Source organism: Saimiri boliviensis, chromosome 5, assembly GCF_048565385.1.
Source record: "Saimiri boliviensis isolate mSaiBol1 chromosome 5, mSaiBol1.pri, whole genome shotgun sequence".
NCBI classification, from domain to species: domain Eukaryota; kingdom Metazoa; phylum Chordata; class Mammalia; order Primates; family Cebidae; genus Saimiri; species Saimiri boliviensis.
In genome coordinates, this window is record NC_133453.1 from 47062576 (window position 1) to 47134664 (window position 72089).

The following is a 72089-nucleotide window of genomic DNA, read 5'->3' on the forward strand; positions in this document are numbered from 1 at the left end:
AGATTTTTAAAAGATGATAAAATAGAAATAAACCTCATCTTACTGATTTTTGTAAAAAGATAAGTAAAGAAAAAGTGTCAGCTTGTTGAGCTTTTCATCAGCATTTACACTAAGATAAAATTTGTTTCACTTTAATACATTTTAGAAGGTGATAGTTCAATTTATATGTTTTAGGGTTTATATGTTTATAACAAAAGCAAAAACTGGTATTTTCAAATATAATTTATGTTAGTTTAAATCAATTATAAATTATTATTTTTCATTCCAGGAATACAGCTGTAGGTAGAGAAATTCTTTGAGCATTATACAAAAGGTACATAATATATCTGGTCCTTACATAAGTCATGTATGTGAAAAAGACATGTAGATATAAATTAAAATGTAATAATGTATTTAAAAATATACATTAGCACTGGCAAATAACTTTAATGAATACATTACATAAATATGATTAATCCATATACAAATATCATTCATTTATAGAAGCAAAAGAGAAAGGTCTGATTAATCAGCACCTTTTATTGTAAAATGTAGCACCTGATTTGGAACATTTGGAACATCAGAATATCAAAGTCATGTTAAAAACTATTGTCCACTAGAAAAAAAATGAAATTTTAACACAAAATTACTTGTTCTGCTTTATTTCTACTAAAGACAGGAGTTTGTATCTTAATTACAGAAAGTGAAAAACAAGGAAGATGCAGAATTGAGATGTTTTTTCTAATGATAAACTTTTTGGCAACAAATAATTTCATCTACTTGGAAAACATCAAATTCATTTCAAAAATTGCAGTCTGAGAAAAATTTTCAAGATATGAATATTTTATTCAATGAGTTTACATTTTAATTAAATTCCCATTTGTGTAAATTTTATAAAATAAGTATTTCAAAAAAGATAACCACTGCAAATATTTTGGTCGAATTGACTATAGGTTATTTGTTAATTTCCTGGTTGTAAAAAAATTTGGAAACAAATACTGTTGATGTGAACTTATGCCTTTAACTACTTGTAATGCCAAATGTGTATAAAATTAAAACATATTCAATATAAAATTAAAACATATTCAATATTGCCATTAAATAAATTGAAAATTAAAAATAAACAAGGTACATTGTACTGATAGTAATACAAAGAGTAAATAAATCTAATGCTTACATTAGAAGAGCTGTGAGCTAAAATATGAGAAACATTGTCAACTGATGCCTCTATTTAACCACCTAACTTCTGTCAGTAACCTAGTCATAAAATTCTATTCAAAATGTCTCACAAATATATTCCTTCTCCATTCTCTGTTCATTCACCTCTCGTATCAGTGATTTTCTTATACTAGTTGTATCACGGGAATATTTTATTTATTTACAGCCTCTTCTTTCTCCACACTACACCTAGGCATCTTTCTCAAACAAATACAGATAAATTATTTATTTTCTTTTTAAATTAATCAAGGTTTCTTTAGGACTTATTATGGCTTCCAGACCCATTACTGTCTGTCCTCACTCTACCTTTCTGTAACCCCTTGGCATACACACGTCCAACTTCCACAGGTTTTACTTTCTGAGCACATTGTCCCACACTGCTGTTTTAGAATAGTTAGATAATATATGATATGTTTCTTGTATTATATTTCATGCATTGTGATATTTATTGTGCTTCAAAACAAATGCAGTTAGAAGTATATGAATGTAATTTTAAGATAGAATAAAAAATAGTTCATAAAAATGTATTATTTAATCTGCAATATACTATAAGAAACAGTAATATTTCAACAAATTGAGGAGTTCCAAGAGCATTTAGTGGTCTTCTTGAATGTATCAAAAAAAAGTAGTTAATTTAGGCATTTTTCTATCAGAATATTAATCTCATTTAGTTAATTACTAATTTAAATTTTAAATAATGTAAGTGTTTGAATGTCTATACTCTCACAAATACAAATGCTGTAAGCAGAAATATTAACATTCACATAACATGTATGGGCATTTATTTATTTTTAAACAAAACATTTACTGCAACAACAGTTTTAATAGTCTCAGTACTAGATATAAATTTATCTTTGGAAAGCACATAACAATACTGATTAACAAGATATGTATGTCTGCTCTTTAGTTTTACACATAGCATATACAAGCTGACATTTAGTATCCAGTCACCTTACATAAAGGGTTTTGTTTTGTCTGGTCTTGCTTTGCTTTCCATTGATTAGTTGGGTATGGAAGCAGACCTTCTTTGTCACTTCACTGAAAACTGTCTGGATAGCAACAGAGTGTATCATAAATCAATTCAGCCAGAACTGCTCACCACCAAAGTCAATATCACGGTATAAAGCACCTGTAACAGGAATCCAAATGAAATTAACCTGAGTCCTTACTTTATCAGAGAATTGCAGTTTTGAAGACATATACAATACTATAAGGCCATGTGTTTATTATTGTGTATCAGTGTTGGAAATACATATACAGTTTACTCAACAATTCTACTTCTAATATATATGCTTAATAAAGAAGATACATGTATAACATTACTCATTGCAGGGTTGTTTAAAATTGTATAGAGATTGAGAATAATATTGATACAGGTTACTTCTATAGAGTAAGAATACATTCAAGTAATTTCCCTATGTTCCAGAAAAAACTGCTTACTAAAGTACACATAATCCAATCAATAAAATGTTATAGTTTTTAAAAGTGATCATAAACATGTATTTAATATAAAAAATAAAATATATATATGTAACTTAAAACAAATGATCAAATGAAAATATGTCAGTAAGCAATAAAGATAAAATACATAATGTAATTTAGAAGTTAGAATGAAAAGTCTAAAATAATTTACATTATTTGTATCTATTATGACAAGAAAGAGTGCAAACTTGTCTGAGCGATTAAGAAAGTTATGAAAAGTTAAAATTAAGATGAAATGTACAGAGTAAGAAAGAATCAATCAGTAAAAGATGACATGTTGCAAAGAGAGCATTTCAAGCAAATCCACTATTTGTCTTCGGGCTTTGTAAGCAGATAGCCCAGATTCTTGTCCAGTTCAATAAAGGGAAAGCCATAGAGGAAAAGGCTAAAGGAAAAACTGGAGCCAGGCAGACCCTGTTTGACTATAGTAAGCATTTTAGAATTGATCATATGTAAAAGGTCACGGCAATTGAAAGTTTTTAATCTAGAAAGAGACACGATATTATTTTTCTTCTTAAAAATATAGTTTGAATGGCAGAGAGATGAATGGATTGGAGCCGGACAAGAGCAGATTCAGGGAACTTAGTTACAAGAGTATGCAACAAAGGCTAGGGATGAAAGTGGCCTCGCAACAGGGGAGTAGCAAATAACAAGATGTGATACGTAGGATAAGACATGGTAATGGGTTGATTAGATTTGAGTAGTAGATAGTAAGAGAAACAGAAAAAATGTAAGATTTTATATTCACAGAGTAATCACTGGCAGGTAGGATGACAAACAATTTTGATTTTACGGTTTATACTTTTACTTGCTATATGATGTTTTTTCACAAAACACTATGACCTCTCTAATCAAAATATTCAATGTTGATAATGCAAACAACCCAAGCTGCATCATACACCATGTCTTAATTTTGTGATAAGTGAATTCTGGCATCAGTGAAAATATTTAAGACTTTCCCTAAGCCTTAATTGGTTTGACTTAACTTTTCCACTGTGGCTGTAGAGTTGAGAACGGGGTAGAGTGAGCGTGAGACCAGAGTACACAGAATCAGAGAAAAGACCACGCACTTCACCTTGGCATTTCTGAAGCTAAGTTTATGAAAGCATAAACCCCGTTTGTATTATTCAGTATTTTTTATCACCAGGATGTAATACATTGCTTTGCAAAACACAGGGAATATGTTTTGAGTAAATTACTGACTAAGCCATTACTTTTTAAATAGTCTGTTCTAACCTTTTAACATTTCCTCAATATGCTTTGCTAATTCTACTAGCCTTAAATTGGAATGACAGCTTTGTGTCATTTCTTATGACTGTTCTCATTAATGCTTATATGAACTGATTCTGGCCACGATTCCTGAGAGTATAAGTCTCCTTGATATTTCAAGCCAACCTTGGAGTTCTCTTTCCTGCTAACTGATTCATAATTTTCTATCAGTTCACTTCACACCTGGGCCATACACCACTTACTTCTTAGATGACAAATTACATGCTAGTAGCAGTTGCCTGAGATTGACAAAAATAATCTTTCCAACCATGAAACTATGTTTAGTTCAAAGCCTAAGATACGTTTTAGATAAGAGTGAACTTCTTGATATAATCCTAAAATAAGGAATTTTGAAATTCTGGAAGTGTTTCAAAAATATATATGGAAACAAAAATATTATAGTGAGGTTAGTTATTTGAAATATTAACATAAGGTCTCAGGAATGTTAACTAAAAATTTTTAAAAGGGGATGGTTCCTTCTTTTTTAATGCCAATTCTAAAATAGTTACTGTTAGTCCTCATTGTGACTAAAAACAGATTTTTATTCCACTTAGATATGTATTCTTAAAAACTTTTCTCAATATTATTGTCCCAGAAGTCACAAAATACTAGAAACAAAACAGGTGAAATATATAAGAAATATAACCAACATTTATACAGTTATACATCTATACAATGCTGTAATTTATTTTTAGAAAATTGTTTTATACAAATTATTAAGGATATAATTTAAATAATTTATGAGTCAAGTAAGAAATTATTGAAAATATCCCAATAAAAATGAATTTAAGATGCAATCAGGTTTTTTTTAAATCTTCTTATTACAATAGAACATCAAATCTATGTTTCATGATTTTTTTCCAATTCGCATTTTAAGAAAATGGTTTTCAGTGGCTAAGCTTATATGATAGATATCTTAAAGAAAAATAAAATAGAAAAATAAAATACTAATGCTTCCACTTTCACAATCTCAAAACCACACAGGCATGATCACTCTCAATTAATTAAAAATGATCCACATTAAAATCAAGTTTCAATAAATTAAAATGGTATGATGACTTGCATTTCAATAAAATAAAACACACAGGTAATATTACAAATATTTTACAAACAGCTGTAGCAATTTTTCAGCCAAGAGAATGTAAAATAACATCTAATAGTAGTTCAAAATGTGTTCAATAGGGAATATTCATCATTTATAGCTCTGTCCCATCACAAATTTACATTTACATTCACCGTGTTTCAAAGAAGGGAAAAGAGACAAAATAAACTAATGTTTGATGTGAGAAATCAAGGATACAAAATCAAAGAAATAGCAAAATGGATGAAAAGAAGTACTTTTTAATTTGATATTCAAGAAAATTGCATTTTAAGATGACACGGAATAGAGATATTTTCAGGGCTACCTATAGATTCCCTATTAAAAACTTACAAGGATATAAACTCAATTTAAAATATTTAGTTACATGTAAAAAATTACCAGTCATCACTCATAAAAACAGTAAAATACTATTTCCTAAATAATTATTAATTCTTAAAAATATTATTTTAAAGCTATACCATGTACTGACAAAAATGAGAAATGACAAGGTATTGTCAAACGATCAAACAATCTCTAAGCAACAATGTTGCAGCAAGGCTTGCAGTCCACCAGCAAGAGCTCTATGCAGGCATCAGTTCTGTCTGTCCCCCAGTGAGGGAGGGGGAAGTTGAAGATTGGATCCAGGTGCATCCATGTCACAGCTGAGAAAGCCTGGCTTAGGAAATCCCCAATATTATAAGGGCTGCTGACAAACCTGACCATCCTCTGCTGCCAAGTAGACATTGTCTTTATTGCACAGTAATGTAAGCCAATCTCCTCTAAAATATTATCATACTTAAATATAAATAAATTTGTTCCTTGATCTGGAAAGAATCGTCTAATTTCATTTCCTGCTGGCTGTAGAAATGTCCTTGAGTAAATAGACTTACATGTGTAGAAACATGGTAGGGAATTGCCTCCCCAAAGATGTCAAATTGAATAAAATAATATATCTCTACATGATTTATAAAATACATTATTTTTGTTGACTTCTGTATTTTGAGATAAGGTCTTGCTCTGTCACCCAGGCTGGAGTACAGTGATGCCATCATACCTCACTGCAGCCTCAGACTCCTGGGCTTATGCAACTCTGTTACTCTAGCCTCTTCTGTAGCTGAGACTGTAGGCAAGCATCATTATACCTGGCTCCTTTTCTTTTCTTTCTTTCTTTTTTTTTTTTTTTTTTTTTTTTTTTGGTAGAGCTGAGGATTTCACTATGTTGTCCATACTGGTCTTGAACTCCTAACCTCAAGTAATACTCCCACCTCAGCCTCCCAAATTGCTGGGCTTACAGGCATGAGCCACCATGCCTGGCAAAAGATGTTATCCAGGTTTCCTTCTACCCCAAGGTGGGTCTAGAAATGTTGTCCAGGAGCTAGGTCCTAGAACGGGAGTCTCACAACTCCGCACAGTACCTTATACTCCCGTGGCTGAGCCGTAACCAAGATGCAAGTTAAGCCGGGCGCGGTGGCTCAAGCCTGTAATCCCAGCACTTTGGGAGGCTGAGGCGGGCGGATCACGAGGTCGAGAGATCGAGACCATCCTGGTCAACATGGTGAAACCCCGTCTCTACTAAAAATACAAAACATTAGCTGGGCATGATGGCGCGTGCCTGTAATCCCAGCTACTTAGGAGGCTGAGGCAGGAGAATTGCTTGAACCCAGGAGGCGGAGGTTGCGGTGAGCCGAGATTGTGCCATTGCACTCCAGCCTGGGTAACAAGAGCGAAACTCCGTCTCAAAAAAAAAAAAAAAAAAAAAAAAAAAAAAGATGCAAGTTAAAGTCCTACCCACTGTTTCTTTCCTCTGCTCTCACCAAGTGGAAAGAAGGGATCTCATTTGGAACCACAAGCTGTGCAGTCCGAGGTTAGGGAAGGGTTGATGTCAGCACTTTCTTCGCTACTCCAGCTGGTGTGTCAGTTGGTCCCATGACCCCAGGTCCACTGTCTCTGAGCCCAGGTCAGGCCTAGGACTCACCTAAGAGTTGCAATCCTTATGACCCAGACTGCCCTTCAAGTTTACTTTGAGACCCAGGGAACTTTAGCCCTTGGTGGCAAGGTTTGTGGAAACCCAAGTTCTGACTGCTCCTCTGGCTAGGGCTAGTTTATATGCTCCTCTGGTGTGTGGACACCAGTTTAGTTTGGGCTAGTTTTCCTTTCTGCTCTAACAGGACAACCCAGAGTTCAATAACTCAGTTGCCATGCTCTCCCTCCTCCAGTGCCCAGAGACACTCACGACCAAGTTGCGACTGCCCAGAGGTGAGGAAAGGGTGGCATCCAGCTTCAAGACTGGTTTCTTTCTATCTCTTCAGTGCCTCTTTCAGTGATACAAGTCTAGATAATAGGAAGACTCAGTTAGTTTGTTGTTCTTATGAAGGTGTTCCTTTTTGTGTGTAGAGAGTTGTTAAATTGGTGTCCTTGCTGGGAGAGGTGATTGATGGACCCTTCTATCCCACTATCTTTCTCCTCTGTGAATGTTATTTTTGAAATTACATCATAAATGCATTCAATTTAACTATATTGAATATTCTTTTCTTTATGTATAAGGACTTAGAAAAGAGACAGGTGGAACACCTTGTGAGATAGAAAATAGCAAATAACCTGGGCATTTCTCCAGAGTTACCACTGAGTTTTCACTTAAAAGTGAGCTTGAAATTGTGTTGGTTTATTTCCTCAGGCCCAGAACCTTTGCACACAGAATTAGATAATTTCTCATAATGCTGAATGTGATTCTAATATTTAAGGACATTTTATTTGTTTTGTTTTTGATATCACATAGAATCTGCCAATGTAAACTACTTCAACTGTTGCAAGACAAACTAAAAGACCATTTCTTTCAATGTAAGGGAAGCAGGTGAGTGATAGCACGTGTATGAGGAAAACATGCAAGAATTCAACATGGCAGCTTCCTAGAAATTTCATGGGCAATTTAATTTTAGGTGGTTTCTACATCGGATTTTAGACTAAGAAATTCCAAAAAACAATTTCACTATTTGATTGTCAAGAGTAATTTTGACCATAAAGGTGATTCTCCCAAAATAAACAACATCACAGAATTTATAAAGACGAGTAACTCCTATTTGGTTATAGCAATTACCATCATTATATTTCATTATAATGAATATTTGCTAAACCAGTACATGTGGCACATGCTATAATTCTGCTCAGAACTCCAATATCATGAAAGAAGAATAAAATACAATATTTTATTTCACTTTATTACCTTTATTAGTTTGTTTTACTTGAGCCTATATTACTGGTGAATATTATAGAAAGTTGCGTTACATTATTTTATTTATTTATTTATTTATTTATTTATTTATTGTATTTCAGTTTCTTTAAAATTACCCAAACAGGTTCCTTTTGTACTTTCATGTGTATATTTCACATTTACATATGTTTGCATAGTCTAAGGGAAAGAAAAAACATGTTTCAAATGTATTTAGTTCAGTGTATTAGTGCATAATTCTGCCAATGTAGATTTTTATAGTTCGTGTATTTTTAAAACAATTATTCTTATCAATATTTCCCCATAAAATTGAGAAATTTTATATTTTGCAAACTCTATGCCACTTTATCTATGCATTTTTTAAAATAACATGATTATGTAGGTGCCATTATGACTCTGAAGGGCATGAATTTAGTTCCTCAGACTCCCCAAAACATCAGGTTGACTATCAATCAGTTTTGAACTGGCTAGAGATGTGCTAGGCTGCTAAAATCAGTTTACCAAGTCTATCTCATTGTTGAGTACAGTTTTTATTTTGACATATTGAAGAATATTAATGAAATCAATGTAATGATAATAAGTATTTAATAATCCTTTAGTATTATACTGTACTGTATGGTAACAATTACATTTAATAGCATTAAATGCTTAAATACTTTTGTATACTATGCCAAGTATAATTTCTAATTCAGAATAAATTTAGATAAGGAACAAATTTTCATATGATAGATATAAAAAGTAATAAATTGTACTATCATTTTCTGAAGAGTTGGTTTTATTTACTATCTTTATTATTAATGATTAAAAGGTGTTAATAAAAGAAAACACATATTTCTCCTCAGTGTAATATAATTCTTTGTCTTATTATCTGTGAAGTAAAACAGATACCAGAGTCATGTCATGAAATTATAAATTATTATTTTTTAGATTTAAAAAAATGATATAAATTTACCAAAAGGATACATTCATAAAAGACTTAACTGCAGCATTTTGAAAGCAAAATGACTAATTTTTTTTTTTTGCTTAAACAATTAGAATATGTTTTTATAAAACAAGATTACAGTGGAGGTAAGTATTAAATACATCTTTAACATACTAATTTTTAAACCATATTTATGAAAACATATTTTCTTTTAATATTTCTTCACCATCATGTCACAATAACTGACAAGTATTTAATTTGGAAATTTTAAACAATGAATATTTTATTAAAATTCTATGCAAAATGATTTCAACTATCTTAAAGTGACTTGTCTTAAAATACCAACATTGAACCATTTATGTTGATTTCATTACAGGAGATCAACTATGCAGCTAAAGCTGTTTTACGCGGTACAAGAAAAAACCTTTCGGGAAATGAAAAAGTTTGAAGACAAGCACTTTTCTAGTTCTGACTTCTGAGCATAGAATCTATAGCCTGAGGCAGGCTACACTGTGCTCCAATTCATATCATATCAGTCACTGCTTCAATTAATTTTGTTAAGAGTCCCCAGATCTATTAAAATACACCTCATCAAAATGCAGTAATCTTTTCTAGTTCTTTCTAGCTAAAACATGTTGGAAAATTCAGGACAAGAATGCTCACTTTGGAATATCACTGTTATCACTGTTATACCAAATGAATAAAGGAATAAAGCAACAATCAGTTTGCCAACAAAATAATTTCGGAAAAAAAAAAAACAAAAAAAAACAAGAGAAAATGTTTTTCATGTCTTGTCTTAATATCTTATATGGACTTTTCAAAAAATTTGCTAACAATTAATGCTTTATTAACAGTTTTGTTAAAATTATTCTTCTATGGGTTTAATTAGGAATAAATCATGCAATCTCTAAATATAATGCATTGTTTAAAAAATTAATAATATGCTGTTCTTATGCCTTGTACATAAAATGAAAGCAATGGTGTAACCTGGAGCTATTTTAAGACTATTTTTGTTGATTCCACTTGAAGATCAGCCCATGACCCTGGCATACATTTCGACATTCTACCATTGCCCTACAATTTTCTGGTGTTCATTTGTCACACTGACAGAAACCAGTTTAAAATTTAAATCCATATCCCTCCTGAATCCCATAAAATAGTTTGTAGGCCAAAACCTCTGCAGTGACTGATGATACTCTTGTCAGATGCCAGTTGATGCAGCAGAATTGCTCAACAAGTTTCTTAGCAAGATATACAATAAGACAGATTACGGGAAAACAAATGACTTATCATAAGGTTGCTTCCATAGCATTCTTCATATTTGTCCCCTAAAGTTATTTTCACAAATAAAGTATTTCAAAAGTAGGAAGTATTCCTATAAATACATGTATTTTTAATTCTCGCCTAACTCATTCAATTTAATATTTTTAAAGAAATTACACACAGTTGAAAAATACTATAAAATATTTCTAGCCGGGCGCGGTGGCTCAAGCCTGTAATCCCAGCACTTTGGGAGGCCGAGGCGGGTGGATCACGAGGTCGAGAGATCGAGACCTTCCTGGTCAACATGTGAAACCCCGTCTCTACTAAAAATACAAAAAAATTAGCTGGGCATGGTGGCACGTGCCTGTAATCCCAGCTACTCAGGAGGCTGAGGCAGGAGAATTGCCTGAACCCAGGAGGCGGAGGTTGCGGTGAGCCGAGATCGCGCCATTGCACTCCAGCCTGGGCAACAAGAGCGAAACTCCATCTCAAAAAAAAAAAAAAAAAAAAAAAAAAATCTAAAAATAGGCCTTAATCTATACAAACTGTTTTTCTATCTTAAAGATATAAATTGATAGCATTTGATTTTGTGCTAAGTTTACTATGAGTTTATTTATCATTATGACCTGGTTATCATTATAGATTTCCAACATCAAGACTATTACTCATAAAAATGTTTTCCCTTTAAATTCAGATCTCTCAAAATCTAACCCAAGGAGGATTATTACATATTCTCATGCCAACACAAGACATAGTGCAATGTGTGTTATTCTAAGAGACTGTTTTCCCCCCCCCCCAGCTTCACAGTTAAACCTACAACAAAAGTCAAAAAGATAGAGGTATATTAAGTATTTTAATCAGGCACATGAAGTTCTTAATGTCTATTCCCTCCCCCTCATGGAAAAATATCTGCATTCCCAGGTTAAATCATTTGGCATATGCATTTTACCTGGTCTAAATTGTCTATAGTCTGAAAAATATGAAAGTTTATCGATTTGGACTGTTTAACTATTGTAGTACTATCTATATAAATTAAACTTACTACATAGTATGTATATACTCACCTCTGTTACATCTGTCTATTCAATCAAATATACCCACCGAACAAAAAAAAAATAGAACTTATGATACTGAGATTGCTGTAAGCCTCTAGATATCACATGCAGTTATGCACTATACTGTATTACCGGGGGAGTTCTAAAGATAAACTTACTTATTAACATGAGCCTAATTCCTTTAAATCTTATATAATAAATTAGAAAATTAGATTAGCTCAAGGTTGTGTATATGTTTGCTCTTCAATTATAGCATCATACTAATTGTACCTTCGTAGGGAGTTTTAAAGCTTTAAGATTTAATACCTATAATTCACATGAAATTGTATGAAAAGAAAAGCAAATGAATGTAAAGGTCTATGTTGATATCAGATTGAGACCCCTATATTACAGAAAAGCACAGAAGAAAATGATTACTAAAAGCATTTTTTGGAAAAAAAAAAACACTTTAAAAGAACAAATAGTCATTAATTAATATTAGAAGCACAGTTTTCTATTCATCTGTAAAATGCATTAAAATTGCACAAGAAAAGAGCCATGATTAGATGTGCAATTATATCGATTCACTAAACAGGAATATACAAATAAGTCACTGAGTTAGCAGAAGCTTATAATATCTCTAATGGAATAAAGTTGAACTATATGGAATTAGTTTCTTAAGACAAATATGCATATACTCTGGAACACATACTCAAAGTATATTGCAAAGATTTCACAGGCCAAGTGAAGAACTGCGAAGTGTGGATGCCATCTTTGACAGTTAGTATTCCTGAAAACAATGTCACAGTAGTGAAAACTTCACAGGAAAGGTGTGTAATTCCTGTGTATGAGACTAAGTTACAACCAGAAAAATGTCTACATTAAGTGAAGAGAAGCAGAGACAAATTAGGGGTTCTAACAGTAAAAACATAAATATAATTTCCTTTGCCATACCCAAAATTAATTAAGCCCAGTGTTCTCATAGCAACAGTCTAGAGTATTGTACCATTCTACACAATTATTCTAACAAGAATTCAAAATATAATATTTCTTAAACTCCCGTTTCTCTGTACATATTTATGGAGTACATGTGATACTTTGATACAAACACACAATGTACATTGATTAATTCTGAGTATTGAAATATCTATCACCTCCCTTGTGTTGGAAACATTTTAGATCTACTCTCTAGTTATCTCAAAATATACATGTAATACATTATTATTAAATATAGTCATCCTATTGTGCTATCAAACACTGGACCTAATTTCTAGCAACTGTATTTTTGTGCTTATTAATCAGCTCCTTCTTACCCACTCTTCTCAACAGTTTTCTCAGCCTTTGTTAATCATCAATCTACTCTCCACTTTTATTAGATCACTTTTTAAAACCCCCACATATGGTAAGAACATGTGATGTTTGCCCTTCTGTGTCTGGCTCATTTTATTTAACATAATGAATATTTATTTAACATAGTGAATGTTAAATAAAATGAGCCAAACACAGAAGGCTAATTCCATCTATGTTACCTCAAATGACAGAATTTTATTATGTTTAATGGTTGAATAATATTCCATTATGCATATATATGATACTTTCTTTATCTTTTTATCTGTTGATGGGCACTTAGTTTCATTCCATATTTTGGCTATTGGGAATGGTACTGCACTAAAAATGAGAATGCAGATATCTCTTTAATATACCAATATATTTTCTTTGGATATGTACTCAGTAGTGGGATTTCCGGATTATATGGTAATTCTATTTATAGTTTTTAGGGGAACCTCCATATTGTTCTCCATAGTGGTTGTACTAATTTACATTCCCACCAAAAGTATATAAAGATTCTTCTTTCTCCACATCCTTGTTAGCATTTGTTATTTTTTCTTTTTTGGATAAAAGTCATTTGATTTACATTTCTCTGATGATTGGTTATGTTAAGCATTTTTTTCCTATACCTATTGGCTAACTCTTTGCCATTTGAATCATTTACAAATATTTCCTTCCATTCTGTAGTTGTCCTTCATTTTGTTAATCATTTCATGTGTTATGCAAAAGCTTGTAAGCTTGATGGGATCTCAGTTGCCCATTTTTGTTTTGATTGCCTGTGCTTTTGAGGTATTACTCAAGACTCTTTACTCAGACAAATGACCGGAAGCCTTTTCCCAATGTTTTCTTCTAGCAGTGTTATAGTGGTTTTTCCAGTCTTAGCTTTCTCCTAGTAGTTTCTCAAGTCCTAGATTTAAGTCTTTAATCTATTTGAGTTAATTTTTAATATGGTAAGAAATGGGGGATTAGTTTTATTCTTCTGCATATATATATACCCTGTTTTCACAATACCATTTATTGAAGATATGTATATTTCCACAATGTATATTTTTGGCAACTTTGTCTAAAACAGGTTGACTGTAACTGCATGCATTTATTTCTGGGTTCTCTATTCTTTTTTGACTTTACTCGTAATCGAGAATAGTTTCATTATTCTCACCACATAAGTGTTGCTCATTTTGACTTTCAACTATTCCCATACTTGAAAACTCATGTATAAGTTACTATTTTCAAATGTCTCCTACTTTCAAAGTCTTCTTTTTATTACTTCCATTGCTGCAATTATTTATGTGTGTATGGTCTTAAACCTAGATTATTGCAATATTCTCTGCTGTGTTTTCCCAGTCTCCCATCTATCCACAATAATATTTTGACCCAATTGCCACTGAAATAGTTATTATAAATTAACACTATAGACACACCCCTATTCAAAAATGTTTGATGGTCTCCTTATACGGAACAACATGGTTTGGGCATCTTTCCGAACCTGATAATTTCAGATCATTGCCATGGCAACAGCAATAAGATTTGCTATAACAGGATTCATTGGATTTGGGGTGTAATTGGTTCATATTCCTATTAATAACATAATTACTGGTAGTTGCATACGTTTTGGAAGACTGTTCTCCATCTTCAGGATAAGTGAACAAGTGGGGATTTGAGAAGCTCATGGAGTGATAATTTGCTGCGTGTTTTGTGGTTTCTTCCTTTTTATTTTTTCCAAGCAGTTCTCTATTTCTAAATTAAAATAATATGAAAGGAAAAGAAAAAAAAAAAAGAGAAAGAACACTGTTTAAACATTTAGAACAACATTTAAAGATTTCCATATCAGAATCTGTGGAGGCTGTACAATGCAAAATTACACTTTCAGTAATAAAAGTATTGGGGTAAGAGCAGAATCTACTATCAGGCAAGGCTAAAATGAAGGAAACTTTGGAAACATAAATTATTAAGCTGCTGAATTTGTTATTTACCCCATATTTGTTTTGTTTTGTGTCATATGATTTTCACACTTCTACTTTATTTTAATTAAGAATTTTTTTAAATAAGGAAGAAATCACCAACCACTTGAAGGTACTGGCTCTTATCTTTTAAGAATTGTTTAAAATTATTGAAAAATTTTGGTTAGTTGCCCAGGATGATAGAGGAAGAGACATGCTATTAATTTAAGAACCATGGTTTAAAAGAAGAGAGAGATTTCGGAGTTTAACATCCCAGGATTGGTGAATATATGAGGAAGTACCCTGTGTTGGTCTGAGTTCTCTAAGTACACAGAACTAATAGGATATATGTATATATAAAGGGGAGCGTATAAGGAGAATTAACTCAAAAGATCACAAGGTGAAGTCCCACAATAGGCCGTCTTACAAGCTGAGGAGGAAGGAAGCCAGTCCAAGTCCCCAAACCTAAAAAGTAGGGAAGCCAGATGAAACAGCAGCCGTAGTCTGTGGCCAAAGGCTCGAGAGGCCAAAAGTTCAAGAGTCCAAAAGCTGAAGAATTTGGAGTTTGATGTTTGAGGGCAGGAAGCATCCAGCATGGGAGAAAGATGAAGCCTGGAGGATTCCGCAAGTTAAATCCTTCCACATTCTTCTGCCTGCTTTATCCTAGCAACTCTGGCAGCTGATTAGACGGTGCCCACCGAGACTGAGGTGGCTCTGCCTCTCTCAGTCCACTAACTCAAATGTAACTTCCTTTGGCAACACCCTCAAGGACACACCTAGGAATAATACTTTGCATCCTTGAATTCAGTCAAGCTGACGCTCAGTATTAACCATCACAGACATTATGGTGGTGTTGGGTAATTATGCTTCATGAATATTTTCATCTTTCTGCATGATCAGGGCTTTCAGAGCAAAGAGTACTGGCATCTATCTTAGTTGAAAGAAGATTGTATGGCAAGCATGCCTTTGAAGTTAGAGATTAATTAATTAATTTCTTAATTTATTTATTTATTTCGCCAGTGAAAAGTAAAACTGTTTCTTCCTGGAATCATTTCACTTACGTTCTAAGGATAATAAATCGCAAGTGATTTGTTTATATTTTAGGATAGTAAAAGAGAGTTAAAGACTTTCTCCTCAGTCCCCTTCCTTCACTCCTTCCTAGAGAGGATGTGTTTGTATTCCAGAACAAAGGCTTCCCTCTCTCTTCTTCAGGAGAAGAATGGTGTAATATAAAAGCTTCCCTAAATATAAGCTCCAGGTTTTATAATTCCCAGGTGCATTTCCTCTGGTGCAAAAGCGCTGCATGTGCAGGGGACAGAGCAGCTACATTTTGCTTTCATTGTGTTGCTGTGTGGAGAATTGGTGTAAGGGCAACCACTGCTTCTAACATTGTGCTAGATATGAGTAAATAAAAGATCTGTTCTCTGATCCTGAAGCATGGCATTCCTATTCATAGATATAGATTGATTAAAACAGAGATAGAGATACACACACATATATACATATATAGGGATATATATAATTTAGCTATACTTCATATATACCATATATGTACATATATTTATATGCAGGAATCCATATGTGTGTGTGTGTGTGTGTACATGTATTTATAAAATTGTGGCCGTTATCATATTAACAGGGTAATATCCAAAATCCTGCATTATTTCTAATTTAACAGTTGGTAGCAAGAGCTGCCTGAGGAAAGAAAAATTCTAGGTCCTGAAATACAGGACCTGCTCTATAGAAATAGAGCAGAGACTATTGAAAGAAGTCATTAAGGAAATAAATGTGAGGTTTTAATCTATAACAATAGAAAATCCCGATACTTGGCACTAATTCTACTTCAGTCTCTTGCGGTGATTAAAGTCTCTCAATTTTAAAAAATAAAAATTTTTAAATTTCTTTAAGATGGATTGGAGTTAAGGTTAGATATACTTTGAATAGACAAAATAAATCACAATTTATATATAGATAGAAAAGAAATACAAGCAGAAGACTTTAGTGTTCATGTCCAAATAAATTGAAACTGTGGTTCTTATGTCGATGTTAAAATAATAGTTCTATTTTAAGTAACCTTCCACTGCTGAGCTACACATCTATATTTTCTATTGTGATCCTGCCCTTGATGTTGGCAAAGGTAATATCAGGGACCTTATAAGAACCACAAAAAAGTAAGCACTCTAGGAACAGATGTAACAAAGGAACTAGGAGAGGTGAAGCCGTGATATTTGAAATATAATGACACGACCTAAAGGTCTCCTCTCCATTATGTTCTCATTTGGGGCAGAATTTCACTGTATCTCTTTAGCTAAACTTGAAGACAATAAAAGTATGGTGGATGTAGAGAAAATGGATAATATCCTCTACCTTTCATAGGTTGGCTGGGTAGCTCCACTGAGCCTGAGCTCATTTTGAGAAAATTATTTGATGCCATATATGGCCTTCCTATACCTAACAAGGAAATAAATGAAATAATTTATGAACAAAAAATAAATGACTTCTGCATGTCACTGTTTGCAACTATTTATTTGTCCACACTGGATGACTATGGTCACATGTCTTGCTCTATAGGCTCTATTTCTTTTCTTTTCTTTTCTTTTCTTTTCTTTTTGACAGAGTTTCATTCTTGCTGCCCAGGCTGGAGTACAGTGGTGTGATCTTGGCTCACTGCAAACTCTGCCTTCCGATTTCAAACAATTCTCCTTCCTCAGCCTCCAGGCACCCACCACGACGTCCGACTAACTTTTGTATTTTTAGCAGAGACTGTGTTTCACCATGTTGGCCAAGCTGGTTTCGAACTCCTGACTTCCTGATTCAGCCACCTCGGCCTCCCAAACTGCTGGAATTACAGGCAGAAGCCACCACACCTGGCCTGTATACACTCTTTGATCTATGCTGCTTCAGACACCTTTTAAGAGAATTGCACGGTTTGTGACAACAAGATCCCTAAAAGTTTATCATTAACATCAATAGAGGTTAATTACAGCTACTCGTAAAGCTTGATTACAATCTAGCAAAGAATGAAACCTATCTAAACATTTTCATTATTGTATACATTACAATTATCCAGTCAGGATAGTAGTCACTATTCAATGGGACTGGACTAGTTTTCTGGATTTTTGAAACAGCAATCTATTTCACAAACCTAACAGTGAAACTTAAGGATCATACAGCTTCAATGTTCATGAATTTAGTTAAAACATCAGCAACTGAACATTACACAAAATAGGTGAAAAAGAAAAATGTACAGGTATTTTCTGTTTTGTCTTATTATACTATCTTGTTTTGTCTTGTCTTATCATCTTACAAATTAAATTGATCTTAATGCTTCTTTTTAAGCAGCTAAAATCAGGAATCTGTACATGTCCTTTTACGTATTTATACATCTTAACACTAAAAAAGCTCCTGTAAACATCCAATAAGTAGGATTTCACCTGTGAAATACATAAATTTGTGCAGGATTTGTAAATATTTCAAATTTTTATTCAATGTTGAATTACAAAAGAATGAGCCATAAAATTTAAATCAGCTATTGAGAAACATAAAGAAAAAAATTTCATTTAAGAAATACCTCAAAAAGTTGGCTTACAGAAAAACATAAATATTGGATTACTGATCATTATTGGTAAGTTGTAGGACAGTTTGAAGATTATTAGGAAGGACTAAAATCAAGGTAAGAGAAAATAATTAACAATATTTTTAGGACTACATCATAGGAATTTTCCACATCCAAATATGATGTTTGTTTCCTATGTTTAAGATTAAAAGTTCTTGGTAAGAGCTTCGAAATGATGTGTTAGATCAGATGCCCTTTGAATGTTTAGTGAAAGATGAATAGAATAGGCACTTTTGCTAGCCCAAGTCTTTTGCTAGCTCCTAGAACTTTTACCTTAAAAAAAATGCAAAATCTCTTCCAGTATTTGAATGATCCCAGTATCTGTCTGAGATATAATGGTAATGTAATTACCTTTGATATAATTGGTTGAGGAATCAACATGCTAAGTGTGGTAGATTGCAAAAATGGCTACAACTCTGGTATGCACACCTTTTCGTCATTTGACTTTGAAATCTTCAAGAGCTGTCTTCCATCAATACCTTTCTATTTCTTAATTTAATGCTTTTAATCTGGATTTGGCCATATAATTTAATTTGGTAAATGGTAAAATAGTATTCATGATGCAAGCAGATACATAAAACATACCTGTGCACTTCAGTGGGGCATGTCATTTTTTGCTACTCTATTAAACTCAATGATTGCCTCCATGTGAAAACCCAAGAAAATTTTCTAAAGATGAGCGGCCCAGTTACTTCCATCAACCTTTTCAAGAACCAAGTAGACCTCTCTATATATGAATATGACCATAGACTACCAGTTGACCACAGGTGCAAGCTCAACTGACAACCAAGTAGGTTAGAAACAAGTCATGCAAGCTTATCCCAGCCCAAGTTGCCATCACACAGATGTGTGGGCAATGAATACTTTTTTCTTCAACTTACATATTTTTAGAATATTTGTTAATGCAGCAAAGACTGATACATTATACAACTTGTATTTCAAAATAAAATAAGAAAAAGTCTCCTGCTAGTCTACAAACTTTCTTTCTTTTTTCTTTCTTTTTTCTTTCTTTCTTTCTTTCTTTCTTTCTTTCTTTCTTTCTTTCTTTCTATTCTTTCTTTCTTCTTTCTTTTTTTGTTTTTTAACAAAAGTTGCCTTGGATACATATAAAAATATAAGATCTGAAGTTACTGAAATAATGTGAGAAATCAGTTGATAACGTTGAACATGGAAAAAGAGAATACTGAAAGAAATGTAAGTCCTTTATGATGTCGTAAGTTAATATATTAATTGACTTTGAAACCACCTTACATCCAGATTTATTTTATTTAAAAATAAATTTATACTCTATTTTTTAGCTTATTGTTGTTTGGCCTTCTCCACTTGCAGCAAAAAGCATATTTACTGATACAATAGAGTACTTAAAATAGTTTCTTTCTTTCTTTCTTTCTCTCTTTCTCTCCTTTTTTCCTGAGGACAAATGTAACTGGGAGAACTACAGTTTGAGAATCTATGCTTGGTCTATGGCAGAACACCTCTGCTTGGGAAAAATAAACCAATCATCAAAACTTTTCATGGTTGCTTCAGCTTGATTAAAAATAATTGAAGACATGAGGGCTTCAGGCAATATTGCTAAGCAGGAGAATCACTTGAACCCAGGAGGTGGAGGTAATAGTGAGCCGAGATCACGACAGTGCACTCCAGCCTCCATTACAGAGCAAGACTCTGTCTCAAAACAACAACAACAACAACAAACATTTTTGCTTTGTCATTTAAATATAAGTATTTTACATCTTATACATTTCTCAAAAGGCTGAACCTATGCAGTATGATGAAATATTATAGTATTATTAATTATTTTATATCATTAAGTACCAACTAAATAAACATCAATATTTGAGTGAATGTCAACTATTTGATTAGAGTTTCAATTATATTTTCATACATAATCCAAAATATGTATAAGTTGTGTGTAAACTATGTATAATTATTTCTAATATTAAGAATTTATGGCAGGGCATAAGTGTGCCACCTCCTTGTCCTAATCCACAGAAACTAGTCTTAACTTCCGTGGGAAAAGAGACTGCAAATGTGATTAAGGATCTCGAGAGAGAGAAGTTACCCTGGATTATGTGGGTGGTTCTGATGTAATCAAAGGAGTCTTTATAAAAAGGAAGGAATTAGAAAGACAGAAGAGATGTTAAGAGGGAGAATGCAATTTAAGATGTTATACTACTGACTTAGAATGTGGAAGAAGGCTTAAGTCCAGAAATGTAAGAAATGCAACTTTAGAAGCCAGGAAAGGCCAGTAAGAGGATTATTACCTCAGAGCCTCTATAAAGAATCAGCCTTGCTGATTAACTCAGTGAAACTGATTTAGAATTTCTGATTTCCAAAACTGTGAGAGAATTCATTCATTTAAGTGACTAAATTTTGTAATTTCTTACACAAGCAGTAGAGAATTTTTAAACTCTCTCGTGTATGAGCTTCAAAGTTTCACTGGAATAGCTATGTGCTTTATCGCTGTTTGATTTTAAATTCTTATGTAACTCAATTTAAATTTGTAATATTGATTTTTTGTTTAATATCACCTCATATACTTAACATCTCAGTATGCTTCAATTTCGGCATGTCCAGATTTTCTCAGCAGGAGGTCATTATAGAAGAATGTCAGATACCAGTCAGTAATACCTACCAAATGGCAGAATAATCAATAATCTCCGGCCTATAAAACTTTCCAGATGCTTGGATGAGAGAAACTGTGTTTAGAGTCTTGCCTGCCTGCAGGAAACATCATTGAAAGTCAATGCAAATACAGAGAGTTGCTCTTCCAGTAACAATTACCTGCAGGGACCTTTTAGACTGTGGAAAACATATTCTTGCACAGTAGTGTTTCTATTATATCATATGCCTGAGGCACAAATCTAGGTTCTGGGTATTTGCCACTGCCTGAGAAAATAATCAGAATAAATAATTTAATGTGCAGATCATAAATTTCTTAAGGCAAAAAATTTATTTTTCATTTACTCAAGTTTTCAATGGAATGTGCCATTGAGCTAGAGGACACTGAAGTAGTAAATAAAATGTCTCAAAATATTGCATTAAATATTGGGAATTTATCTTTCTCTTAATCACTGCAAGTCTTTTTTAAAGAAAAAATTTTAAAATAATGAAGGTTGTATTTTATATGTAAACGTGTATATGTATCTCATTTATATCATATATCACATATGAATATAAAAGTATATATGTATATAGCTATATCTATACATGTATGTATGTTTATATATACATTCGTAGATACATATACACATATGTGTGTATATATATATACATATATCTACATCTATCTATGCATAGGTATGTACATATACCTATATATATCATAATTTATTTTACCAAAACTTCACTGATAAAATTTGGATTTCCAATTGTTTTGCAATAGCAAATAATGTTGTGACTAAAAAGGAGAACAAACTTCTCCTTTTCCCGCCCCACCTAGTAGCCTGCAATGTCTGTTGTTTCCATGTCTATGCCTATGTGTGCTCAGTGTTTAGCTCCCACTTACATTCCTTTGGAGTAGACTCTTTATTTCGGAGAGCAGGTACTGAAATGAATGCTCAATAAAGTACTCAGACCTTTAATGTCCTAACTGATTGGAAAAAGCCTTCATTCACTGTTGTAGCACTTTACATTCCTGATTTTTTTTTCAAAATCAAATAAAATACTTCATTTGGTGGAAGGAGTTAATTTCTGACCCACTTTAACTAAATCAATTTAACAGTCTCCAGTGTTTAGGTCTACTGGTTAGCATATTTTTTCAATTATTTCTAAAGCATCACATTTAAGTACAAAGGGCATTGCACTTAAGTACGTTGTTGGCCATTGAACTTGTAGCCATTCTGTAAAGAAGGACATGAAATTAATGGACTATAGTTTGGTTTCAGAGAATTTTAATTTCACAAGTACAGCCATAAAGGTCATGTTATTATTTTTCCTACACTCACCTTTTATTCATATCTGTATAGCTAAAATGTAAAGGTTATCTATCAGTAGACCCACTTTTATTCATAACTGTATGGCTAATATATAAAGGTTATTTATCAGTAGACACAGGTTTACATATTGAAGCATAGTTCCCTACAAAAGCAAAGTAAATCATCCTATTATCGAAATATGAATAAGAACAATAACAATAAGCAGTAATTTCTACAGCCCAGTTCATTTACTTGAACTTTACATTTTACCTTATTTAAGTCTTAGAACACTTCAAAAGATAGTTTACTATTTACATTCTATGTGTGAAATGAGATTACAGATTATTTACATACTTCTAGTAAATTCAATAATCCCTCAAGAGGCAAAATCAGGATTTACAACCCATTAGCTCTAACATTTGAGTCTTTTATTTTCTTCACTATGCCACACTGATTCTTAACATATTTACTCAACACAATATTTATAGAAAAGATTTTATCCTTGGCAATCCAGCTTTATTCTAATATTAGCTTTGAATTTTCGTTAAAAGATTGATTTCTATCTGCCACTAAATCAAGTTTAAATTACTTCCATGTTTCGTTTTGGCTTGTTTTGTTTTTCCACATGAGGTAGGCCTGCATGCTGGTTTGATATCAATGACTCCCCTAAACTCATTCTTTTCTACCTTATCCCATCACTCACCACCATTCACCCACCTTTTGATATCTATAAATATTTTAATCAGTGGAGAATAAAACCTTTACAAATAGCAGTCTTTCCCAAGTCATGAAAGACATTTCTCCACTTGAGTCAAAAAACAAAACAACAATTTAAAAAAAGAAAAAGAATGTCACCTGCCTTGTGCTATCATTTGCAAATAAAGATAATAACTTATGCTCAGTGCTTGAGTTTACTCAGTATACACTTCACTTAGCATTGTTTTGTTCCTCTCCTTTCAAAATATTAGTGTTTTGAACAAAGGCCAAAAGTATTTCATTCCGATAATAGTCATTCTATACGTATTTTGGAAATGTAGATGTGAGAGAAAGAGCTTATAAAGTGAAATAGTTGTATCAGTAAGGATTTTGATACAATTCAGAGAAACAAATTAGAAACTGGTTAAGCTGATAGAAGCAAAATATTTTATTTATTTTTGATATTAATAAGCTATTATCTCAGGGGCTGACTTTGCAAAAGCAATGTGTATCTTTTATGATCAATTTTGGATGTTAATGTAGCCACATTCCAAGTAGTTACATAGACCATATCATAGTTAGAAAAATACAATGGATGTTTTCCTAAGACATTGTATTATATATTCTCTTGCAGGCAAATGCACATTGAAAACATGTTTTTAAATTATTAATTATCTTGACAAAAAAATGTTGTCCCTAAAGGGTATTCCATAATCAAATTAAAATAAATTAAAAATTTGAATTATTTTTTTCTCATTGCATTTAGCAGAAATATTATAGTCAGAAGACTAACTTAAATAAAATATTTATTGCCAGGAAGAAGAAGCATTGATACAAAATGAAATTATAATCAAAAATTTTATAACTATAAGGACTTCACAGGAATATTTTATTAAATTCAGTAAGAAAGCTAAAAATGAATGGTTGCAGTGCAGTTTAAGGCAATACATGAATTTAAAATTGTTATAAGCAACACATAATGGAGTTAATTTGTTGAAGTCTTTCTTTAGCTTAATCTCAAATATTTTTATAATTATACATTTAAAAGCAATAAGTACTCCTGCCCAATAAATATTTAGATAAAAATATACTGGATTTTAATTTCTTGAACAAATGTAAATGTGATAGCCTAACAGACTCCATCTTAGAAGTAAGCCTGACAAACTCCATCTTAGCCTCTCCCTCCCCACCATTAGGGTGCACAGCTGGGTCACCCTGTACCCAGTGCCTTGTAACCATTGTAACTACATCCTGTTTGGTGAGTCTTCCTGCTATTGTGAATAACCTACCCGCCTTGGTGACTGACTGTACGGGAAGTCCCCTGCTACTCCCCTTAGTAACCAACAATCCTGGGAACCTTCTGCCCCCTGGTTACCAGCTTCCTTATCTAACTTTCTTGTTCTGCTTCTGTAAAATTCCGCTTTGCCACCCACTTTTGTAAGCAAGGTATAAAAAGGAATCAAGGCCGGCTGCGGTGGCTCACGCCTGTAATCCCAGCACTTTGGGAGGCCGAAGCGGGTGGATCACAAGGTAGAGAGATCGAGACCATCCTGGTCAACATGGTGAAACCCCGCCTCAACTAAAAATACAAAAATTAGCTGGGCATGGTGGTGCGTGCCTGTAATCCCAGCTACTCAGGAGGCTGAGGCAGGAGAATTGCTTGAACCCAGGAGGTGGAGGATGCGGTGAGCTGAGACCGCGCCATTGCACTCCAGCCTGGGTAACAAGAGCGAAACTCCGTCTCAAAAAAAAAAAAAAAAAAAAAAGAAATCAAGCCCCTTCTTCGGGGCTGAGAGATTTTGAGCACAAACTAACTCTTGGTCACTGGCGATAAAGGACCCTCAACTGGAACTCAGACTGTGGCACGTTCCTTCTAACTTGCTCGGGTATAACAGCAAATATCTGTTGAAAGCTTAAAATCAGCCTGAAATGAAGTTTCAACTGAAACTCATTTGTTCAGTTCAAAGAAATATTTCTCAGTGTCCAATAACTGTTATGAGACAAATATTTGGTAAATAATATGTAAAATATATATTTGCCTTTTATTTCCTCCTCTCAGCAATTAAATAATTGATTTAAGAAGAAGAGAATCAAATCTGTTACCACTTCAAAATTACAATGAAAGGACACTAATGGAGTGAAGGAACTGGCTACCAAAGCCTCAGAAAGACACACTGTCCTTGCTAGATAACGTCTCCCAAGCAACACATGAGAAAAGTTTTTCTTATAACTACATTTGCCTATTCATGAGAAAATCGTAAGCATAAAAATTACTAGAAAATTTGTGTTTTAAACTTTATAGCACACATTCTCTTACAAAGGACACACACATACAAGACAGGTCATTTTAACTAGCTAGATAACTGACTAGCTGATTCATAGCGAGTTAGGTTATACCAATTTGAATAGCCAAATTTTCATGTCAAGTTATTGACTTTTTGAAGAGATTGTAACATAACTTAGAAAATACAGTTATGGGCCGGGTGCGGTGGCTCAAGCCTGTAATCCCAGCACTTTGGGAGGCCGAGGCGGGTGGATCACGAGGTCGAGAGATCGAGACCATCCTGGTCAACATGGTGAAACCCCTGTCTCTACTAAAAGTGCAAAAAATTAGCTGGGCATGGTGGCGCGTGCCTGTAATCCCAGCTACTCAGGAGGCTGAGGCAGGAGAATTGCCTGAACCCAGGAGGCGGAGGTTGCGGTGAGCCGAGATCGCGCCATTGCACTCCAGCCTGGGTAACAAGGGCGAAACTCAGTCTCAAAAAAAAAAAAAAAAAAAAAAGAAAAAGAAAAAAAAAGAAAATACAGTTATGTTAAAAGCTTCTCAAACAAACAAAGCCATCGGCTGAGCTTTGTTTCTTTTAATTTGGTATAGAATATATAACGTAAAATTTACCATCCGTTTTTGCCATTTTTAAGTGTCGTTTAGTGGCATGAAGTACAATCACAGTGTTATGCAATCATCACCACCATCCTTCTCCAAAACTCTTTATCTTCCCAATCCGAAATTCAGTACCCATTAAACAATGACGCCTTTTTATTCTACCCCAGTCTCAGGCAACTACCATTTTATTCTCTGTTTCTTTGAATTTGACAAATCTAAGCATCTCACATAAGTAAATGTATACAGTATTTTTCCTTCTGTGACCAGTTTATTTCATTTATTGTGTCTTTAGAGTTCATCTATGCCACATCCAGTGCCAGAATGTTCTTCTTTGTAAGGATAAAAAATATCCTATGTATCTATGTCATTTTATTCATCAGCACATCTATCAATGGACACTTAGTTTTCCTTTGACTATTGTGTATATATGAACATGGATGCACAAATATCTGTTCAAATCCCTGTTATCTATCTTTTTGGGCATATAGTCAGAAATGGAATTGCTGGACCATATGGTAATTCTATTTTTAATTTTTTAAAGTACTGCCATATTGTTTACTATGTTCCATAGCAGTTTCACCATTTTATATTCCCACCAGCAATGCACAAGATTTCCAACTTCCTCACATCTTTGCCAACACATTATTTTCTTGGTGGCTTTTGTTGTAGTCATTGTTTTTAGTAATAGCCATCCTAACAGGTATGATGAAGTGGTATCTCTTTGGTTTTGGTGTGCATTTACCTGACGATTGCAAATATTGAGCTTTTATTCATGTGCTTATTGTTTCTCTGCTTTGGGGAGAAATGTCTATTCAAGTATTTTGCTTATTTTTAAATCAACTTTTTTTTTCAGTTGAGTTTTAGGAATTCTTTATATCATCTGAATATTAATTTCATATTAGATATATTATGTGCATATATTTTCTTAATTTCCTAGGTTAAATTTTTTATCTATTGAGAATCTTCTTCGATGAACAGAAGCTTTTAATTTTCATCAAGTGCAATTCACCCATTTTTTTTGTTAGTTTTCAGTGTTATATTCAACAAATAATTGCCAAATCAAGAGTCATGAATCTTTTCTGCCGTGTTTTCTTCTAAGAGTTGTAGACATTTAGCTCTTCTGTTTAAGTCTTTAATCCATGTTGAGTTGGTTTTTGTGTAAGTTATAAGGCAAGGGTCCAACTTCATTCCTTTGCATCTAGTCATCCAGTTTTCTCAACATAATTTGTTTAAAAGAGTAGTTTTCCCTATTGCATGGCCTTGGCATTTGTGTGAAAAATCCTTTGAACTTATATAGAAGGTTTTATTTCTGAGCTATATATTCTATCACTGGTTTACACATCTCTCGTTATACCAGTACCACACTGTTTTGACTACTGCAGTATTAAAGCCAATTTTACTTATTCTCAATTCAGGGGAATTCCTTCCAAGGTTTGGATTCTTAAAGACATCAACATGCCATCCTCTCATCCATGAGCATTATACTTTATGTGCTTTTCTTACCTTGGTTCTAAACTGCTGGAACTATCTGAGATGCATAGACTAGCACCTTCAAAACAAGCATTATTTTACTTCTACAGTTGAGGAATATTGATATTTTTATTTCCTTTTTTCCAATTCATCGTTCTGTACATGCTACTTTCCCAAGTATTTGTAGCATTGAGAGGACATTTACATCAACTTAGTTCACCATGTTGCTGGAAATGCCAGTGAAAACCCATTATCTGAAGAGGTACAACAAGCAAAACTAAACAAAAAAATATGCATTTATTTCATGAAATAAAAAGATAAGTTATCACTATTTTGTATACATGTAAGCACATTATTTTTTTTTTCTGTTTAAGCATTTCTCAAGCAGGTTGAACTCTGCTGTGAATTTTTAATGAATTAAATGAACTATGCTTTTTAATTTGTACCCCAGTTACTCCAAAAGTTTATATATATACACACACATATATATATGTGTGTATATACATATATATATACACATGCGTGTATATATCTATATGTGTGTATATATATATATGTGTGTGTACATATATAATTGCACTTTACATTCTGGGATACATGTGCAAAACATTCAGGATTATCGCATAGGTACACACATGGCAACGTGGTTTGCTGCCTCTTTCCCCCGTCACCTATATCTGGCATTTCTCCCCCTGTTATCCCTTCCCAACGTCCCTACCCTGCCCTGTCCTCCCCTAGTCACCCTCAGCAGACCCCAGTGCGTGATGCTCCCTTCCCTGTGTCCATGAGTTCTCACTGTTCAACAACTGCCTATGAGTGAGAATATGAGGCGTTTGTTTTTCTGTTCTTGTGTCAGTTTACTGAGAATGATGGTTTCCAGATTCATCCATGTCCCTACAAAGGACACGAACTCATCGTTTTCTTAGGGCTGCAAAGTGTTCCATGGTGTATATGTGCCACATTTTCCTTGACTTACAAAAATAAAAACTTATTTCAGGGAATAATAATACCAGTGACATTTAATTTTTTTTTAAATTTTTTAATTTTTTTGAGTCAGAGTCTTTCTCTGTCACACAGGCTGGTGTGCAGTGGCACAATCTTAGCTCACTTTAACCTTTGCCTCCCAGGTTCAAGTGATTCTCCTGCCTTAGCCTCCCGAGCATCTGGGACTACAGGCATGCACCACCATGCCCAGCTAATTTGTGTATTTTTAGTAGAGATTGGGTTTCATCATATTGACCAGGATGGTCTCAAACTCCCGATCTCGTGATTCACTTGCCTAGGCTTCCCAAAGTGCTGGGATTACAGGCATGAGTCACTATGCCTCGCCTTAAGCTTCTTTAGATTAAAGTTTAGTTCTCACATATAAATTTAGTAAGTTGAAAGTGCCGTAGAGTATTTGATCTGACAAAGAACATCTTTGGAGCTCAATAAATTTCAAAGTTCATATTTATGGTTTCCAATTTTAGAAAGTCAAATATGAAAATAATGAGATATTTCATTTTCAGTTTTCCCAGGTAAGGTAAGTGGTATCTAAGATTATAGAATATTTTCCTAACATTTATAAACAAAAAGTCTTGTCTATTTTGGCAAGCTACACACATCATTAGTGCTGTCTGTACCAACCAAGAAAATATTTTAAATCCATATATCGATAAAGACTAGATTAAAAGGTATAGGTATAGTCTTCAAGAAAGTTATCAGTATTTCCAGGGGTAGTAACATTTCTAACTGAAGAGAAAATTCAGTGGTCTCTCATTCTAATGGCTGGTACTCAAAGGTACATTCACACATTCTTTTCACTAACAGATTGCATAATGCCTACTTCCAATCTTTTCTTTCATAGAGAGAGATTTAAAAAAAAGTTGGATTTCAGTGTCTAAAACTAAATTAATATCTCAGTAATATGAACAAAAACCAAAAATATCCAGGAAGTAAAGAGTAATTATAAATGAATGTCTCTGTTTTGGCTTTACTAGGAGAAAGTGATCTCTTATTCCCCCCAAGTAATTGAAACTTCTTAACAATCTTCACTTAAGTACAGGAAAATTGATTTTCCCAATGAAAATATTTGTCATGGTGAATATATCCATATTCTTTATCCATATTTTTGACAAAACCTTTTTTTTTTTTTTTTTTTTTTTTTTTTTTCTAAAAACTGTAGGCTTTTTTTATTCAGTTAAGAGGTAGACAGATGAACATGGAAGGCTGTCCCATTTAAGTTGCCCGAAGTTCACATTCCACTTCATTCATCCATCCCACACTGCCAGAAATCTTAAAAGAAATAACCAAGATTGACAAAAGGCTTTTTTTCCTTACTTCTTCTTAGCAATAATAGTCAACAAACTGCTTGCAACGAAGTTACTACTAATTTAAATTTTCACTGTGTTCAAAGAACCTCATCCCTCTAAGAAGCTCCCACATATGCCAATAGATCCTGCCACTACTGACAGGAGGGCAGAGTACCACTGACTCTACTTATATAAGAGACTACAAAGGAAGCTCTAGCTATATTTTTTTGTTGTTGTTAAATCCCTGTGCATGTTTGGGCAGAAGCTGGTGAAACCAACAAAGCAGAGCATACTCTGTCAAATAGCTCTGCATGGTTGTGTTACAAGACACAGGCTTCATTAAAGTCCAAAACTTTCTTGGATAGGTATAGATCTTTAAAAAATAAAAATAAAAATTATGGTAGTTTCTGACATGAGTGTGTGTCCTATATTAATCAATGAATTGTAATAGTAAGGTAAAAGTATTTTTAACAAAGCAATGAAATTGGATATGTTGACAGGACCTTCTGGTGATCTGTTTAGCTAAATATAATGGCTGTTCGTTTTTATAGTCAAAATCTTTGTTAAAGGTATTTCACCATCTTAAAGACCAGAAACATTTTTCATTTTAAAAATATGTTCACAATTTTGAAAATCCCCTTTGATTTTGGCAATCTGTGAAAAGAAAGTGTCCTATCTGCTGATTAACTTCTGAGAAACTTTACAATGTTAAGAGAAGTATTAGGCACTTCAAAATAGTTCACATCATTTAACCAACCAACATTAATTGTTTATCTTCTTTTTGAAGTTTTTAACCAACTAGACCATTCTGAAGTGTATGTCGCACAGTATCACTTATTTATCTTCAATTATGTGTAGTTTCCTTTGCTTGGAATATAAGAACAATAGCAGCAACAACCTGTGTTTTATACTTCAAGTAAAGGCTTTTTGTGTTGAGGCAAAACCATGTAATGTCAGGTTGCAGCTAATGGCCAACTCTGTCATCTTCAAATATACGGTGGCAAGAAACTTCACTAAATAAGATGCATTATAACTATTACATTCTGTTATGATGCAGGATGATAAAAAACAAAAACTGTTAATAACATGAGACTTTTGTTTTTCTTTTGTTTTATTATAGGCCACAATGGTAGAAAAATACTGGTCTACAATTAGAACGACACAGTAAATTTTATTTTATGGGATTTCCTCTATATCAGTGAGAAACTGTCTTAACAGAGCACAGCTTAATAGCTATGGTGATCTTTCATTATTTTGTCATAGTAAAAGTGGTATAAAGCCATTAAATAATTCAAACACAGGAGGAAGTAAAATTAAAAGTAATTACTTTTTTCCAACCATATTTTAAAATTCTGCATTCTTGTAACATATCTTAATAGTGTGTTAATGCAAAATTGTCATGGGAATACAAGTACACACACACACACATACAATTTTCTGGACAATAGAAATAAAAAGTGGTTTCCAATATTTTGCTTTTTCCATCTAATATATTTTAAATCTATTTTACATCAACAAATAAAGGTTCATCCTATGCTTCTTCAAGATTACTGCAGCAAAATTTAAACAGTCTGTACTAAGCAAAATATTCTCCAAATCTGAGTCCATTTGCTTAATTTGTCTTAGTACAATTCTTAACTGTATATACAAACATTTCATCTACACTCAGCTTAAATATCAATTTTTTTAAATGGTATATTTAAATATATTTTTCAAAAAATAAAACGAAAATCTATATGGTAACATATTTTATATATTTATTTGTTTGTTTACTTTTATTATATTTTTACCTTAAATCTACTTTACATATGCTCTGGAGTGCTTCCTGCTGTCACTTTCTTATGCTGAAGGAATACTGGTAAGGCATTTTGAAATTAAGTTCAGAGACTCAGTTTTATTGACAATAGGTTGACATTCCAATTGACAGTCATTATTTTCTGGTTCTAAGGAAATGAAATTATAATTGTTTTCATCTACGATATTGCTTGGGGAACTATTTGGAATGTAAAACTGTTCCTTATCCCTTCTTTTTAGTTTCCAGATAACAGCATTCCTATGATGTCTGGAATGTGTAAACATTTCAGAATGTTATCTTTCAAAAATGATTCTATCCTTTATATTCCTGCTAGATAAATTCTACAGGTTACTCCCATGGGCCTGCAGTGTCACGATTACTTTTGCCTTTGGGGACAAATATAAAACCTGAAAGGAAACACCGAGCCTTAATTTTAACACATAAAACTTATTTAAGAAGAAAGAGTAATTCTTACAGTTTTCACAAAATTCCATCTTAACATATGTATCATTTGATTGCAAATGGTAAAGAGTGAAATAAATGCCCATGAATAAAAAGCAGGATCTTCATTTCATGATTTGTTTAAACCTCAATTATATATGACTTCATTAATTTCTTGCTAACACTTTAACCTTGTTATTTCTAAGGGTTACAGATCTCAGATATACAGGATGGTTTATCTAAATAAAGAAGGTTTTTCTATTAGCTCTATAGTAAGTGATGATATATTCAAACATAACGATTTTTAAAAACGTGATTATTATCTTGGTATGGTTTGGTTGTGTCCCCACCCAAAAAATCCCATCTTGAGTTTGTAATCCTCATATGTTGGGGGAGGGACCTTGTGAGAAGTGATTACATCATGGAGGTTGTTCCCCCATGCAATGCTCATGACAGGCAGTTCTCACAGTCTCTGATGGTTTTATAAGGGTCTTTCCCCCTTTGTTCTGTGCTTATCCTGCCACCTTGTGAACAAGGACGAGTATGCTTCCCCTTCCACCATGATTGTAAGTTTCCTGAGCGCCACCACCTGCCCAGCAATATGGAGCTTTGAGTCAATTAAACCTCTTTCCTTTATAAGTTTCCAGTCTCAGGCAGTTCTTTATAGCAGCACGGGTCACATATTCCTGATGAGAGTTGTAAAGGCAAAACCCATGAATGGACTATTTGGTTTGCTGGAAGATGAAGCATCTAACTTGATGAAATAGAGAAAAAATAGCTTTTATATATATATATATATATATATATATATATATATATATATATATATATATATATTTTCTGTGTCACTGAAAAGAAAGGCCACAGTTTATATTTTCAATGGCCACTCTCACTAAACCTGTTTAAATTTTACCAAGGCAAAAATCTGCAGCCATAACACATTATTTCCAGAGATTTGCCTTTGAGGTGTCAGCAACATTTAAGACAAATAAATAAATCTTATCATACAAATTTGTTCAGCATAAAAGGTTATGTAGCTCCTTCCATATGTCTTTTAAAGGCTGACAGAAGGTAATTTAGATTATATCCAGCTATTTAAGAATCATTTTTGTTCATTTACATTTTATCTCATTTCTACCATTCTGCCTGAGAACTGATCATCATAAGTACCTGGTAATGCATTTTGACACCTACAGGGAAAAAAAGGATGGAAAATATTGGGATGCTAATACAGGCATAAATTCTACTAAAGGTGCCATTTTAAGGTGATGTGACAAAGATAGTCTGAGATGTTTATTTTTATTTTTTTAGAATCATCTTAAAATATATAGGGACTTAAAAATACATCGAGCAGGTTGAAATGTCAACAACCTCTCAACTTTTAGAGATCAATATCTTTTTCTATATTAAATTGACTTATGAAAAATTTAATATTCCAAAACCTAAAATGCAATAAAAAATAAATAAAATAAAAAAAAGAAACTCATATAGTCATATATACTATTAATATATAGGCATACTGTTGCAATATGTCCTCCTTTCTATAAACTATACCATCGATGTTTATTTTTGTTTAAATGAATGCATCTTAAATTTGAAGGACTTTCTGACACTTCTTAGGATGACTGGAGAATTCTTGAAGCATCAGAAAACCAATGCTAGAGATGACTGTTCAAAACTGGGATTACTGTTAGTGAATGAAGTGAACAGTTAAACAATTAAGAAGTGGATATTCATGCCTTCTTTTATTCTGTTATTTACCTATTGGGTACGTTTGTTAAACACCAATTATTTGCAAGGGGCTGCAAATAGTGAATTAGAAATTCACTATTAGAAAGTAGTGTGGGCTAGAAATTAACCCCACTCCTCAAGCAGCAATAGAATCCTGGCCCTAACGACAAAGAGCTTGAGACTCTAAGATGTTGAAGAATCAGGTGGAGGGAGTTACTGGACTAGGGTTACGCAGCTGGCTTTCGTGAGAGCAATTCAGAGCATCTCTCCTGCAAAGTCTGTCTCTATTGTCTTGAGCTGCCCAGAAGCAATTTATGTCGTAAGCACCCTCATTCAGAAGATTCATCTGACAAAAAAAAAAAAAGAATTTAGAAAAATCCAAACATTTCATGGGGCAATTATAACAAAAGCAGAGAGACATTGCTGTCTTAGCCATCCAAATGCCATTTTTCTTTTTGTTTTTTTCTTTTGAAATTTGTAAAAAAAAAAAAAAAATTTAAAAAACACTATATTAAAAAAATTAATATTGTGTAAAGTTATTATTTTCTATGGCTATAAGCCTAAGGAAAAAAAAAACTACCTTTTTAGGAAAGATTATACATCAAGTGCTTAAATGCTTTGATGCTTCCAATGTTGGTAGGTCAGATCATTCCTTCTTTGTGAATCTCCAACTCTTGGAATAATATGTTTATCTTTTGCTTGAACCAAAAATTTATCTCTGCAAGTTTTACCCATTGTTTCTGCTGAAATACATAATAACAAAATGGAGTCATTTTCATGAAACAGCCTTTCAAATATTTGAAGAGAATTATCAAAGCCTCTGGTTTAATCTCTCACTAAACTAAACATCCTGTTTTTCCTCAGCTATTTGTTTAACATAAACTCAAGGCACTCATCATTTTGGTATTTATCCTTCCAACAAAACCCAAAACTATCCTCATATCCTTCCAACTTCTAAACTGGAATACAGTATGATGTTTTACTGTAGTCTTCTTTACCTAAATTACTCTGTGTGTAATACTAGTTTCTTGATAAGTTTTTGGTCAAGTACAGTACAGCATTATGTAATTTCACCTATGAAATACACACACCACAGAATAAATCCTATCATTAGGATTATTTAACTTTCAATACAGCAAATCTATTTTTCTGATGTTACCATTTCTGAAAGAAACTGAAATGAATATTTTGAAATGTACCATAAAAAAATGGAGCCTGACACTTTAAGGCAAAATATATAAGGGACATGGAAAAAAAAGTCATAGGAGTTAGTTTTTCATAGGCAGAGGGTGGGAGGAGAGGAGCCAAAATCATTTTAAACAGGTAAGGTTACATACTTTTAGAATAGTCTATTGGATTACAGAACCAAGGGCCACTTACTCAACTAGAGCAGATGTTTCTCAAAAGTACTTCTTTGGTTTTAGTTTAATGAAAAAGAAGAGAAGCAGAAGAAGCAGAAGAAGCAGAAGAAGCAGAAGCAGAAGCAGGAGAAGGAGAAGGAGAAGAAGAAAGAAGAAGGAGGAGGAGAAAGAAGAAGGAGGAGGAGGAGGAGAAGGAGGAGGAGGAGAAGGAGGAAGAGGAGGAGGAGGAGAAGGAGAAGAAAAAGAAGAGCTACCAGATACAGTTAGAACATGGAAAAAACACATTAGACTTATGGTATGAAGTTCTAGATTCATATCCTGATATTATAATTAATTTTCTCAGAAAACACCAACAAATAAAGGAAATCCCATGCACCCCACTTTCCTCAAATTCAAAGCCTCAGAGCATTGTGTTAAACCCTTTTCTTGACATGATTTTGAAATGCTTGTCCTGAACAGATGTCATGCCCAAAGAGCCATATGGTAAATAGTAGTAATGAAATAATACAGCTGTTGTAATACTTTAAAATACTTAATTCTCATAACATTTTGATAATCACAAAGTAAGATAGTTTTTAAATTCAAATGCGCCACACATGATTAATAATTTGCAGCACCTTTCTACATTGAAGGACAGCTTTCTAAAAGCAGTGATGAAAAATGTTGCCGTGCCCAGGGAGAGGATTTTATTAAACTGGAATATGATATAAAGAGTCTATAAGTCATCATTTATTCTTATAAATTTAAGTTGTATGCTTGCATGCTAAATGGTTATAAAATGAGAAGACTGATTGTCAAATGTGTTTGTTTGTGGGCATAAAAGACCACTTGGGTTATGCTAATTTAATTAATCATCACCTAAAAGAGACACAGTGCCCTGGTACTTAATGTACTGGAAAAATATACATAACATTTTGACAGCATTTTGTACTACTGGTAGGTAATACTGTGCTCTGACATGTATTAATAAGTCACGAAGACAGCTTCCAACAGGGATACAAGATCATACTTTCTGGCTTTAAGTTTAAAATGAGTATTAATTCCCAATATAGACTAAGTCTTTATGGTCTGAATTTTGTATTGCTTGTTCTAATTTAGTAGTCTTTGATACAACTCATGGATGAAATTTTGTAATTTAAGAAACCAGTACAATAGTGAAGATAATTATAAATATAATATTAAATTTATTGCTATCAGTTTCACTTATGTGATGTAATTATATAATTTATTCACTTATATTTTTATGAACTTTACAGATTTCTGATGACTTCCCTCAGCTAAGAAGAGGAAAAAAAAAAAAAAAAACTTAATTGCTTTGCTTCACTGTCTTGGCTGAAGGGTGAAAAAGCCAAAACCTAATTTATGTGCTAATTGCTATATTTGTGAAAAACAGCATCAAAACCTTGATGTGTTTTACTGTAGTCTCTTGGGAAGTGTCTCACGTCTAATTTTTATGCTGATATGGCACATAATATAGTCCTCTGACTCTTGTATTTTCTTTTGCAATTACAAGGTTTCTTATTCCATTGTGAATATTCCTCTGAACTAAGATTAGCTTAACTGAACTTCCTTTGAAAACCTGCCTACCCATCAAAAGTGTCAGACCTAATGCATTCAGTAGCCACAGAAAATCAATGAACAGAACACTTTTCTGCTTCCTGCAATGATCAATAAGATTCATATAATGGGTGGAAAATTTTTAATCGTGACAACCCAGAATCTTCTTAGCATAAATCTCCCTTGCATTATACCTTCTCCATTTTCCACTTCTAGAATTTGCAGGCATTGAGTAATATCTACACAGAAGACGGATTATACAAAATAATACAATTAGGACTTCACACTTCAATTATAATGAGTTTAGATCCCAAAGGACTATTTTCTAAGGAATGTGAAGTCTGTATTTTGCATTTGAAATTTACAAATTGAAGATACTCTGTTAGAATGTGAGAACTTATTTAAATGCAACTTTATTTAAATATGTATACTGAGGAAACATAGATTCCTTTGATATCTTTCTAAATTAAAGTTATCAAGTCTAATTTGAGGTTTTCCAAATGGAAATTATTATTCTTTTTTTAAAGAACATATGTCTCAGAGATGAAGTATCAAAGGATTCTTAAAGTTGTAATTGCAATCATGAGGCTTGAGGAGATAAGGAGAAAAGAAGCCCCACAAACAATCAGAGGTAAACAAAATTGCTTAGAATTTAGATTTTCTGTAATGAATTTATTATTCATAAATCTATCCATTAATTAGTAATTAATTCATCCCCAAAACAGCAATCAATTTCCTATGACTTGGTATATGCTCTGATAGCTGTGTTAGGTGCTAGACATGAAGAAACGAAGACAGTTGCTGCCTTTGAAAAGCTCATAGTACACTTACAGGTAACTGGAGAATTCCAATTTAGGGAAGCCAGAAAAAGTGTGTGTATGTGAACCGCATATCAAACAAGCTAAATAAAAATGTGGTTTTAAACCGTATTTAAAACTATTTTTCAAGAGCAATGTGAAATCATAATATTCATTGATGTATTTACAGATAAAAGTTTAATGAGTAAAATGACAGAGCAATATTTTACTCATCTTTGTATCCAACTCTTACACTGCATACAATACATTGTGTGTTTTCATGTGTGCAGACATGTGTGTTTGTCTTTCTGTATGCTGGCTTCACACTTTCTTCTCTTTTATGCTTAATCAATTTTCTTCATTAATTTTGCTAGATCCTATCATAATCATTAAATTATAATATATTTTATTTTTCATAATTGTATATTCTACTTTCTTAATTATAAAAACCATCACTCCCAGGTAATTAAACTACTGCTTCTCTTTTGAATGTAGAATTTATAAAAACATCTTATTCTATTGTCTTAGATTTTAGAAATAACTGTTCATATTTTTCTTGTAGTTTATATCTTAAATTATAAAGTTTTTTCTTGATTAACATTTATTACAATTATGTCAGTATCTAATGCAATAATACACATAGGAATGATCAATAGATAGCACATATAATTGATTGTAAGATCTTTTAAATTTGACATTTAATTTTAATATCCACAGGATAATCAGCAAAACATCCTTTAGCATATATTTAATATCAATAATTATCTTTAGTGCAATAAGTGTACTATATTTGTGATTTCACTTCTATATACATGTAGATTACAAATAGATTTATATAATCATGAATTAGTTTATTGTATTTGTTAAAATATAAAAGTTTTCAATAACTTCCCATTGATATTAAAATAATGCCCCCAATTTTTTTCTTTTTCTTTTCTTTTCTTTTTTTTTTTTTTTGAGATGGAGTCTTGCTCTGTCTCCCAGGCTGGAGTGCAGTGGTGAAATCTTGGCTCACTGCAACATCCACCTCCTGGGTTCAAGGAATTCTCCTGCCTCAGCCTCCTAAGTAGCTGGGATTACAGGCATGCACCACCACGCCTGGCTAATTTTTGCATTTTTAGTAGCAACAGGGTCGTCTAGAATTCCTGACCTCTTGATCCAGCTGCCTCAGCCTCCCAAAGTGTTGGAATTACAGGTGTGAGTAACAGCACCTAGCCTTCCCTGATTTTTTTAAATAGCAAACATTCAAAAGTAGACTGTTAGGATAGAGATTCTATTGCATGACTATTGTACAAATTCACATTTCATACTCTGCCCTCATGACCAATTATTATTTTCCTTTATGGAATATTTTATAAATACATTTATTTATCTAGCTGTAAAATTACTGTGTAATTATACTGTCTCCTACTAAAATATATGATCTAAGAGAGAATGTCTATTTTAAAATAGTAATTATATATTTGGTTACTAATTTATTAATGTTCTCAATGTAATGTTCTAATTTTCTTACATATAAATCTCTATCAATTGTATCAGCTAGATACTATATTGAAATTTCTTAGATTTATTTTTTACTATTATGTAAACTTTTGTCTAACATAAATGACTCGAATACCTATGTCATATGAATATCTTATAATAAAGTCATCTACCAAGAACTGAGCAAAATATTCTGTAAGCATTTTGTTTTTTAATACTCATGATGTCTTTTCACCCCATCATAAAGTGAGTCACGGGTTTTGATGCTATGGCAGATGATTAATGTAACAGCGTTTTTGTTTTTGTTTTTGTTGTTATTTGTTTTTGTCTTATATGTGAGAAAGTTGGAACAAAAATTACTGCCTCTAATCAGAATAAGTCACATTTAAAATATGGCCAAATACAGTCCCTCTTGCCTTATGTCTCCTCAAGTTATCTTCTGTCACTGGTACTGAACAATCTTTATAGGGCAACATTCATCAGTACTGCCTACTCAGCATCCAAAGGGGTAGGAACAGCATGAGCAATCTCTGAGCAACGTGCACACGTTGGTTTCTAATCCTAGATTATCATGTAAAACACTATTTTGAGGTTGAATTCCAGAGCAACTCCAAGAGTTTTGCAAATCTATTGGTAATAGCAAAGATGAAAAATATTCCTTTTACTACTCCTCATAGTACATATCTTGTCATCCAGACATTTGGATATCTTATGCTTTCCATGAATTATGGAGCCATAGACTTCTCTTTGGCCTTTTCGTATAATTCATCTAATTCACTAGTTATTCAATTCCCTTTTCTTTTTATGGCCTCAGTAACCTGTGGGGATAGAAAGAATTGCCCACAAATTTGAATGTGAAATATTGAAAGGTCAAAGCTGTAAAAAACTCTACTTAATGTTTAAGAATATTTTAGGTACTAAATTCTGTTACTATTGAATACTAAAATGCTAAAAATAATAGAAGTAGTTAATTCTTATCCTAACAATTTAAATGACAAGTAATCAATGAGTGCCTTATTCTTCTAAATCTGCACATTTTCATTCAGCTATAAAAATGCTTTAGGGACATTCTTTCCTGTTAATATCTGTTCCCATTTCTAATCTACTCCTATTATCTCATAACTGAATGAGGAATAATTCTGTAAATTCCTTTTTATCTGCACTTTTTATTTGAGAAGACAATAATAAGACGATTTAAAAAAAAAAAAACTGTTTAACCTTGGATTTTTTTTTTTTTTTTTACTTTCAATGCCTTTATCTGCAAAATTAGCACTTTTAAATAAGTTATCTCAAATACCACATCCAACTCTGAAATTCTAAACATCTCTGTATGGTTTTATGCTTCTATCTGTATGTGAAGATAGTATGCACTCTATCTTCCGTGCACCGACATTGTAGAACGATCTTATGTTTACCCCTTCTCCTTGAGAGCAGTCTTCTTGAACCTTGGAAGGTGTGATTTCTCCAATCCAATAAATTAATCTAAAGACAGAAATAAATGAATGTAGGGTAGTCTACATGACAATGATTTTGTTCATCATGATTTTGACTTCTTAAATAAAATAAAACCACCTATATTTTCAGCCTTTTTAAATAGCTATACTGTTGTTTATTTAATATCTTAAAGGAAGTACAATGTAAGAAAAGATATTGGTTACAGATGAGAGATTCCGAGAAAATTCTGTAAATCTCATTACATGGCATTCCATCACTATTCTGCTCAGGCAGTTTGATGTTATGCCCTATTATACACTGTTGGCATCTGATAATTATTTGGCTCTTTTCATCACAAAAAGCATCCCTAATTAGAGAACAAATAATATGATTTCTACCCATTACTTCATTTCTATATAATCTTGTTTACAATTCCGAGGAACCATAACAGAGATTGAATCACAAAACTAATCTCTCAGCAAAATATATGACAGAATATATTTGTATTTTTAGAAATAGAAAAGTATACATTTTTTTCAGACAAATCAGCTTCCTTATATTTCATACCAGATAACATACATCATATGTTACCTATTTTGATGTTTTGATGAGAAAAACAAACAAACAAAAACTCCAGCCAGCTGCCAAGGACTGAAACACAGAAGGAAGGAACGAAATCTTACTAAGGTTTTGTCAGTAAAGAAGGAAACAAAATCTTACCAAAGTTTTGTCATGAAATAATCGAAGAAAACAACAACAACAACAACAAACAGACAAAACCATTTAACACGCTGGCAAAGTAAAACAGAGGGGTTGAGAGATCCTTTCTTGTTTGTGTCCTGTATCTTAAAATAAAGAGAAAGATACATGCATTTAATAACCCTGGTTATTCTGTCCAATAATTTACCTATTTATTCAGACTGATTCTCGAGAAGCTCGCCTCGAAGTATGTCCCATATAGGCTATCTTATTTTGACTCTGTGACCCCAAAACCACTGGCACTGTTGCCACAGAATATGCTAGAAAAATGTGAACACATACATTTTGCGAATATGTATATTGTATATACATTTTAATGAGGTAAGTTTTGGGCTAAAAAGAAAATAGAAAATGGAAACACCATATTATGTGTAACTTTAAAATAAACATATTTATTTCCTGTCAGATACGTCATTGTATGAGCATAGCTGAATTATTTTCTCACATGAATTTCAACACACATTAATAGTTTCATAGTAACAGAGGTTGCGTATGTTTCAGATTGATCAATGTGCTGCCTATTAATCTAATGAAAAGCACCATTTCCTTCCTTGCAAAATTGTTTCCTGTGGATGTCTATAGTCTCCTAATGGCTAATAGTCTCCAACAGCTACATTTTCTCAATCATTCAACCTCTCTATCCAGATTTAGAACTTTATCAAAGCATAATTTTAGAAATAATCCTGTGATCTCATTATTTATCTTTGAATCTTTTTTTTTGCTGAACGTATATTACCTAATGTTTTAAAAGTAGGTATTAGTAAACCTGTATTAGATATACATTTCCCCCCAGGACGTTGCCAGTTATTATGAATCTGGCCTGTAGGATTCTAAGAAAGTAAGACATAAAACAATAGTTTGAAAGCTGCTATACATATATTTGATTTTTTTTTCAAACACTAGCAAATGTAAAAAAACTGAAACACTGAAATAATTGAAATATGTAACTCCTGGGAAAATAATAACACAAAGTCCTCTTTTAAAATGCCTCAAATACAGCTCCTAGTTGAGAACTGAATATAAACAAAGACCCAGAGCAAAAATCATATGGAAGTTATTCTCTAAAAGAATTGTATATATGTAGTACCATGAATAACCCAGGGCATGAGGTGCTGTGAATATTTTGACAACATATGTACCTCCCAACGCTTCCTCTGTTGACAACCATCTTGAGAATATATGTCTCAAATTATGAGGATGTATTTGTATAAGCGCTAGAAAGAGAAGGAAAACAGGAATGACTACTAAGAGGGATATTCCTATACTCAGTCTATCTTTCATATTTCACACATTAAACCTCGGTGCACATGGTTTGCTGAGATCTGCTTGAATCTAAATGCTCTATTTTAGTTGATATTTTAAAATCGCAATATCTGTTCCACTGACGTCTCATTAGAATTTGATTCTAATTCTCATATTTCTCAGAATAAGACAGCCCAGGTTCTATTTGTTCAACCCCTGAACACCAGAGTCTCTAATTTTGCAGAGGCAGAGTCAGCCACCTGGTCCCAGTATACTAGTCTCACCCTGACCATTCCATGCCTTAATCTTACTCAGTCCGGGAGTTCTTAATTAGATACTAAGTGCTTCTCCTAGGAAGGATGTGTTATGTCATCATCATTCATTTATTTGGTGTTAATTATTTTTTTCAGAAAATCATTTAAAAAGTTGGATGGCTGTCTTTTTTCTAATACGGTCTCTTGATTTATCTCTGGAGAGTGGCTGCGAACTTTAGCCCTGCCATGATGGGGCTCTGGGGGATTTGGTCATGGATATTTTTCATTTTCAGGAGATACTTCTTTTTCCTGGTGGCAGCTCAACACCTAGGCGTCTGACCCGAGTCTAGGTTTCTTTCCCATGGGAAACTTCTTTATACTGGCACTTAACTTTGTTGCTCTTATCTGATCTGTGTCCAGTTTATTTATTTATTTTTTTTCAGAATAACTACTCTTTACACCAGCCTTGTCTGCAAGAGAAGTTAGGCTCGAGTGTGCGGGTCAGGTGAGACACAGAGGTGGCATCCAAAAAAAAAAAAAAAAAAAAAAAAAAAACGAAAAACGAAGAAACAAAAGCAGATTAAAGAAAGAAGAGGGCTTCATGCCTCACAGAGCCATCTGGCACAGGCATGGTCAAGAAGCAAGAGAAGAGTGAGAAAAAGAAAAAGAGAGGAGGAAAGAGAGGGGAATCAGTTGGCCAGCCTTTATTGGGGTCCATGGAATTGATCCAAACAGGTTCTTTCTTTATTTTTTTTGGTGAAGGGGTTCTAACTGGTAGGTTTTGAGCAAGTGGGTTGAGTTCCACGGAGTCATGCTATAATTAAGAGGGGGTTACAACAGCATGTATGTGCGATCTATGAGAGGAACGAGAATCAGTGTGGCAAGTCAAAGACATTGTAGCTAGCAGTCCCACAGGAAGGCAGTCACCAGGAGCTGGTTGTATAAGTCAAATATTTGGATTGACCACACTGAGAAACTGTAAGGAGGTGGGGGATTAGGAATTGTCAAAGGCGAGTAAGTCTGGCTTCTGTTATGAGAAAGTTAAACCTATATTTTGTGTGAAGGCTGAGGCAACATTCAACTTTAGGAATTTACTGCAGAACATTACATCTTGTATGCTTTGTGAGAGATCAGATAGAGTAAGAAATACCTTAATGAAGCTAAAATCAGGTTTTAACACAAGGGAAATCTAAAAAGTGCAGGACAGTACTGGGCGCTTACAAGGGAAATATCTACACACACACACACACACACACACACACACATACACACATAATGTAGCAATAGTAACAGTACTGGGTACTTACAAAGGAAATATCTACATACACACACACACACACACTTAATATAGCAATAGTAACAGTACTGGGTACTTACAAGGGAAATATCTACACACACACACACACACACATAGTGTAGCAATAGTAGCAGTACTGGGTGCTTACAAGGGAAATATCTACACACACACACACACACACACACACACACATACATAATGCAGCAATAGTAACAGTACTGGGTACTTACAATAGTAATTTTCATTTACCTTATTAAAGTCTCAGAAGCTATTAAATATGTTGATATTGGTCCTAGAGAAACATTTCTAGCTGTAGTCATTTGAGAAATACATCTATTTTTTCTGACCCCAGAAGAAAAATAGTAAGCAGGAGCTGTAATAGAGAATGGTGTAATTTTTTGAGGCTGACTTAGTATTCATTATTTACATGCTTTACTCCACTGTCATCTATGTTCTCTTTTCCTTCAGCCACCTCCTCAGCAGGTGAGAGTCTCTCTTTGGGGGAAAGCTCAAACCTTCATTTGGGAAGGATATGAACTTTAGGGAGGTCCTTACTTTATTAGTTCCCATGGTCTTCCTTTGACTTTTACCACTTGACATGGCACAATAACAGGTCACTTCACAGGATTTCTGGGTTTGAAAAATATCCTTCCATTAACTGCATAATCTAACAGAAGGTTCAGTTCCCCATAAAAATCAATCTCTTATTCCCAGTCAATGTGGTAATGTCCTTTTTGACTGTTTATTCAAGGACATAAGGCATTTGAAATGGCCAAAAGGCAGTTCTTAGCTACAGGAACATGGTTATGCCTAATGGTAGAATAATTCTGTCCTTGGAATTGCAAATTTCTTAACCAACAGAACCACAGTTGAATAGATGACAATCAAAGTTTTGTGAATGAATTACTGGGTGAAATATTAAGAGATGCTACCCCAATCCCACCCTTTGGATTCCAGAACAATATATTCTGACCATGGACAAATCAGCACCTAGGATGTTGCTGGTCCAGAGCAAATAACCACATCACAAACACACCCCAACCTGGAAGAGTGTTGCTTTCCACTTGGCCCTGCAACTGAATGCTTTATAGTCCAGTTGTTCCAGATGGCAGGACACAGGTTAAGAGCAGGGAACCCTTTGAGTGCCTGAATACTTGTGCCTGGACATGAGTTTCTTGTTGAGAAGCAATAATGTTTGGATACCAAAAAGTGGTGTCATTTTTAGTGAATATGTATTCACCACTTTGTTCAAAAATCAGGCATCATTGTTGCACCAAGTATTTCAAATTGCCTATCTAAAGATATACAGTCACATGCTATGTGAATTAAAACTGATATTAAGTGGAGGCCACCATCATGAAATTAAATGGAGGTTCTTGTAGTAAAGATAATGACCTTTAAGATGACTAGCAGCTATGAAGTTTGCACCCATTAAATGACACCAAGTTCTTCATCAGTGTATCAATAGGCTAATGAAAAGAAAGTGGGGAGATTGAGGAGCATGATATTGCCAATGGGTCAATCACTGGGTAGGAAACTTTATATAGGTCATAATACATATGGAAACAAAATATTGAAACATGATTAAAAGATTTACCATCTCTTATTTTAATACATTATATTTTATATGTGTATATATATGTGTATATATATGTATATATATATATTAGTATATATATATATATGTATATTATATAGGCATAATAAAATATGGCGGTTCCAGGAAAACAGTTTATGAAATAAATTCTAGTATATATAATAATAAGGTACATATGAAAAATAAATATCACAAGAGAGGAAAGTTGGAATGATTATTTATCAAATAATATAATGTTTCACTAAATTTGAAGGAGGGTGAACTAACTTTGCGCACTGATATACGAATTCCCAAAGGAAACAATACAGAAGTCAATGAATTAAGGTAGTAAAAAGTGCTTCTTTGAGCTCATAAGTACAGTACAAACCTGTTATAAGTTAATTTGATGGAAAAGTATTTTAAATAATTTTCTTTTATTCATAATCAGCTAACATATATGATTCTTTATATTACCAATATAAAGGCTCACAAAAGCTCCAAAAGAGCCATTCTAATTCAGTTGCTTCCCATAAAGCTCCACACAAGTAGGACTGTAATAATCAGAATACTATTAGATTTTCCATGTAAATAATATCACTAAAAATCAGAATTTGAATCAGCTGACAAAGATTGGCATGCCAGAGCTTCTTTTTGTATTAAAAAATGTCTAACTTGAATGTTTTCAATTTATAGAACAAACCCTTGACATGAATTACTTACATACTCCTTTCCTAGCAAGCTTTCTAGAAAGGATTAGCAAAAAAGGTTAGGGCTAGACCCACACTGCAAACATTGAAGAAGCTTCATCATAAAGCATATTTGTTTCAAGTGAGTTATTTAGGTCTTGGATTTCTACAGCCACTATGGGCTTTTTTGCATTTATTCATAAAATAGTTTCTTTTCAAGCATCTATTTTCAGGAAACCTAGTCTGTTCAGAACTGAGGACTTTCCTCAGATGAAATTCTTCCTGTGGACTGCAGCATGAGCTTCTAACAGAGTTTCCAGCCTGTCCTTTCTCACAGCCTGATCTATGAATAAGTTTCTTCAACACACATATATAATATATACATAGTTGATGAATACATATATTTGATAAATGTGTGTGTGTGTGTGTGTGTGTGTGTGTTTTCTTTAAATTCTCCTTCTGGTTCTGTTTCCCTGATGGAACTCTGGCTACTTGGCTACTGATACAGGCCTATAGGCTTTTATATCTTTGTGATATAATACATAGATTGATATACACACATGTATATACAAATGTAATATGTCTATATTATTTGTGTATATGTATATTTCCTTTTTGCCTCCTTCAGCATTTTTGAGATTAAATTTTACTTGTAATTTAAAAACATAATTATTAAATAGTAAATGAGAAACTATTGAAATATTTGTGTTCATTTAATTCAATAGATAAATTGACAATATATACTTCCTCAAATATTTTGCTAAATATGTTGTTCATCCTTGAAATTGAAAAGACTACCATTCCCATGTTGAAAAGAGCATTAAGTTATAGTAAATCATTAGTAGAGATAGCCCTTTTTAGAAACAAAATGGTATTTCTTTATGACTTCTACCAAGAATTTTAATTGTTAACATCAAAACTAAATAATGTGTTAATAATTTGAAAAGGTACCAAATTGTATTTTATATAGAAATACTTATTGCCAGTAACAATTGTAATAGAAAAATAATTTATTTATAAAACTAGAACAAATTAATTGAAAGTAATTAAGTAATGTCTCTGTGTAATAGATATAAATAATTTTCTGGTATAAAGTAATTGCAATAAGTCATAATCAGACTGTGTGGGAAGAGTGTGCGCTAAAGTCAGTGAGCATTACAACATGATGTTACCATTAGAGAGTGTCCTCTGGTGGCAAGAGCCACACTTAACAGTCTTCTGAGCCAAAAGAAGTACAAGAGACATAACAATCAAAATTTTGTTTCCACGTTGCTAAAACCGAGCAAGCTTATAATAAGAGCCAGAAAAATATAGCTGCAGTATAATTTCAGTTGTTATGAATGTTTGTATAGTAGGTAATTTTAAAATATTTCGTTAATATTTTTAAAGACATAGTAGCTGTTAATAATATTTACATAAAATGCAGAAGCAGAAAGGATATCGAAGCAAGGGGTGCATGCCACATTTTGATTAAGTGCCATCTTCCGTTGTCCATGCTACCACAGCGAAAGCCTTGCCACAGCTTTTCTCAGGGGAGTTAAGCTCAGAAAAGCACATGTATCCTCTTCATGGATTTATGGAGCAAAGAAAGAGTATTTTCCAATAGAGTTGAGGTTAGGCTGAACTATCAGTCAACTATGAAATAAAACCTTATAGCTATAGCGAAAAGTCCTCTATCCAAACCTTTCTCCTAGTGTCACTGGCCCGCTCTTGAGCTTGGAACGTCTATTTTGCAGTATCTCCTCCTTTTAGAGATAAAGAAGCCCTCCGCTAAAATGCCAAGTCCCACTGAAAATTTTATTGTACTCATTCATAATTTCTTTTCTCAAGAATCTACATATTTCAATCAGAATAAACATCGATTTAGTAATGGACAAGAGTGAAGTTTCTAGGTCTTAAAAGCTAAAAATATTCAAGATTGATAACAAAAAATTCAGCCAAGTGGTACGTTTTGAATAAGAAGAAATTAGAAGTAAATATAAGTAAAAGGCAAGAAATGAGGGTCAGTCTCATTTTCCTCCCTTTTCTTCCCTTGTTCCCTCACTCCTTCTCATATATGCTTAACATGACACATATTTTCAACCTTTATCCTCAGTGAAATTATTATGAGAAAGATATGGACCTGATATTTTATTTTTAAAAGACTTTGGGGAGTTACTCAAAAGAGAATGACAGTAATGCATCATTTTCCCAATGCCTGCATTTTCAGATGCTATGGATAATTTTACTCCTTGTTCCCATGCCAACTGTGATCCACAGTTACTGCTCCTTTCTTCTGTCTAGTTTTTGGAGATGGATTGAATCGTCATCATGGGATCACAGTGGTCGCTGAAGCTCTCAGTGTTTGGGAAGAGACCACATTTAAAAGGGAGCATTCGGATTCTATACAATAATGATTACTGACACTTAATATTACACTTACTATTGGAATGACCCACTTTTAAGAATGTTTCAAGCAATATCTCATTTGCTTCTCCTCAGCAGAATTCTATACATAGGTAATAATTTTGTTCACAGATGAACAGCAAAAGAAAAGAGACACATGACAACATACCTATGGTCACATAGCACGAAAGTGAAAGCGCTGCTTGAACCTAAGTGGCCCCTGACCTAAACCACTGCATTGCCCTACCTCTGTGAAATCTATACAACTGAGGGATACAAAGGAACTGGCTACAGTCACTAGTGAGGGAGGCTATTGATGCATATTCCACTATAGTCACAGAAAAGCAACCTCTCATTTTCTTTCTTTGCTGCATTACTGAGGCACAAAGCTGGTCCTTTGATTACTATTGTGTTAAACAAACAAACCAGCAAATGAACAAAAAGACAGGGAAAGCCCTGGAGGATGTTGATACTGCACTGAGCTGGCAGCTGGAGCTTATCTTTACTGACAGGCAGGTGGACTACACGTGTTATAACTGCTGCTTTCTTTGTTTTAAAGTATCACACTTTCTCCTACTTAAGGTAGTTATGAATCTGATGTTTGTGTTTGTTATGCACATAAAACAGAGAAATCAACCAACATTGGTCTGAATGGAAAAATATAGGTTAAATATTATGATCAGAATTAAAACCATTAGCTAGACGGAGGAGATAAGATGAGATTCTTGTAGGGAACAATGTACCATAATGAGTCACAAATAATATCAATGTTTTACCTGAATCAGAAAACGTTAGCAAGGTCTTTATGAAGATTTGTACATCTTGAGATGAAATAAATTGTTGAGTCATTGACTCTGTCAGAAACCATGGGGAAGAGCATGGAAGCAGAGAGTTTGCTAAGAAAATAAAGAGTAGTCAGAAAAGAAAAATGTTAGGTTTTGATAGGCTTTGACAAAGAAAAAAACACTGAGAAATAAGTAAACAAAAACAGGTAATTGAGAAATTGAATGTTGTCTCTAGTCTAAGTGATGCATATTATTGTGTCATTTTCTATGGGAGGCATACAACAGCAGAGAAATATTACCCCACTCACAATTTTAGCTAAATGGATCCTAACTCATGAAAACCATAAATAGTTATGTATACTCTTCTCATAAAGAAATAAGTATAAATAATAGAGTTTCAGATAACAGATTATCATAATATTCACAAGTATAATATTTACAGATTCTCTTAATAAGAGCAAAAGATTCAGCATTATCTTTGTATTACTGTGTCTAAAGAAAATCTCAAATCCCCAGTGGTTGGTAAATTTGGCAAAAGCACAACAAACAAGCAAAAACAAATGACAAGCAAAACAATTCACAAAATTTTGAACCCAAAACAAGGAGAAAAATCAGATGCATGGGTTTCGTAAAATAATCAGATTTGGAAAATAGTTGAGCTTATTTTTCACATTATTTATATAAATAATGTATGTTGGTGTTTGAGTTTTGTCCCCCAAAAAGATATTTTCAAGTCCTAACCCCGGAACCTCTGAATGTGACTTATTCAGAAAACAAATCTTTGCGTATGTAATTAGTGAAGATGAGATTGCACTGAAGTAGGCTGTGCCTTCCGTTAGTATGTCTGGTGTACTTCCACGAAAATGAGAAACACGCACAGGGAGAATGTCAAGTGACAACAGAAGCACAGATTGAAGTAACCCATCTCCAAGTCAAAGAATGTCAGAGGCCATGAAAACTGTTGACAATTATCAGAAGCTAAGAGGAAAGAAATAATTCTCATCTACAAGTTTCAGAGAAGCATGGTCCAGCGGACATGTTGATTTGAGATTTCAAGCTCCCAGAACCATGAGACAATATCTTTCTATGGTTTTAAGCTACCTAATTTTTGGTACTTTCCTATGGCAGCCCTAGGAAATGGATATAATGTATATATTTATCTTTAAATGTTGCATGAATATTTTTCTCAATATAAGCTATTAGAAATTATTTCTATCTCATTATGTTTCAATGAGAAAGAGGCAGAAATAGTAAGAGGGAAGAAAAAGAATAAAAAAGAGGATCCAGTGAGAAGAGAAATTTCTAATAGTAGCTGAAACTTCTAATAGTAGCTTTAAAAAAAATTAAAGAACAACTTTGTTTTTTTATTGTGTTGATAACTGTGCTGATAAAAAAGAGATTATTTTATTCTAGAAAAATGTATATTTTGGAGTGGACATGTCTAGTCCTCTGTCACACATCCTCTACCTTCACTTAATTTCAGTTCTTACTCATTGCTTTGGCAATCAGCTGCCTTAGGTTCAATCTGGCACGACTTCACCTTGCCTGAACTACTTTATCTCTTGATTTCTTCCCCAGTATTTCACTGAGAACGTAGGACTCTAACAGGACTCAGTTCAATCATTCTGGTTTGATCACAAGCCAAAAATCACAAGTGGTTAAGAAAATGTAAGAAAATTCTTCAATTATAAGAAAGAGTCTGTGGACATACTGTCACGCCTTCCTTGTTTCAAGGGCTCAGGTTGAATGTGCATTCTACAAGGTACCCCAAGAGTAGTCAACACGATTTATATGCAGTTGCCTACATAATTAAGCAGCTCAACAGCATACTCTTAAATTGGCTTTTGATCTTTTCTGTTTAACACTTCCAAGTCTCTTGCTACTGTTCCTTAGGATATCACTTGCATACAGATAAAATAAGCTATCTGTATGCAAGTCTTTGTTTCAAGGCCTTCTTCAACAAGAATTTAATCTAAGAAACATTTACTTATCTAGACTATTCCCCTCTACATTTCATAGGGATAATAAAATAATATTTTTTGCTGAAAGAATAATAGAATTCAATATATACTAGAATTTTTATTTAGTACTGATAAAAGCTTTGAAAACAACTTTTATGATATAACATAAAATCTGTAGCTGTTTAGTTCTATTATGCATGCATCTTTTTTTTGTAAAAACGAATGTAAGAATGATAAGCCCGGCAGTAATTATTTTCTTCCAACTCTATAATATTTTGATCGTCTTTGAAATAAAGTTAAACAATGATAATTATTAATATATACCATAATATTTATATCATATACAAATTAAATTATATATATACACACATATATTTACAAAGTACTATTATTTTTTAATAATAATCATTATATATAGCATTTACTGAGTGGTTTTGATTAATCTGGAAATATTATTTTGCTTTACATGTGTCATTGTATTTAATTCTTATAAAAACCTTATATTAAAGATACTACTATTTTCTTGTTTTATATAAAACAAGCTGAGCCGGGCGTGGTGGCTCAAGCCTGTAATCCCAGCACTTTGGGAGGCCGAGGTGGGTGGATCACGAGGTCGAGAGATCGAGACCATCCTGGTCAACATGGTGAAACCCCATCTCTACTAAAAATACAAAAAATTAGCTGGGCATGGTGGTGTGTGCCTGTAATCCCAGCTACTCAGGAGGCTGAGGCAGGAGAATTGCCTGAACCCAGGAGCGGAGGTTGCGGTGAGCCGAGATCGCGCCATTGCACTCCAGCCTGGGTAACAAGAGCGAAACTCCGTCTCAAAAACAAACAAACAAACAAGCAAACAAGCAAACAAACAAAAAACCAAGCTGAAACAGAGACATTTTAAACAAAGCCATGCATAATGTAGCTCTTTATCACAAGGGACCACAATGCAGCTACTCACCTCATGGAAACAGAGCTGAAGTCACCTAGTCTAATATTAGCGGGGTTTTCTGTTGTTGCTTGCCGTGTTCTGTTTTTGCCTGCTTTATATGTATAGTACTTTATAATTATTCAATTATCTAATCATATTTACTCTTAGTGACACAGGATCTCTCATGCACCTTGTGCTGAGGGGTACGGGTTGGAACATTGAGGCCAATAACAAACGTAAGTACGTAAAGACAAGCCCCAAGATGAATTTGTTGACTTAATGGTGCCTGTCATGTGACAGTTTAGAGGCATTTTTGCACATGTTATACGTCAAATAATCTTTGGGACTAAAGATTTAAAGATCTTCATAAAGCTCTTGATAAAGATTTGAAGTTCTTCACAACTTGTTTCTGTTTTTAAATTACAGTAGTGCTAGCGGAGAACATCAAAGATTTTTAAAATGACATATACTTATATGTACATGGTTCCATAAACATAAAGAACATATATTCTCTTTATGCATGAGCTCATGTAATACAATAAATCTGTGAGATTCACAATCTTACAGTCACAATTTATACATGAGAAAATCTAAGTACAGAAAGATTATATCATTTGTTCAAAGTCAAGTTAAATAATGGAGCTGGTTATATCGTAGAGCTGAGATCCAGTGCAAGCAATTCCAGGTGCTTAACCAGGACGTATTATGCCTTTTTTAAAGAATCAGCAGTACCACCTACAGCCCTCAGTCATACACACTAGTGCATAGGTACATTTACACGAATATATGCACATCAGTACAAAATTAATTTTAAAAATTGTGATCACTGTCTTTCATGTAATAAAATTTTGGAAAATCAACAAAAGTCTAAAAACTTCATCAACTAAGATATGGAGATTTATTATAAAAGGTAAAATTTGAGACTAAGTTTGTTGTGTATTACCATTCATGTTAAAACATACATTTTAAAAATATTCCAACAAAATGATCTTTAGAGAAAACATACCTAAAATATAATAACTGAAATGGTGAAAATCTGAAACTCTGAAAAAGATAGACACAATACAAATATACTGACAAGACTGCAGGGTTGTTTGAGCTAAAATAAGAAAATAAAAGATGTTGAGAAATCAAAAAATGTTAAATAGAGATATTTATCTGCTGATGCGAGACTCAAAAAACCAGAAAGATTAAAATTAAAAACTTTATTTATCTAATATAATATTTTTAAAATATGGCAAAAGTTAATAAAACTGCAGGGAAACACTGGAAAACTGAAAACTGATAAATCGAACATTATCCAAGAGATATTAATTGGGATCTCTCAATTATTAATAGGACAACCTGACAAAACATAATTGAAGTATTTGAATAACATGTTAAAAGTTAGAATTAATTCCTTTGTATAGATGTCTATTTACAACAGGCAAAAAATACCATGCTTTCAAAAACCGACCCTAAATAAGACTTCAAAGAAAATTCGAACCTGTCAAAGATTTGATATGATGCAGAAAATGGTCTTTGAAAACAACTACATTAGAGTAGAAAATTTATAATAAAAATATTAAATGTTAGTAATGGAAATGTGTAACATGTTTTTTGGATAGAAAAATTTAACGCAATAAAGATTCTAATTTTTACAAATTTAATTTATAAACCTCTGTTTGGCAATACCTAGGAAAATTACATGAAAATGTATTCTAAGAACCCATACAAAAGATAATCAGTAAAATGTAGAAAGAATGTGCAAGGCTTATTACGTTCTATATTACAACTTGGTCTGTACAGTAAAAAAATTGGAAAACATAGGAGACTTAAATGATAACTGATACTATGTCCACGAAGTGGAGAGATACTTAGTGTTAAAAGGAAATAACACCCCTACGCCCTACACAGGAATACTGATCAAGCTGTGCTGTTAAGCAAAAAAATTTAAGTTAGAGAAATATATATTTGATATTTTACTATCTGCCTATCAACTATCAGAAACATAACACACATGCATCATATATATTTACCTATATCAAAAAGCTCTAACTAACAGTAAAACAGGAAAAATAGAGATATATGTTAAATGATATAATGAGATGCAATCAGCAAAGCCAGACTACGAAAGACTTAGCAGGACAAATGATGCAGTTTCTTTTCTTTTTTTCCAACACAGAAATAACCACAAAAGCACTATACGAAGAAAACGAAGAAAAGAGTTCAAAGAATCCTATATTTTAAAAGAGGATTTAAAGAAACAGTAACAAAACAAAACACTAAGCAATAACACTGTATGGGTCTTGTTTGGCTTCCTAAAATAAAACAATTTTTATGATATACAAATTGTGTATTATAGTGTATTTGGACAAGAAACTGGAACCCTCATATACTGCAGGTTAGAAGGCAAATTGTTATGTCTACCTTGAAAAATTATTCGAAATATCTAGTAAAGCTGAACAAATTCATACCTATGACAACATAATGCTATTTCCATTTATATACCCTAGAAAATGAATGTACACATCCACTAAAAGACTTTATCTACAGTTTGCAAGCATTTCAGATGCTGTATAGTTAATACTTATATAGTGTATTATATCCTAAATTATGCTTCAGTAAAACATAAAATCTATAAGGCACTCTGTCTAATGTATGAAAAAATAGTCTGTTTAAATAAATATAAACTCAATTGAGGGTTCTCTTTCTAAGTCACATATAGAAAATGATTTATATTTTTAAATCCATTATTTTAATGTAGATATTTTTCAAACTCTAGGATAATGATGAATCAGAAAATATATTAAATGTTTTGAGTGAAGTTATACTTTAAATGTGGAAATTGTAATATTTCAGATAAATTTAAAACCATGTTTTCCTTATATCACTTAATATTTTTTATATTTTATGAATTTATTCAACCATTTAATAAATATATGCTGAGTTCATACTTTGTATGAGCCATTATAATTGCATTTGGGTTAAAATAAGTATTTTTTTTTACCTAGATATTTCTCTCAGAAACATACATCATTTTTTTGCTTATGTGCACAAAGTTGACATTAAAATCTCTTTTTCTTTTCTTTCTTTCTTTTTTCATTTCTTTATATATATATAATATATATATATTATTATTATTATTATTATTTTTTTTTTTTTTTTTTTTTTTTTTTTTTTACAGAGCCTTGCTCTGTCACGCAGCCTAGAGTGCAGTAGTGTGACCATGGCACTACAGCCCCACCTCCTGGGTTTCAGTGATCCTCCCACCTTGACCTCCAAGTAGCTGGAACTACAGGTGTGTGCCACCAAACCCAGCTATTTTTTTTTTTTTTTTTTAAATAGAGACAAAGTCTCCCTGTGTTGCCCAGAACGGTCTCAAACTCCTTGTCTTAAGTAATTGTCTCTCGTCGGCCTCCCAAAACATTAGGATTACAGGTGTAAGCCACCAGCCACATTTTTTCTTATTATATATTGTGCCAGAAACAAGGGCAAAATATTGCATGTTTATCCAGCGTTCATTTCATTTGATGTTCAAAATATTCATCACTTAATTTAGAACACTTACACACACACACACATACACTTATTGTGTTTAAAATAATCTAGAGTGACAAATGCTTAGAGATAATTGGATATATCCTTGATATAAAGGACTGACATTTTTTCCATGAGAATCTTTATTAAAATAGTTGAAATACTCATGGAAAATGATATCATATGAAGAATTTTTAATATGTACTATATTTAATAATCCTCATAAGTAAGTTCTGAACACAAGAAATGTATGTTTACATGTTTCAAAATCTTGACAAAACTTAATGCAGTTAAACAATGTTAAGTATAAAATTAAAAAAATAATATTAATCTTTATTATAAAATTAATTTTGATGCATTAGTCATGATATTATCAAATAATTTATAGTGGTAAAGTATTCTTCCTTCTATATGCATTTGGCCAACATCTTTTTGTTTGTGCATGTACAATAAAATATATTATTAATAGAACGTAATTATTTTTTAAATATCTCCTAAAAAAGGTCTCATCAGAAACTGATGATATGCAGCACACATAAAAATTGGGTTGGAAATCAGTCTAAATTCTCAGAAATTCTTTTTTAGTTTAGGAAAGGGTGATAATGGTTTTTAAAAGTAAGGTAACTGAGACTTTGTATAACATTCACTATCAAACCATCTACAAATTAGGTCTATGGCTATTGAATACTTATTCAAAGACATCAAAATACGCATTCTTATTAACTCCCTAAATGTGAACTCTTATTAACTCTCTAAAGGACAACATCTTAAAATATAGTAAATAGAAATGTAGTATCATTTACTTTATTTTGTACAAAGATGATGTTGATTTTCTAGCTAGAAACTGACCTTTAAAATGACTACCACAATTTATCCTTAATTTTAACCTCTCACAGATAAAGATACAATCAATACAATTAGACATTACTTCAGATAGTTGCATATGCTATGAAAAGTTTTATAATTTACTAGAGAGTTATTTCCAGCCACTGTACAATAGCTAGACCACTGATGAACACCTAACACACTCACTTGTCCTTAAAAATAAAACTAGAAAATCAATTAAACTGTATGATGGGATAAGGGAGATTTATAGTTTTAGGATAGTAAATTCTGCCTTTTTTTCTCTTGAAATCATTTCAAAACAGCAATAAGAAATAGAAAGCTAAATTTCTTCATAAAATTTATAGACAGCTGTGACACCAATTACAACATATAAAGAAAGAAGCCTGAAATGAAAATGGCAAATAGTTCAGTGAAGAGAAAATTTTAAACAAAAGTCTTAAATAAAATAAAAGTACTAAATAAGAATGAGGTAAAAATTGAAAACAGAGATTATCTGAACATATAAATACTAGTTCTCACACATACCAGGAAAATAGACATTGGGATCACCAGGACAACAGACCAGGACACAAGTCTGGTCTATACCTGTGGACCAGTACAATAGGAACTGGCATTCCCACCCATACCAGGAAAATTCCAAAGCCAGTTGTGTAGAAAAGAGAAAAGAGTTATAAACTCATTATAATAACTTATGCTTAATTACTCTGATTTTACTGTTTTCTCCCACTTCCTGTCCTTGTCTGTGCCTGCTCTCTCTCAGTCTGAAGCCTCTTGTGTTCATTTTTCCACCTAGCTTAATTGTATCAGCAACTACATCACTCACGCCTGGCAGTGGATGAGGCCCTTCTCCAAAGAAGCTCAACTACTTCACAGGAAAAAGAAATTTACAGTCATAGTATTTGAGAATTTCTCATATAAAATCAAGTCATCCATCATAAAACTCACCAGTTATGGAAACTAACAAATTCCAACCAGCTTTTGTGAACCTCATACTAAATAAGAATTGGGTAACCAAGGATAAGCACAGATTTGAGGAATGTCTCCAACATGAAAGGGAGAGAACATGACAAACAGATTAGGATCAGACACAAACCAGGAACTAGGAAAAGACTTCACATGTATTACTTATTTTATGCTGATTATAAGAAAATGAAGTTTCATGGAACAATTTTTGAAAGCTACAGAAAGAAAGCCGAAATTAACACTTAAAAATTAAAAATATGATTTACCATTTAAACTAAAAACAAGAGTGTTTCCTAACAATAGAATAAAAGATCAAGAGATAGAGAAAATGAGATAAAATAAATGCAGAAAATTAAAATATCTGATTAAAGGAACTAGAGTGAGAATAAAGAAAATGTTAAAGAGCAATGTATCACAGCATTTGTAACTACTAAAAAGGGAAAATTTTTGAAAATTACAGAACTTGAGATATTACACAGAAAACCTTTATAAAAAAATCTAAAGATTGCTCTCTTGCACATTTCTACAATCCCATCTCATAACTGTCCTGCAAAGTTAGAGACTGAACAATACTGGATTTAACAGAAGAATAAAGGCCTCTAGGAACAAAATATTAAGTGAAAGAAAATACAAAATTATTTTTTATTATCAGGTAAATGTGAGGCATTTTACAGGACTATTGTGGGAATACTATATTTAAAAGATAATAAAACACAGAAAAACTAAAATGAGTATTACCAGGAAAAAGATAGGTTGTTTAAGAAAGAAAAAAATCTTAGTAAATTATTTTGCTCAACAGTGAACACTTTGTGCATGTGAAAATGTGTATGCATGTATTTTGTTTTTTAGAAAATCAATTCATAGCAATTAACTATAGTTGGAGAAACAAGAGTAGGAGAAGAGGTTGCCCAAGGAAACTGAAATACTAACTTAATATACTAGAGTATAAATGGATAATGTCTAATTTTTTTTCCTATGGATAATGGTATAATATATTAAGACATGGATGCAAATATAAAAGATTTATAATACAACAAACAGACAAAGGAAGTGAAAGTAGTTACTTCTGGTGCAGCTAAGTAGAAGTATAAATTATATGGTAGGATAAGAGAAAATGGAATAATGTAAAATAATAGGATAAGAGAAAATACAATAATGTAAAATAGTAAATTAAAACCACAAAAGAAAAAAAAAAGAAGACAAAAATAGGGACAAAGAAAAAGGGCAGCAAATAAAAAATAGTAACAAACATGGCCGATAGCTGGAAGAGACAGAGATGGTTACAAGTCTAAATGTTCAAAGGAAAAGATACCTCTATCTTTGAGATTTGATCAAAAAACAAGAACCAAATATATGTAATCTAGAGGAAACTCACTGTAAATATAAAGACAGAAATCTATTACACTAACAGTGGAGTCGTGAACATAAACCTTATAAGCCAGAGGGCATTAAAATTCGATTTTGAAGGTGTTTAAAGAAAAAAAAAACAAAACCCTGTAAATCCTGAATTTTGTGTACTGTTGGAATACGTTTGATAAATGAAATAGAAATAGGGTCTTTCCTAGACAACCAAATGCTGAGGAAATTCATCACCAGCAGATTGGCTCAATAAAAAATGCAAAAAGAATTATAAACATGAAAAGGAAGGTCTGATATTATTCATCATCCAAAAACACATGAAAGTATAAAACTCACAAGTTCTATAAAACAATTACACAAATGAGAATATAAAAACAATTAGATAACAACATTATGTCAGGAACAAAAATCACACATATCAATATTAACCTTCAACATGCATGTGTTAAATGCTCCATTTAAAAATATTTAGTGGAATGGATTAAAAATGATTCGATTATAGCTGATTGCAAAAAAAACTCACCTTATGGGCAAAGACACATAAACTGAAGGTTAAGGGGTGAAAGAAAGAAAATATTCCACACAAACAGAAACCAAGAAGAAGCAGGAGTAGCTATACTTACATTAGATAAAACAGACTTTCAATCAACAATAGTCAAAAAAGTCATAGACAAAGATAAAACAATCTTTGCTATAACAATCTTTGTTATAACAATCTTTGTTATATCAATATGATATAAAAATTCTAAATGAATATGTACCTAACAGTAGAGCACCTAAATTCATAAAACAAATATTATTAGACACAAGAATAAAGACAGGCAGAAAATGATAATTGTGGGGGATTTTAAAACCACATTGCCAGTACTAGACAGATCATTGAGACAGAAAATCAACAAAGAAACACTGGACTTAAATTGGACTCTAGACGAAACAGTCCTAAGAGACATTTATATAACATTCCACACAACGACCACAGAATATACATTCTTGTCAACATATCATAAAAAATTCTTCATGATGGACCATAGGTGAGGTCATAAACTCTAAACTATATATGTAAAAATATGCAAATCATACTAGGAATCTTCCCAGACCTCAGTAAAACAAAACTAGAAATGAAATACAAGAGGATCTCTCAACACCATGCAAATACATAAAAAGTAAACAACATGTTTGAGAACTGTCTTTGGGCCAGTGATGAAATTAATTTAAAAATTTAAAAAGTTTCAGCTTCATCTATGTCCCTACAAAGGACACGAACTCATCGTTTTTTATGGCTGTATAGTATTCCATGGTGTATATGTGCCACATTTTCCCTGTCCAGTCTGTCATCGATGGGCATTTGGGTTGGTTCCAGGTCTTTGCTATTGTAAACAGTGCTGCAATGAACATTCGTGTGCACGTGTCCTTATAGTAGAACAATTTATAATCCTTTGGATATATACCCAGTAATGGGATTGCTGAGTCAAATGGAATTTCTATTTCTAGGTCCTTGAGGAATCGCCACACTGTCTTCCCTAAGTGGTTGAACTAATTTACACTCCCACCAACAGTGTAAAAGTGTTCCTATTTTTCCACATCCTCTCCAACACCTGTTGTCTCCAGATTTTTTAATAATCGCCATTCTAATGGCTGTGAGATGGTATCTCAATGTGGTTTTGATTTGCATTTCTCTAATAACCAGTGATGATGAGCACTTTTTTAATGTTTGTTGGCCTCATGCATGAACCTGGAAACCATCATTCTCAGCAAACTGACACAAGATCAGAAAATCAAACACCACATGTTCTCACTCATAGGTGGGTGTTGAACAGTGAGAACACATGGACACAGGGAGGGGAGCACTACACACTGGGGTCTTTTGGGGGGAAATAGGGGAGGAACAGTGGGAGGTGGGGAGGTGGGGAGAGAGAGCATGGGGAGAAATACCAGATACAGGTGATGGGTAGGAAGGCAGCAAATCACACTGCCACGTGTGTACCTATGCAACAATCTTGCATGTTCTTCACATGTACCCCAAAACCTAAAATGCAATAAAATAAAATAAAATAAAATAAAAATTCCAAAAGAATAAAAATGGAGACACATCAAGAAAGTAGAAAGATCACAAAATAACAACCCAATATTGCACCTCAAGGAACTAGAAGAAGAACAACAAATCAATCTCAAAGCTAGCAGAGGAAATAACAAAGATCAGAGTAGAATAAAATGAAATTGAAAACAAAAAATCCAAACAATCAACAAAATGAATAATTGGTTCTTTGAAAAGATAAACAAAATTAATAAACCACTAGCTAAACCACCAAAAAAAAGAGAAGATTAAAAGAGGTAAAATGAGAAAGAAAAAGGATTATCAATGAAAATGATACCACTGAAATAGAAATATTATCAGAGACTCCTGTGAACTACAATACAAATCTAGAAAACCTACAGGAAATAGAAAATTTTCCAGAAACACACAACGTTCAATGATTTAATTAGGAGGAAATAAAAACCCTGAATAGATAGTTACATGTCATATGTCATAAAATTGAATTAGTAATATAAAAGAAAGTCACAACAAGAAAAACACAGGATAAGATGGATTCACAGCCAAATTATGTCAGACATACAAAGAAAAACTGGTAGCCATTCACTGAAATTCTTCCCAAAAAATTGATGATGAAAGAATCCTTTCTGACTCAATCTACAAATCTAGTATCACCCTGATACCAAATCCAGGCAAGGATACAATAAAAACAGAAAAGCATATACTAATAACCCTAATATATTATTGAATAGGGTGTCCTTTCCTTTGTGTATGTTTTTGTCAGCTTTATCAGTAACTGGTGCTGAGAAAATTGGATTACCAAATACAGAAAATGAAACTGGACTCCTATTTCTTACCATATCCAAACCATTAACATGAATTAAATACTTAACTGTTAGACTTCATTCAGAAAAGTCCTGTAAGAAGACCTAGAAAAACTCTTTTGGACATTGGCCTTGGCAAAGCATTTTTGACTAAGACTTCAAAAGCAAATGCAGCAAAAACATAAGTAGACAAACGGGATTTAATTAAAACTAAATGCACAGAAAAATAAATAATCAACAGAATGAACAAATATCCTGCAGGATGGGAGAAAATATTTGCAAACTATGCATTTGATTCAAAAAACTAATATCTAGAATTATAAGAAATTCAAACATCTCCTAAAAATCAAAACAAACAAAATAATATCATTAAAAAGCAGGCAAAGGACATGAACTAATATTTTTCAAAAGGAGACATGCAAGTGGACCGCAAGGATGTGAAAAAAAATCACCAATCACCAGAGAAATGTAAACTAAAACCAAATGAGGTACCATTTTGTGTCAGTCAGAATGGCTAATATTAAAAAGTAAAAAAAAAAAAAAAAAGTAAAAAAACAAAACAAAACAAAACAAAAAAACAGATAATGGGTAATCACGTGGAGACAAGAAAAGGCTTATACTCTGTTGGTAGAAATGTAAATTAGCATAACCTCTGTAGGAAACAGTATGGGAATTCCTCAAATAAATAAAAATAGAACGACCCAGCAATCTCACTTCTAGGTATCTATCTACCCAAATAACTCAAATCATTATGCCAAAAATATACTGCACTAATGTGTTTACAGCATCACCGTTCACAATAGTAAAGATATGGAATCAACATAAATGTTCATCAATGGATGATTGGATAAAGGAAATGTGATACACACACACACACACACACACACACACACACACGTATGTATATACACATAGGTGGTCACCATGCCCATACCCGAATAATTTTAACATTTCACATGTCTAGAGAATTAGAATGGTCTTAGTTCTGTACAACATTGTTACTCAAGTCTGAGATGCATACTTGTCAAATACATTTTTAAATACCAGTGGTATTCTAACAAATTTTTTTTAAACATTCTATATTTAAAAAATATTTATTATATAGGCGGCTGAAGAATTTAAATCATGAATTTTATATGTAATAGATGAGATATATTTAGAGCATCCTTAAAAAAAATTGTTCCCAATTTGAGGGGAAAAAAAAAACCTGTTACACACACAATGGAATATTACTCAGTCATAAGAAAAGAATAAAATCTTGCCTTTGAAGCAACGTGAATGGAACTAGAGGCCATTATTGTAAGTAAAATAACTCAGAAATAGAAAGTCAAACATGTATGTTCTCACTTATAAATGGGAATTAAATAATATATACACATGGACATAGTAAAATAATCATCTTTGGAGACTTGGGGTTATGGCTACATTGAAAAAATGTGTCACATATATGCAATGTATCCATGGAACAAAGCTGCACTTGTACTCTCTAAATCTATAATTTAAAAACACATATATAAATTTAAAGTAAATTGAGAAATATATACTATGCTAATACTAATTGAAAGAAAGCATGAGTAGTTACATTAATTTGAGACAAAGCAGACTGAGACATGGTATAATAATAAAGAGGTCAATTATCCAAAAAGACCTAAAAATCCTTAATTATGAATGCACCTAAAAACAGTGTCAAAACATGAGGCAAAAACTGATAGAACTGCATGGAGAAATAGATGAATTCACTCTTACAGTTGAATACTTTAACACCCTTCTGTTATAAATGGATAGATCCATCAGGCAGAAAAATCAGTAATGATATAGTTGAACTCAACATCACTGATCAATTGCGTATAATGGACATTTATAGACTAATTCACAAGTAACAAAGAATACACATTCTTCTCAAGGTCACGTGGAACATTCACCAAGGTAGACAACATTTTGGGACATAACACACATTTTAACAAATTTAAAAGAACAGAACTATACAATGTCTGCTCTCAGACCGTAATGGGCTTAAGCTAGTAATCAATAACAGAGAAATAGCTGAGAAATACCAAAATACTTGGAGATTAAACAACACATTTCTAAAACAATATACCTCAAACGTGAAATCGCAAGATAAATGTTAAAAAGATTTTGAACTAAATGAAAAAAAAGAAAAAAAAAAACATACAACTTACTCAAAATTTGTGGGATCCACCAGAATCTCCTTTATTGCGTTTCTGATCCCATCACTCCACTTGTGTGTTGGCTAATAAAAGCCTCTATTATTTAGATAACTGCCTATGCCCAACTGGAGCTGACTCTCCAAAAGATGTCCTAGATATTACAACTCCTACTGCAGCCCCAGCTGATGACCGATTTATACATAGAGTTATAAAAGCTCACTACCCTCATTTTGAGGTGGAATGACACTGTGGTTGCTGTTCACTCATAAGAGCTCCCTGGGGAGTCTGAGTCTAGACACCAGCTAAATGTCTATCTTTTCTAAACTTTTCACCTTCCTTTCTCTGCTTCCTTTGCTATCTTACAGGTTTATCCTGATAGTATTCACTCTATAAATGTCTGCATGAGAATTCCAGACTCCAGCTCTATTTTTGGGGAGAAAAAGCAGCATATCTATTCATGTCCAGTTGCTTGGAGAGACAATTAGAGGTTGAAATGGTTCTTCATTCTAATAGCTTCAAGCTTCAATTCTAATATTCTTCATTCTAACAGCTTCAAACATAAACAGGTAGATTAATTACAAACAGGTGGTCACAATGCCCATAAGCAAAGAATTTTAACATTTCATATGTCTGGAGTGTTACAGTGCCCTTAATTCTGTACAACATTGTTACTTAAGCCTGAGATGCATACTTGTTAAATACATTTTTAAATAGCAGCGACAGTCTAACAATATTAAAAAATATATTTATTATATAGGTGGCTGAAGAATTTAAACCATAAAGTTTATGTGATAGATGAGATATATTGAAAGGATCCTTAAGAAAAAAAAAATGTTTGCAATGTGAGGGAAAAAATGTGTGTAAAAATAACCTAATTATTGAAACGAAAGTAAAAAAAGAGAGAAAACAGAGACTAGGTAATTATTACTGGAGTTACAGATAAGGGCTGTCTATGTTAACCTTGCCATGTGCCATGTTAACCATGCCTAACATGTGGACTCAAGAGTCTGGTGATGACTGTAGCTCATCTATTCTATTATGGAAATAGGACAATGTTGGTACAAAATGTTAATATAATTAACCATTTACATTACCAAAATATCCCCATATGTTCTGAAAAAACACATACTAAGAAATTCTTTAAATATGTTTTAGTTTGCCATTTTGTTTTATTCTAAGAATAGATCAGTGGATCTAAATGTTTAGGTGGTTTGATAGCTATTTTTCTCATTGTAAATAAATCTGTGACTATACAGTTTTTCATATGCTCATCTTTTTTCTACTGCCTTACTTGACAAAATACCTTAGAAGTAGATTCACTTTCAGTAATTGCTAAAATTAGCTTTCCTTACTTACATAATTGAGACCTACAATATAATTTGATGATCCAGCCTCTGGATCATTTCCTTTGAGAATTTCAGATGCATGATACATAGGCCAAACCTCAAGGGATATTCCATATTTGCTGCATCACACACATTAAACAGCAGCATGATTAAAATATTTCATTTACCTTGTATTTACAAAAGGAGAAAATTGCTATGAAATTTAAAGCAAGGCAATAGTGTTAAGATCGTGTCTAACTAAATATTTTCTAACTCCTTGCTTTTAAAGTCAGCAGTAAATACTTCTGATTTTTTCAAATAGCTGCTATAAGTATGTTTATCTATATATATTTCTATTAATATATATATGACATTTATAGTTTTATAAAGCATTGTTTATAAAACATGGATTATTAAAAACTGACATAAGAATTTAAAGCATTTAAAAAATGTCAAATGTTATGTCATAACTCCTGGAGATTCTAAGAAATTTGCCTAAAATACAAATCTAATCAGTAGTGGAAGGCATCCTCTGTTTTCCACACATTATTATGTTGCCCCTCCATATAAGAGTACTCCAGAAATGAATTATTTCCTAATGCCAAAGGATTCAAAAAACTTATTGATTACTCTTGCAACAAGCCGCTTTATTTCTGAGAACCCAACTCCTTTTTGACAAGAACTTCAATGTATTTACTTGTTTCAGGCACTCTTACAAGTATATTTATACTCATTGTATACTTGCAGCTGGAGCTCTAATATGCTACTCAGATAGATCCCCTCCCTTCCCAGATTGGAAGCTCTTGTTTCTTAAGCTGTTGGGAAGGCTGACTTCATTGCCCATGTTCACCATCCTTTATTCTGTCCTGGTTGTCCTGTATCCAATGACACCAGCTTATGAGGAGCAGGCAAAGCTTGAATCTTTTGCTTCAAATCATGACAATTCTGGTGGGCCAGCCAAATTTACAATGCCTTGGGTGAGGCCTATGCAATTGCGCAATTTAACTTCTCACCACGTGCAAGCCTTTCTTCACTCCCACAAGGGAGAGTTGATCCCAGTAAACTTTCTGCATTCAAATATCTGTCTTATAGGCATTGAAATAGCTTGAGTTGCTATAACCAATACTCCACGTTAGGTGGCTTAAGCAACAGAAGTTTATTTCTGTCTGGGAGGACGAGACGTCCAAGATCAATGTGCCAGCATATGTGTTTCCCACCGAGGGCCTTTCTCCTGGCTTGTAGCTGGCTACCTTTTCTATATCCCCTCACATGGTGAAGAGAGAAGAAACAAGTCCTATGGTGTCTCTTTTCATAAGGGCCGTACCTTCATGAGGTCATATGAATTACCTTCCAAAGGCCCCACTTCGGAATACCATCACACTGGAAGTCAGAGCATCAGTATATGCATTTGGTGAGGACAAAAATATTCAATACATACTAAGTGTTATTATTAACACATAAACAAAAAGAAGACCCAGGAAGTTAAATCCCTTGCCCAAGCTATTAAGCACCTGAAGATTCTAATATAGGTAGTTTGGCTTCAGGTCCTTAATTAATTAATACTAACATGATAATCTTATGTGCTAACTCACCATCCACGTAACCTATAAGCAACAACTCAAGGAAGTAATATATTTTGTATAAGAATTTTAAAGTTTACAGAAGTGTCATCCCACACGTTCATCTCTGTCACTTTTTTTTTTTTTTTTTTTTTTTTTGTCACTGTGACTGTAGTGCAGTGGCATGAACACAGCTTACTGCAACCTCAACCTCCTGGGTCCAGGCAATCTTCTCACCTCAGCCTCCTAAGTAGCTGACACCACAGGTGCACACCATACCCTGCTGATTTTTTTAAGTGTAGAAATGGGGTCTCACCATGTTGCATGTTGCCTACACTGGTCTGGAACTCCTGGGCTCAAGAAATCCTACCACCACAGCCTCCCAAACTGCTTATCATTGTATATAAACAGTTCTGAACTGAATCCTTATTTTCATCAACTACCCAGAACCCCAAAGTCTACTAATCTTGCCCAAAATCAAATTAAGGATGAAGAAGATATTAAATATTGCCCTTAGACCAGGCATAGTTCTTTTTAAGGGTCCTGAAATTTGTAATCAGTTCCTCCTAATGTTTGCCCAGGTCCGATTGTTCTGCGTGGGTGCCATGTGTATCCTTTATGCTTTCTTAGAGTCACACTCTGACTGGTTATGGCTCCTCTCTTCTCAAAACTGAACTCATATGACCCCAGAAGTTTGCCAAGCATTGAGCTTTTTATAAAACAGTGAGATGTTTCTTACGTGAGAACTGAAATTTACCCATCAAGTGGCAGAAGTTCAACGGCATCTAGAGATCACAAAAAGCTAGAGATCCTGGGGCCCATGGCAATAAGTAGACTATGCAGATTTACCTACCGTAAATCTGTATTTGGCCTGACTGTTAAACATACCCTAATTTGAAACTCATATCTCTTATGTGTATATTTAGTACTTTTTTCTGTGCTTTAACCATTTCTGTGTTGATGTACAACACTTTCAAAATTTTGCAGCACATTGTTCAAAATAGATAATCAGTAAAGAGCTATACAATAATTGCAAAAGGAGTCTATTGGCTAGGATCATCTTGTGTTTGTATCCTATTGAAGGGCAAGTTAAATAAATTCTATTTGGCAACAAGAAAGGTATTCTCCAAGGAACATTCTGAAGAGCCTTCAAAAAGTGATCTCGAAAGTTAAAGAAAGGTAGTATTTTAATTTAACACTATTAGTCCTATAAATTGAGTGGAATACCATACTTGAAATAGCAGTGGAACATCATTCTATGAAAAGTTGATGTAAAATGGAATGTTAGGAATCTGTATCCTCTGAAAAATGTTACATTATATTTCTTCAACAGTTCTACCCTTCTAATTCCCAATTCATCAGTTTAAAAATATTTTATTTTTGATGCTCGCCTAGCTACTTTTAGATCAATAAGTTATTTTGATAAACTCCTAAGTTTCTATTAGGACATGATATATTTATTTGTCAGCATTTATAGATAAATCAATTTGAGAGTATTAACTTGATCACAGATATTAATACATAGGAGACACCAAAATATAATTTTTATATAATCTAACAATACTTTATGAGTAAGATATACTTTAAGCTTAGAATTATTATAAAGTTTAAAGCATACACCATGTGTTGGCTTTCTCAAAATATGGGTTCTTTAACACTGAAGCAAATATAGGACAAAGTTTATCCAACACTCATTGAAGAACTTCTAAATTTGAAGTATATCATTATGTTTCAAGTGAAGAAATGCTGTTATCTCTGATTTCTTGACAGGTAAAATGATGATACTTCCAATTCTACATGCACCTTTCACCTTAAATATCTGAGACTATAAAATGACACAGTAAGAAAGAAAATATCATTTACCTGATACTTTTAAAAAATTGGATTGAGATATTGTTCTTTTTTCTGTGTTTTAGAATATCTTTTATTATTAGCTGATTTAATAGAGGTAGAATAGGTAACAGGTTTAGTTTTATAACTCCTATGTGCTTGAAATATAATTTTAATAAACTGTTACATTAAAATGTACTATATTTATAGTAAATTATGAGTATATTAAACAAAGTCTTTATTTAGGGCCCTATGGGAGAGAAAAGATGGAGCACAGGGAGAATTTGAGCTGCGATGTAAGCCCAGCAACTGTATTGGCCAACACATGGGGAGCTCTGGAGCTAGAATGACCCTGCAGAGGTATCCTAAGCGTGGCAAGACGGCCAGCCCTTCATGCTTTCTTAGTTCATCAGATGAGCTGAGATACACCAGAGGTAGGATATCCTGAGGAAAAGTACAATCTTGAGTCAGAGGCAGGGTGGTCAGTCTCTGAAGGAGCTCAGGTGAAGATGCCTACCGACAGAATTCCCAGGAACTATTTGCAGATTCTTTGTTGAAGGGGATCTAGGTGGTGCATCAGGGGGTCCAACACCAAATGATAACTCGTGTGTGCGTGTGTGTGTGTGTGTCTATGTGTGTGTGTGTGTGTGTGTGTGTGTGTGCGCGCATGCATGTGCGTGTGTGGGGGTGGTCTTGACTACTTGCAATCTTCTTCCTTCGCTTCCTGTTTAACATGGTAAAGCAAAGACAGGATGAGCAACTTTCCTGATAAAGAGGTTTTCAAGACAGATGTGTAAAGAGGATTTTAGAGAATTTGCTGTGTGTTGTATGAAAAATAATCTCTTTATCATCTTCCTAACACCTGTAATGCTTTTCAATACCTGTGGAATAAGACTTTAATTTTTTTTATATATATAATGCTGAGCTGACACTAGCTTTAAACTGCACATAAGATCAAATTGTTACTCTAGAGCTTTCATTTAGATTTCTAAAGGAAAAAAACTAAAAATTTTCATGATATGAAACATGTTTCTTAGTCTGTCTTCTCCACGCATAAGAAAATTTTGTAAAAATTATCTCAGAATAAAATGACAACTTTGAGCACAATACAATCTTACATATTAAATGCATTCCAAATACATCAAATCTAATCCTAGAATATATACATTTTGTTCACTAATAAGCTTGAGGTTTAAGAAGCTGAAAATAAAATCAGGGGTTGGCTCATCCTCCAAAAATGCAGAACTCAAGATTAAAGTTTTTATTACACAAAGTAGACAATCTCAAGTAGAGATCAGAGGACTGGCAAAACTTTTAAAATCTTCACTGTCTGAGCTACAAATTTAAAAATTAGGATAATTTTTAAACCACAGCCAAGCTTTTAAATAACCACAAAAGGTCATTTGTCTACAGAAGTTAGAGAGGTTACAAATTTTATAATAATTAGACTGTTTCTTTTGTGAATCTACCCTGAAATTTTAGTAAAATTATGTGATAAGTTCATCTTTAAGCATTTTGAGAAGGAAGCTCAAAGTTTAAATCTTCAGCCTAAAAATTTATATTTAAGATTCTGTGTTGTTTTTGTTGTTTAGTTTTAATCAAGATGATCAGTTAATCAGTACCTGTTATATATCTTATATTTATAAGATTGTATTTCAAAAAGATTAAAAATTTAATTATTTTCTCTTCCTTCTTATTCTCTTAAGTTTCCCTGATCTGTTTTTCTGTACTAGCACCAAGGCCACACTCACTTAGTTACCACATTGACACAGAAGTCTCACTATTTTGTAATTTGTCCTGTTTTGCTCTTTTATAAGATTGAGTTGGACGTCTTGCTCCTTTGCATATTTGTATATATTTACGAAGTGTCAATTGCTAAAAACAAAATCTTGCTGATTTGTTTTTAGATTGCATTGAATTACAGATCAATTTGGGGAGAATTGGCATCTTTAAACTTAGGTGTTCCTATCCAATAATGTTACCCATTTTTATATTTATTTAGATACACATTATTTTTTCTTAATCAAGGTACATAAATTTTCAATATAAAGTTACTGCATATTTTTCATAATATTTAGTATCAGTATTTGATATTTTGATGCTATGGATAATTAGTACTTCAAAATTTTGTCCCTTTTACTCTGTATGATTTTAGAAATTGTTCTATATCTTCAGTTTTCAGCAATTTTGTAAGCCGTGGCTAGATGTAGTTTTCATTCCTGCTTGGTGTTTATAATCGTTTTTGACATGTGATTTATTGTCTTCCATCAGATATTTGAATATTCTTTTTTATCGTTGAATTTTGCTTCTATGATATTCTGCTTTTATTTCCTTTTTCCTGGGATCCAAATTACAAGAGTGTTAGCTAAATTTTAATATATTCCTATTATTTCTTATGTATTTTATGGCTTTTTCTTGGCTTTTATATGTGCGTGGCTCCGTGATCATTTTCCTTCCTTCACTCAGTTCACTAGTTCGTTTCAACTATGTCCAATATGTCCTTCATGATAATTTCGTTCTTATATTTACTTATAATATACCTGTATTTCCCCTTTTTGTGCTATCATTATTAAACATTTTACTTCAGTGTTTTATAAATCATCTGACATAATATATGCCTAAGATTTGTGATTATAAGCATATATTCCTTTATTTGCAGCCCCTATACTTCTTGTGGCTTATATTTTCTGGAAATAGAAGTGCCCACATATTAGAGCAGAATTTATTGAGTGCCTGACATTCCTGTAGCAAGCATCTGAAGGGAAATGGCCATGTTACTCCACCGCATATATCACAGTAATTCAAATAACTTTTATCTCTATCTAACCTATGTGGTAGACTATAAGGTAACATTAGTAAAATGCTCTAAAAGGGATGTTCTGTCATAAATAGTAAGATTTAATGTGTGAAAGTAGAGAAAAGACAGTAAAAGTTAGAGTGCATTGAAGGTGAGAGACACAAAAATATATGTGACAGAAAGCTGAAATCATGAAGATCTTGGAGTCATGAAAAATCTCAAGCCATTTGGTATTATGCAGGAAAGTAGAGTGTCAGTGCCAGAGTTGAAAAGGAAGAAAATAATGAAAATGCAGAAGTTTCATTATAAGAAGTAATGGACTTCTGTCCATGAAGTAATAAGAACTTTGGTAACTAATTAAGTTACAAGTATGTGGACAGACAGACTATATGTACATACAGTGTGTATATATACACACATTGTCTACCTGCACACAAACACACACACACACAGAAAAAGAGTAATGCTTCTCAGAAGATCAGCTAAATTGGAAGAGAGTTGAGTGGCCAGATGCATAAGTTGCCAATTAAAGCAGAAACTCAACAATGAAGAAGTTATTTAATCACTTACTGTAATGATAGAAGCCAAAAGTCTAAAACTGAAGAAATTACTGTCTCTCTCAGTTTCATTTCTTCTATGAAACAAAGCACTGGTCAAGAGTCAGGGGGAACAATGCAGACATATGTATCAGCTCATTGTTAAGGGGGCCACAAGAAAAAGGCTCCAGCAGCTTCATAGACCATGAAGTAGGGGGCAGAATGAGGAGAGAGGACTAGAAGTAAACT